Genomic DNA, 72,089 nt, shown 5'->3' on the forward strand with positions numbered 1-72,089 from the left:
TTGACTTTTTATTTTCAGGTTCTCTTTAAGGACTTCAAGAATTGCCCTGCATTTGCTCTTGTTTTGTGAAAATTGTGGCAAAATGCATACAAGTTTTGGAAAGAGTAACCATTTCTCCAAAAACAGTGCCAAAGAGGGTTGTTACAGTAGAGATATGTAAGAACATCTTGTGAAATCATTCTTTTCTGCAAAAAAAAATACAGTTTTGCAGGACAAAGTGAAGGGTAAAAAGATGTCCCTATAGGAAAGTAGAGGGTGTGCGTACATGGATTTTTGCTGCCCATCATTTTGACTCAAGGTCAGCCGAATGACGTCTCATCCTGCTGCCACACAAATTCTGGGCAGTGTTTATTATTAGTCCGAAGCAACTTGGGGGGAGAAGTAATTCAGGGGCCGGCAATCGCCAGAGCCCCAAATCACCCTTGCGCAGCCATATACATAATAATATTATGTATATGGCGGCACCCAGGTCAGGTACAGTACGGGTTATAGCACACACCAAAATAACCTGCTTCTTTGCAAATGGTCCATACTGTTCATGTCTGCGGTGAATGGGTGAATGGCGGAAGTTTGCCAGGAACTGTTCTCCTGAAGAACTGTTCTATCATCACTACTGATTTGCAGATAACCCCTATTGATATTATAGCAATCAAATTGAAAATAACTGTTTTATGTCAAAAAACGCCACACCATTACCATATGATTCTCCGGTCCACCGCCACAGCTCTGTTTCTTCACCGATGAGTTACAATTTGACAGCCACTGTGCCTGATGGGCCTGGCTGCGCACATCCTCACTACAGCTCACATCGCCAGAAGCATCCTGCACATGCGCAGTATGAGAACATCTCTATTGCACCTGTGCAGAATGCTCTCAGGGACGGGAGTGCGTACAAGGACGCATGTGGCCAAGGCCACTCAGGCACAGTGTATGGCAGCTTCAAAAGTGAAAGTGATCAGTGGATCGTATGGTAATGGTGTGTGCATAGGGAGGCTTCAGGGGGCTGGCAGAAGCCCCCAAGGTAAGGGAAACTCTTTTTTTTTACCTGTTTCAGTTTCGCTCTAACTTCTATTTCCTTATACTAATGCTGTAAAGATAATGTGCTCACTGCTCAGTACTTGTACATACGGTTAGCAATTGCTCTATACGTTCTTGAAAGTTATGAAAGTTTAAGAATGTGTTTATATATTTATTTTACATTATGATTATGAATAATCTGTTTTCCACTACTGTGACACTAATGAAATGAGCAAAGTAATAACCGTCAATGTTTCCAAAATTCCAAATTTTAGTGATTCGTGATGCCTCTTAATGAAAGTACCATCGTTTTGTTTGTTTCTTAATCCTCACATATCTCTGCATTAAGATAACTGTGGTCTTCAGATATAGGAGTGGTGCTACATTATGATATTTTTCTTGTGTGGTTTTATTGCAATTCCTTCTATTACTCCAAAATGAATCCTTAATCAATGTTTTAGAAAGACAGAAGCCCAGGAGATGAATAGATGCCAAGTCTAAAATAGTCAGTATGGATATAACATAAGTGTTGACTGACTTCTCATCATTATGACCTCAAAATCATATCACTTGCCATAATTAGTATATTTATCTTGGAATGCATAAAATAGGAGATACATACAGGTGTCCTTTGTTTCCATAAAATTGTTTTGTGCTTGCAAACTTGTCACTTCAATCTCCTCTAGCAAAAGCAAAATGAAAATCCGCGTGATGTAAATATATTTTTTCGAGAAGATATTGCCACCATCACTTAAAATGCATCAAGGCCTTAAATTACCTAGACAGCTTTTCACAGTGGGTGTTGGATTTAGCAGCGGTACTGACAGAAGTGTTAAAAAAATAAGAACAAGTAGCAATAAAGCATGTTTTCAGCAGTAACTGGATGGACACATGGCAAGTAGATTTCATTTTAAATCTTTTTACAGTAACAGAAGGTGACAACAATTGAAATGTTTATTGTTCTACAAAAAAATGAATTAGACTACCAATATTTTACTAAATGTTTAAGCAGTGCTGCTGTGTAAAACGTTTAATGTACATTGATGCACACTTTAAAAAGAAACTATTTTTCTTTATTGTTCCTAAATGTAAATATACAATTTCCTAATGCGTGTAGTAACTTATTTAGCTCCCAAAATTAGAAACTACTCAATTTTCCAACACAGAAATGAAAAGAGGTGAATATCAGAAAATTACAGATGAAAAACCAAGGTTTGCCTTTTCTGAGTTATAAGAGTTTCAAGGCTCCACTTTTTTAAATCACATTTTATTAAAGCACCAACGATCATAACATACCATCATTGCTCCAGAGGTCACTAAAGTAGTAGTCAAACAAATGTAACAGAAGAACCATTTCACATATTTAACATTGTTACAATAACATTGCCTAATATTGCATGATATGGACTAATATATCCTAATGCCAAAATCAGTGCTGTACTTATTGAGATATTTCATGAAGGCACTAAAGCCAATGAGACATGAGAAATTGTATTTTTGTAAAAATAGCCATGAGAAATTGTATCTTTGTAAAAGTACATATTAAGAAATTAACATGTTGCTAAGAGAACATTTAGAGTATTACAAAAATTCGGATGCCAACATTTTTATGATAAAAGCAATTTTTGACAACTCATTCTTAGCTATTGCCAATGTTGTGCTACTTTCCTTGTTGGCAGAATGTGAGGTGTTTCTCACTGGCTGCCAAGAACAGATACAGTCATGATGAGTATCACACATCTTCAGGAAAATGTGTGATTATCATTCATCATGTAACACAGATTTAGACTAAACATGGGGAAGCATCACTTTAAATACTTTATGTTTAAATGGAATTCCTGCTTTTTAGAACAGCACAGTGGCTAGCATTATGTCCATGCAGCACAGAGATACAGGTCTTAACCTCATCTACAGAAATTGTATATTCTTCCTGTGCTTGCCATAGTTTATTTTCCAAAACTCATTGGCCCTTGTTCAATTCACTTTTTTGCCTAAGTTTTCTCCTTAGTGATATTTTCACACACAACAGATAACAAGACAACAAGATATTTCCACACATTGTCAAAAAAATGCTTTCTATGCCACCAGAAAACAAGAAAATACCCTTTCTTTTTTGTACTCTTTCAATAGCAAAGTGCCGAAAAGTTATTTTAAACAGAAAATGAAAAATTATCTCCTAGGAGAAAACTTAGGAGAAAGGTTACATGGGATAAGGCCTATCAAATGGCGAGAGTTTAAAGAATGAAGCAAAAAATGCCCAGCTGAATTTGCCTTATTTTTCCCTTGGATTCAGTTGATCTTCAATAATAAATAAAGTCACTAATAGAACTGATTCAGTGCTAAAATACAACACTGTGGCACATATGCAATTCAATTTTTCTCCAGATTATCTCCAAGGTAAACATTTTCATCTTAAAATAACTTTTCAGCATTTTACAATTAAAAAAGTACCCAAAAGTTGGTGAAAAAGTATTATCAACATTATTTTTATTTCTTTTTTTTTGTTTTTTTTTTGTTTTGCTTACTGGTGGTTTAACTACCTGCGGACCGAGCGAGTACGAATCTATGTCGGGCAGGGGGCGCTGCGGTCCTGACCGGACGTAAACTCTATGTCCCATTGACCGCGCGCCCCAGCCCGTCCGCGTCGCTCGGTCCGCTCTGCCCCTGCCGCAATGTGATGCCCTGCCACCTCTATGACGGCAGAGCACTGTGAGCCGGGCAGGAGCCGTTTTCATTGGCTCCTGGCCCTGTCATTCATGTAAGCCGTTCCCATTGGCTTACATGGAATGACAGGGTCAGGAGCCAATGAAAGCGCTCCTGACCGGCGCACAACGCTCTGCCGTCATAGCGACGGCAGAGAGAGCAACCTGCGGCGGGGACAGAGCGGCGTGTACGGCGGAAGCGATGGTAACTTGCGGCGATTCGTCGGGAAGTGGCGGTTTGCTGGACCAGCACCCTCTGGTCCTTAAAGGGGCAGAGGGTGCTGGTCCAGAAAGGGTTAAAATGCACTTAATGACAAGGTATAAAAATATCACCTAGGAGAAAACTCCGGAGAAAAAGTGAATTACATATGGGCCTTTCTATGATCCATAAATAGTTAAAGATTTTTTATTTTTATTTTAGTAAGATATTTTAGATGGTGAATTTTAATTCAAAGAAAGATATTTTTATATTGTTGTGGCATGGTAGACATACATTTAAGTTATTTGACAAATTTTATTTTAACATGAACCTCAAAATGAATGCATGTTTTTTTCAGAAGATAAACAGAAGGAGAATCATATTCATGTATTGTATAGATGTCTACTTTGCCTGTGTCTGTTTTTATTATTAATGCAAGCACAAATGCTTTTTGTTCAGAGGAAAGCGGAAATTAGCCTCAGAGAGTAATTTACATTTTGTTGAACAAACAACTTGTAAACCTTGTCTTGCCCTGGAGCACCTATAGTGCTGTACCTTCAAATATCATCTTATCACTAAACAAATGAATTCAAACATATTGAAGCAAAAGCCTAAAGTGTGCCTTACCAACATTTACTTTGGAGGAGAACATTTTCTTTGGAGGAGAAAATGTAAAATGTATATATTTTTGTATATTTGCTTTAGGATTTTATATCGCTAAAACTACTTTCATTTTATTCAGATGCATCACTTAAAGTAGAACTCTGCAAAGCATCCCACCCCAGGGCATAATTGTTCTTTGGTCAGTTGAGATTGTGAGATGTTAGGACATTTTGCCCCTAAAACTATCTACTTGAGAGCCTCTGTACTTGGGATAATGATGATAAAAAAAATAAAACTTAAATAGGAACTTTGCTGAATATAACTTAATTCATGACTCTACAGTAATACTTAATAAATTATTTAGGAAATGTTTTGTCAGCCCATTGTAAAATGTTTTCTTGCCCTCATTTACATTCTTAAAGTGGCCTGAAAGTCAGCATTTCTACTTTGCTCTAAAAGATTCCTTACAGCTTTAAAGCTACTATCCTAGGACAATTTTTTGTAGCAACACATCTTTGAAACGGTTAAACACAGCACTTTGTCCTGCTATGGAAAGGCTATTCAGCTTCAAATCTGCATCCAGACTAGAGATAAAAGTATCTATGTTTAAATTACAATTCTGCTTGTGTGTAAACAACTGAAAACACTCTCTGAAAAGCTTTCTCTGCTTCTAGCATGCACACAGTTCAGAACAGCTCACTAGAAGATCTTAATATATCATAAAAAGCAGCTAAAATAAAATGCTAAGGCAGCTTTCAGGGCAAGATAGGCTACACTTTGGAAACTTGTAATTTGTAGACAGTATTACTTGTGCACAAAAGCTAATATGATAACTGTATTAGTTAAAAAAAAAAGTAGGAAAACACATTTTTTTTGAATGTTATGTCAGACTTTCAGACCACTTTACATTTATGACAGATGGTGGCATCTTTACTGCTGGCAAGGTGCATCACTGTGGCATCACTGAGGTGCATCACTGTGGAACCACTGGCAAATTGCAACAATCACTGAGACAGGGATTGTTGCAGCCAGCTGAGGGCCTCCTGGAGTGTTTGTGTGTGATTGATTCAGATGCCTAGTCTAGTTGCGGCCCTCAGGCTGGTCCATAAGCATGTAACAGAATTAACAATGTTCAAAGTGAACAGGAAAAACACATGGTTGCCCAGAGTGCTCTGGGGCGAACCAGCTGATTCCAGCGCAGTACTGTGATGATCGTTTCGGCACCAGTGCTGCACGGTTAATTTGGGTGCCCAGAGTTACAACCAGTCCCGCACAAATTAGGAAAAAAAAGAATAATTAGTCTGCTGGCAATAGCTGATGCCCGGATTACGTGTCCCCCCGGCCCCGAGTTGCTACAACTCGGAAAGGGAATAGTAATCAACGCGGGCCCAGAGTTTGTACAGGAGAAGGGTGAGCTGGTTTTCGGCTTCATCTTGTGCTGAGATGGCCCATGCTAAGAATTATTAGACCTCTCTGGGGCAAAGGGCTGTGTGGCATCATTGCCTAGGCTTAGCATGACTGGGAGGGCAGGGCATGCACACGTACAGCTGCTCCCATTTACACCTGAGACCTTGTAACACCAAGGTGTAACATGACCCTGGGGGAAGGAACAGGTCTAATTGGGTATATTTTTGACGGAGGTGTACTCACTTATGTTGCCAGAGGTTTGGGCATTAATGGCTGTGTTTTCAGTTATTTTGAGAAGAAAGCAAATTTACACTGTCATTGCTAAACAATGATTCCTTTACATTGTATCAGTGTCATGTTTTCAGTGTTGTCCCATGAAATAATAATATGATAATAAAATGTTTGCCAACGGCAACATGTAAGAAGTGTAGTCACTCTTGTGAGATACTCTATACTTTAAAACCTCAGCCATAAATATTAGCTAAATGTTTAGTCAAAATGCAGGAGTCATAATTGCATTGTCTCCCTAAAGAATTGTATCCTAAGTTATAAATACTTCAGTAACAAAGGTGTCCTTTGCCAGGTTAGGTACAGTATGAATAAGCTGATTTTACATTTCTCTTCTTGGGTTAAAACAACTTAAAACGAGTCCCTGACCAATAATATAATGTTCTTATTACCTATTTTTCTACATTTTCCCCGTGCAGCATGCAGAGAAAAAGCCATCTCTTGGTCAGGCCTACTCTGTAAACACGGCAGTGTACTTTAATGTTATGAAAGCCAGACTTATCCCGTCATCCAAACTATCCCTAGGGACATATAAAGGGTTTCTCTCTGTTGCTTCCCCCTGTGCAGTGTGCAGGGAGGGAGGTCAGGAGCAGCTGTAATCTCTCCCAGCTGTGAATTACTAAATTCAATTCCAGTCTGACGGAAGGGGAAAAGGTTACAGAACAATCAGGAGAGATAATGACTAAGGAGCTGCACAGGAAAAAAAGAAACAGAGCAATGTGCTTTATACTGTATTTCTCTAGAGCAGGGATGTGAAACCTGTCCTTCGAGGGCCGAGATCCTCACACATTTTTGACACAGCTCAAATTAATTTATGGGTCTGAATCAGGAAAGGTGTGGTCCATCAGGTAGAAGACATTTCTCTCTTTATCAGTCCAACATAAACACTGGCTTGGATATGGCCCTCCAGGCCTGGAGTTTGACACATGTGCTCTAGAGACAGTGCCACATGCTATAGCACCATTCACACTCAGGTGCTTTCTGGTAGTCTTTTGCACTTTGCTGTTCACAGGTGCTGTAACAAATGTAGTCCTATGTGATTCCTTACACTGCAATGATTGCTGTGCAATTGCGATTTCCACTGATTGGCATGCATTTTCCGGGCAATTGCGCAGCTATTCTCATTCACTGGAATGGAAATCGCAAAACACAATTGCGGCAAAATCATACTAGGGTGTTGTTATTGCGTTTTATGATTCCCAGTGTGAACAGAGCCGTATGGTATAGATAACTCAGAGGTAGACATACTCTGCCGTGTGTGTGGAGTAGGCCTGACCTGGAGAAACATTTTATCCTGCACATTGCAGTGCAGATTAGTGATGGTCGGAAATGTCTATTTCCGATTCTGCGGAAATTCTGATTTTCCATTTTTTTTAGATATCCCGTTTTCTATTTAACCACTTGAGGACCCACCCTTTACCCCCCCTTAAGGACCAGCATTGAAATATGTGATCTGTGCTGGGTGGGCTCTACAGCCCCCAGCACAGATCAGGGTGCAGGCAGAGAAATCAGATCACCCCCCTTTTTTCCCCACTAGGGGATGATGTGCTGGGGGGGTCCGATCTCTCCTGCCTGCGTGTGGCTGGCGGGGGGGGCACCTCAAAGCCCCCCTCCGCGGCGACATTCACCCCCCTCCCTCTCCTACCTGTCCCCCCAGTGATCGGGGCTGCACAGGACGCTATCCGTCCTGTGCAGCCTGTGACAGGACGTCCCCTGTCACATGGCGGCGATCCCCGGCCGCTGATTGGCCGGGGATCGCCGATCTGCCTTACGGCACTGCTGCGCAGCAGCGCCGTACAATTTAAACAAAGCGGATTATTTCCGCTTGTGTTTACATTTAGCCTGCGAGCCGCCATCGGCGGCCCGCAGGCTATTCACGGAGCCCCCCGCCGTGATTTGACAGGAAGCAGCCGCTCGCGCGAGCGGCTGCTTCCTGATTAATCAGCCTGCAGCTGGCGACGCAATACTGCGTCGCTGGTCCTGCAGCTGCCACTTTGCCGACGCACGGTATAAGCATGCGGTCGGCAAGTGGTTAATGGTTTCTAATTTTCCAGTTTCTGATTTTCTGTTTTTCAGATCTTTGAAGAGTATTTTATTAGTCATTTTTGCATCAGAGTAATCGGAAATTGGAAAAAACGGAAATTAGAAAAACAGAAATGGGAAAAACGGAAAGTCATGTGATTTATCTAAAATTAAAATTTTGCTGAAAAAATTCTGTATTGCTTGAATAGTCCAATACTTCTGAGTTCTGTGATTGGGCTAAAATTACCGTAAGTCAGATTTCCGTGGAATTTCGATTTTCATTTACCGATTTCTGAATTTTCCGATTGAATTTTTCCGATCTGAAGCGACACCCCCCCCCCCCCCCCCCAATTTAATGTGATTCTAGCCAAAGTTAAGTATAGCACACCATCAACACGACACCCACTTTTTTTTCAAACATAGTAGAGAGAAATGCAATATTTTGGAACTGTCATTTTACCTTTTATTGTGCTACGAAAAGAATGATCCAGATGTCAGTGTTGTATTACAGCATATGTGATGCCTGAGGAATATGCTCACATATATTAGCTAATTATCTAAATCATTCAAGAGTTGTGCATCATAAGACAGTTTCATTTATCAAAATGGCAATTATGCATTTTCATGTTTGCATTTATTTCAATGTTTTTTCATTTTAAACTTTAAAACATAAAATAAACAATCAAGCTAACACACTGCAAGCTGATAGAAACAATATTTAAATAAATAAATAAATACAAAAATCTACATTTTCTTTTTTTAATGGTAGCCTCTGGTCACTGAAATTTAGTTATAATAATATAGTCATATATGTATCTTATCGTATAGTGCATTGAATGAGAAGTAACAGATTCAAAAAACAACATTTAAAACTAACATGAAATTACAGAACAGAAAACACAATTTTGGCTAATATAGGAAACCCAAGACAACTACCAACTCTTAGGCCTGGAACCCACTAGTGGCGCTTTTCTGTGCCTTTCTTAAGCCCTGGTGATTTAACCACTTAACGACCGCCTAACGCCGATAGGCGTCGGCGGGTCGTTAGTGGTATAGCATGGAGGCCTTCCCATGCCAGTTAACGGAGGGTGTCTCCGTGAACAGCCGGAGAGCCGCCGATCGCGGCTCGCCGGCGAAATGTAAACACGCGGGGAAGAAATCCCTGCTGTTTACATCATACGGCACTGCTGCGCAGCAGCGTCGTAAGGCAGATTGGCGATCCCTGGCCTCTGATTGGCCGGGGATCGCCGGCATCTGATAGGCTAAAGCCTATCCTAGGATGCGCAGGACGGACTTCCGTCCTGCGCATTACAGATGAAGAGGGAGACTGAGGTAAAGAGAGGGAGGGCGGAAATGGCTGCGGAGGGGGGCTTTGAGGAGCCCCTCCCGCTACTCCGTAATTGCCGGGAAAAAGGGGGGAAGTCTGATCGCCAGGCCACAATCCTGATCGGTGCTGCGGGCTGTAGAGCCCACGCAGCACCGATCATTAGAAAACCCCCTGGTCCTTAAGTGGTTAAAAAAGCACTTGCTAATGTAAAAGGGTGTGAAAAAGTACAAAAAAGTAGGTGAAGAATTGCTATCAAAATTGTTTTGAGTATTTCCTTGCTTGCTGGTGGTTTAAAAGGCATTTTATTGACAATTTTGAAAATACCAGCTAGGAGAAGAAAAAAATTGCATATGGGCCTATATTGCGTATTGTAGTGACCAATTATGAGCAAACTGAACTTCTTTGTAAATAGTATGTTGTTCCTTCATTCATTTCTAATTTAACTATTTAATACTTTTGGACGTATAGTATACGTCCAAAAGACCGCATGTGTGCTCCCGCACGCTCCTGCGGCCAATTGCGCGCATGCCTGTGCACTCCAGGGCCATGGTTCGTTAGTCCGGGGATCAATTAATCGGGACATTGTGCCCAGAGCAAGGACAAGGTCCTCCAGCACCCAAGGCTGAGACACCAAAGTGTGCCCCTCCACCCCGCCCACCCCAGCTGTCACTCACTGATTGCTGTTAGACTAAGAGGGCCACAGGGCACACAACCTCCCCAACACCTTATTATCTAGTTATCTGGCTTGCAGTCATTGCTATGTATCCCCTTTTCTTATTTATTTCTGCTTCATACACAATTAGGAATGACAGCTGAATGAATTGTGCGTCCCCTCCTACACTGCGCCCTGAGGCTGGAACCTCTCCAGCCTATGCCTCGGCCTGGCCCTGATTGTGCCCAACCATTGATCCCTTTCCCTGGCAGAAAAAGCAATGGCTTCTCTCGGAAGCCTCGCTCTTTCTGCCTCTTACGTTCCCCCTACGTCCCTCTAAGCATACATGTTAGGCTTAGATTGACGTAATGTAAACAAACTCATGGCTACCATCTTGTGGCCAAATAGTAAAACTACATCTACATGTTAAAAAGAAAAATATAAACACATATTCACAGAAAAAAAATACTATTTCCATCCCACCCTCCCAAAAATACTCAAATAAAATGTTTAATAAAAATTAGAGGTGGGACGACGAATCCGGCGAATCCACGAATCCCTCGAATATTGGGAAATATTCGAGATTCGTGGATTCGAATCCCGACGCCATTTTCCACTTTACGAATCCGCCGAATCCCGACGCTGCATCGCCGCGCATCCGCCGCTCGCACTCGTCCTCCTCCGACCCGCGCCTCCTCCGACCGCCCCGCGCCTCCTCCGCCCGGCCGCCCGCATACTTTGTATCAACTCACCCGTCCAGTGGAGCGCAGACAGAGCGGCAGACCTCTCGCTGACTTCCTGGTTCCCTCTAGTGACGGCTTTTACAATGACGTCATCAGTAAAAGCCGGTCCGGCCACTAGAGGGAACCGAGAAGGAAGGAAGAGGTCTGCCGCTCTGTCTGCGCTCCACTGGACATGTAAGTTGATACTTATGCAGGGGTGAGCGAGGAGGCACAGGGGACGGAGGAGGCCATGGGGGTGAGCGACACCTACCTACCTACCTACCTACCTACCTACCACTTTACCTACCTACCTGCCACTATAACTACCTAAAGGCCCCCTATACGTACCTACCTACCTACCTACCGGGCACTATACCTACAGGCCCCTATACCTACCTAAAGGCCCCCTATACTACCTACCTACCACTATACCTACCTACCTACAGGCCCCTATACCTACCTAAAGGCCCCCTATATGTACCTACCTACCTAAAGGCCCCTATACCTACCTACCTAAAGGCCCCCTATACGTGCCTACCTACCTAAAGGCCCCTATACCTACCTACCTAAAGGCCCCTATACCTACCTACCTATTTACCTACCTATACTTAAGGCCTTATACCCTGCTACCTATACTGAAGGTCCCTTTAACTACCTACCTACCTACAGGACACTATACCTACCTACCTACCGGCCACTATACCTACCTACCTACCTACAGGCCACTATACCTACCTAAAGGCCCCCTATACGTACCTACCTACCTAAAGGCCCCTATACCTACCTTCCTACCTAAAGGCCCCTATACTTACCTACCTACCTACCTAAAGGCCCCTATACCTACCTACAGGCCTCTATACCTACCTACCTACTTAAAGGCCCCCTATACGTGCCTACCTACCTAAAGGCCCCTATACCTACCTACCTAAAGGCCCCTATACCTACCTACCTACATACCTACCTATACTTAAGGCCCTATACCCTGCTACATATACTGAAGGTCCCTTTAACTACCTACCTACCTACAGGACACTATACCTACCTACCTACCGGCCACTATACTTACCTACCTACCTACAGGCCACTATACCTACCTAAAGGCCCCCTATACGTACCTACCTACCTACCTAAAGGCCCCTATACCTACCTACCTAAAGGCCCCTATACCTACCTACCTACATACCTACCTATACTTAAGGCCCTATACCCTGCTACCTATACTGAAGGTCCCTTTACCTACCTAAAGGCCCCTATACCTACCTACATACCTACCTATACTTAAGGCCTCTATATACCCTGTTAACTATACTGAAGGCCCTATACCCTGCTACCTATACTGAAGGTCCCTTTACCTACCTAAAGGCCCCTATACCTACCTACATACCTACCTATACTTAAGGCCTCTATATACCCTGCTACCTATACTGAAGGCCCATATACCCTGCTACCTATACTGAAGGCCCCTATACCCTGCTACCTATACTGAAGGCCTATATACCCTGCTACCTATACTGAAAGCCCATATACCCTGCTACCTATACTGAAGGCCCATATACCCTGCTACCTATACTGAAGGCCCATATACCCTGCTACCTATACTGAAGGCCCATATACCCTGCTACCTATCAGAGGCGGGACAAGGTCCTCCAGCACCCAAGGCTGAGACACCAAAGTGCGCCCCTCCATCCCTCCCCCCCAGCCATCACACACTGATTGCTATTAGACTAAGAGGTGCCACAGGGCCCACAACCTCCCCAACACCTTAATATCTAGTTATCTGGCTTGCAGTCACTGCTATGTATCCCCTTGTCTTATTTCTTTCTGCTTCAAACACAATTAGGAATGACAGCTAAATGAATTGTGCGCCCCCTCCTACACTGCGCCCTGAGGCTGGAGCCTCTCCAGCCTATGCCTCGGCCCGGCCCTTCTTCCTATACTGAAGGCACATATACCTTGCTACCTATACTGAAGGCCTATATACCCTGCTACCTATACTGAAGGCACATATACCCTGCTATCTATACTGAAGGCCCCTATACCCTGCTACCTATACTGAAGACCCATATACCCTGCTACCTATACTGAAGGCCCATATACCCTGCTACCTATACTGAAGGCACATATACCCTGCTACCTATACTGAAGGCACATATACCCTGCTACCTATACTGAAGGCACATATACCCTGCTACCTATACTGAAGGCCTATATACCCTGCTACCTATACTGAAGGCCCATATACCTTGCTACCTATACTGAAAGCTACCAATATTGAAGGCACCCATACCTAGCTAGCTATACTGAAGGCACCTTTACCTCGCTACCTATACTGCGGGCAACTATACCACGGATCGCACAATTCGTATGTGCAGGATTCGTTAGATTCGGGATTCGAAAGGTTCGAGATATTCGAGAACCTTTTTAGATTCGGATCCGGATTCGGATTCGAAGAAATTGTGGATTCGTCCCATCCCTAATAAAAATGTAAAGATTAAATATTTCAATTTTTTTTATTATAAGCCTTGTAAATAGTGATGGATGCAAAACAGAAAAAAATGCACTTTTATTTCCAAATAAAATATTGTCACCATACATTGTGATAGGGACATAATTTAAATGGTGTAATACCCGGGACTATTAGGCAAATACAATAAGTATGTTTTTAATTATGGAGGACTTATTATTTTTAAATTATAATGGCCGAAACCTGAGAAATAATGAATTGTTTCTGTTTTTTTCTTATTCTTCCTGTTAAAATGCATTTACAGTAAAGTAGCTCTTAGCAAAATGTACCACCCAAAGAAAGCCTTATTGGTGGTGGTAAAAAAAAGGGATATATATCAGTTCATTGTAAGTGATAAAGTTATAGGCGAATGAATGGGAGGTGAAAATTGTTCGAATGCATAAAGTGAAACACAACTGAGGGCTGAAGTGGTTAATGTATATTTAAAATGTATGTTTTAGGACATATAGGGCCCAATTGATCACAGGATCAAATAGTGTGTTATATTCCTTAAAGTGGTATGAAACCCAGCATTTCTTCTTTGCTCTAAAAGATTATTTACAGCATATTATATTCTACCACCATTTTTTTTACCTAGAACAGCAGTCAAGGACTTACAAGCTCCCTGTAGGGAAAGCTGGATGCATCAGAACTGGAGATAACATTATCTTGTGCTTGTATCAAGTGAGGCATGTAAACATTTTCTGGAATTCAGACACTCCAGAACACAGACAGGTACTCAGAAAGCATTTCTGGACACATTACAGTATGAATACACCAGTTATGAATAAAATGCAATGTCAGCTCTCAGAGCAAAAAAATATATGCTTTGGGAACTTGTCATTTCTAAACAAGTAATAATACTTATGCACAAAAGCAAATATTTTAACTGTATGGGATATAAAAAGTAGGAAAACATGTTTTTATTGAATATTATGTCAGTTTTATACCTCTTTAAGTGATCTCAGGGGATAGTGAGCACAGACACATGCTACCGTGTGTTTCTGTACTCACTGGCAGCTACCAAATTATATTTATGGCAACAATAGAGGATAAACAGCGACAGGCACCTCGGCAGTGTGTCAATGCTGACACCAATCCCTTTGTAGGTACATCAATCCCACGGGCACTATATTGACATGGAAATCACGAGCTCAGAACCAGAGAAAACAAGCAAATGTTCATATGTCAAACAGAGATCACAAATGGTCTGGCTCTGCGACTGCGTTCACTTTCCATAAAAAGAGCTTTATTGTGCACTGCTCTCTTGAAATACAAAGTCCTTCAAATAGTCATAAAATATATCAAAAGCACTTACCCATAAGGAAATTACATTGGGCTGAGGGGCATGGTGGTGGCTACGGCCCGCCTAACGACTGTTTCACTATGGCAGCGTCTTCAGAGGCAAGTGTGGTGATCGCGGCAATCCGTTTATGGTTTTTAAAGCAGGTGACTGGACGCTTTCAACTTCCTATGCCGTTGTGTCACGTGTAGATTATTATGCATGCGCCTACTCACGTACGCGAACATCCAGCGCAATATGAATAGGCGATGCATTCCGCATGTATATGCTTCAGCACTTTTCAAATATGGCCACAAGATGGCAGTAAAAATGGGTACTTGCTAGCTCATGCTAGCTCTTTTTATGGAAAATTATATTTACATCCATCTGCAGGAATTAGTGGACAGGAGTGTATTAATATAGCAGTGCCATGCCCGTGCCAAGTGATTACAGTAACCTTGACTTAGTGCCATTATAAGAAAGGATATTCCTTCTTCCTGACTTCAATGCATTATACTTTCACCAGAAAACAGTGCTTATCTCTAGCATACACACTGCTCTTTTAATTATGTGATTGTATTCAATATTTTTATATAATATTTCTCTCTTTGATATCTGTAGTTTTTTTTAATTATTATAAACAATTTTTTTGGCTTCGTTTACCAAGCAAGATAAAAATGTATGAAAACATTTTGTTTATTCAGCCATTGCTTTTAGTGAACATCTCCCTTATATTGTATGTTAGTTTTGATATTTCTACATTTCCTTGCCATCTTTAATCACTCAAACTTTGGTCTGAAGCAACCTCTTGTCAAAAGAGGTTTTAATAATGTTTTAAATACTATGACATGTTGTTTAGTTGTGTTGCAAACTGAAATAATTAAGGTTATTAATTATGTTCTGTGTAATATACAAGAAATAAATAGATCTTTCAGATATGTGTGGTAAATTGCATATAATGCTCAGACACATTCCTGCATGTTAAATCATTATAAAAACAATTCCATCACTCTCAACTGTCCCTTTTTGGAGGGACATTCCCTATTTGGGAGTCAAATCCCTCTGTCCCTCTGTCCTCTTCATGTGTCCCTCTTTCAGGACTATTGCACACATCTGTGTAAATTTACGTATTTTTCTTCTGAAAAAAATGTGTTTAAATAACTCTAAACTTTCTTTCTTATCCTTATGTAGGTAGAATAAAAACAAAGTTTTATAAAAGTAATACCTTTTAATTGCTAATGGATTGAATTAAATTATGCAAGCTTTCTGGGATCTAGTCCCCTTCTTCAGGCATATTTCCAAATATTAGCTGAAGTAAAACACTGATGCAAGTAAAACAATTGTTTACTTCAGCTTACATCTGGAAATATGCCTGAAGAAGGGGACTAGATCCCCCACAGCTTGCATAATTAACTTTATCAGTTAGCCATTAAAAGGTTTAACTTTTACATATATTCAGCAGTGTTGCTCTGGGAGACATCTCAAGCTCACGCCAACCTGAATTATCGCAAATTCTTTCTGTTTTAGGAAAGCAAACTTTTGTTTTTCTTAACATCTTAATAAGGGGGCTTTTAGGACCATTGTAGTCCCTTACACACTCCAATGAGTTCTGGGTCTCCATGAGCTTGCTGGTTAGTCTGTAGCTCTCAGTGTTACAAGCCCTACTCCATAGAGCTAAATTAATCCATGCCATGCACTGATGAGGATCAAACAATCTGAATCAGGCTGTGCATCGCCGCTCGGCCTTTTGGCTTAGACCAAGTGTGTCTGTATTTGGTTCTGAGTCAGGAGGTTTAGTGGGGGGGTCTCCTTTTGGGGGCCCCGGGAACATCAGAGGGGCGAAGGTCGTCTAGCTGGTTGCTGCGATGACGGAGCCCAGGAGAACGCCACTGCGCAATTCTGTGCGAATTCAGGTGGATAAGGAGGCGGTGAAGGAAATCGGTCTGAAGACAGTCTGTGTCGATGTGCTGCTGGATATCCTAGACCTACAGGTAACAGAGATCTATGCCATTCAGGAGTTTGTGGAATTGGGCACTTATGATCTTTCTCTTTATACCGAGGAGAAATGTCTTGCACTGTGTGAAAATTGGAAGAAGCTGGTTCTGGAGGGGACTTATCCTGTGCTGCAGAAGATCCAGATCACTCCCATGTTTGACCCTGGGGTGAAGTATTTGACTGTCCATTGTTTGAACCCGTTTATGGAAGTGCACACAGTGAGGACCTTTTTGAAGCAATATTGTGAGGATATTGGTAATGCTGAGAAACTGTATAACCCTTATAAGATGTATCGGAGTAAGATCAAGTTTAAGGTGGTTTTGAAGAAAGACTCTGATGGGTACGGTGGCACTGTGCACCCTCCGGCTGCCTTTACCGTGGCAGGTGAGAGATGCACGGTGTACTACCAGGGGCAGCCGAAGTATTGCCGATATTGTTTCCTATATGGCCATTTCAGGGACCAGTGCCCCAATAAGGCAGCCTGCCGGATTTGTAGGCTGAAGGGACACATGGCCTCTGCGTGCCCGGCCCCCCGTGTGTGTGATCTCTGCGGGTCGGCCGAGCACATGGCACGAGACTGTAAGATGACCAGGGGGAGGAGCTTATTCTCCTACGCTGAGGTGGCTCGGGAGAGCCGTAATATGTTTGCTGGCTGGGGTGCTAATACCACCGGGCGCTCTGTGCTGGCTGCTGCTGCTGATGTGTTACGTGCTACTGATACTGTACCTGATGCTGAGGAGCGGAGGGAGGCGTCCGGGCCGGTGGCAGAGGAGGGCGGAGGTTCTGCCGGCTTGGCGTCTCACGTGACTGCTGCAGAGAGTGGTGGGCGTGGTCAGGAGAGCGGGGCTGCAGCGAATGGGGAGGTGTCTGTGGAGCGCGGGGAGGTGACTGGTGTGGGTGCTGAGAGTGGTGACGTCAGTGAGGTGGTCCCGCTCTCGGCGTCTCTGGATACTGTTGCCGATGTGATTGGGGAGTTGGAGGAGTTGCTGGATGATGCGGCTGTGATGGATGTGACGCTGGGTGGTGAGGAGGCGGATGTTGGGCTGCTGGATGTGGAGAGTGAGGAGGGTGATGAGTACAGTGAGGAGGATGGCCGCCAGGAGACTGGGGTGAGTGACGAGCGTGCGGCGGAGGTGACAGCGGCTGTGATTGCGGAGGTGACTGGTGTGGGAGTGGCTGGAGTGATTGTGGGAGTGGCTGGTGAGAGTCCGTGCAGCCAGGCAGATCTGTTTGCGGAAGATGGGAATGTGACGGCTGAGGAGTCCGTGGGTGATGATTTTTGTGTTCAGGCTGTGGAGCGAATGGAGGAGGAGACTCGTGGAGAGAGAGTGAGCGGAGCTGCACCGGCAGAAGGTGACGTGTCTGGGGAGGAGGAGCCGGTGGGTGACGCTACTTGTGTGCAAGCCGTGCTGTGGGAGGAGGAGGAGGAGGCCCTGGCATGGAAAGTGGCTGTGCAGAGTGGGTCCGGTGTTGGGAAGACTGCGGAGGTGATTGCGGGGGTGAGTGAGGGGCAGGGGGTCACCCAGGAGCGGGGGAGATGGCGGGAGGAGCTGGGTCAGCCAGAGAGGAGGGAGGAGTCAGTATGCAAAGGTAAGGTGAGCAGTGGGATGGGCAGCGGGAAGGTGCAGAGTATCCGAGCTGGGAGTAGTAGTTCCTCAGGAGTGGGGGATGTGGCCAAGGTGCAGAAGAAGCAGAGTGTGGTGTTGCTGCCGAAGGTAGTAGGTTCTGGTGAGGTAAAGGAGGCACGGGGGGGAGAGGAGCCCATAGATTGGGGTACAGAGATGGATAAAAAGGAGGAGCAGGATAAGATGGAGTGGGAGAAGCAGAAGTCAAGGATGAGGCATGGAGGGAGGGGGAGGCTGAGGAAGGAGGAGGAGGAAAGCAGAGTAGGAGGGGGTAAGAAGCTGAAGTTGGGGGTAGGGAGTGCTCCAGAGGTGCCCCTGTCACCTAATCCGTATGTTGTACTGGAAGATTCGGATGATGAGATGGAAGTTCAGGTGGAAGATGCTGGGCAGCCGGATAGCCCTGCTCCGCAGCCCAGGCGATGTGTTGCAGCGTCTGGGAGAGAAGGAGGTGATCAGACTGTGTTATTGGAACATAGTATACCGAATGTGCGGCTTGAAAGGCAGTTTTATGAGCCACTTGAGAGGGACTGTGTGATACAGACTAGAAGTTGTGCTAAAGAGATTGTGAAGGTGGTGGAAGAGACGAATAAGTTGTGGAATAGTATGTCGGATAATGTTGCTTTACGCATAATGATTGCAGTGAGAGAGATACTTGGAGAAGATACTGCTATAACAGCGAGGAGGTTCGGTTTCCCATTGTGGCTTGTAAGAAGGATGCAGGTGTATTATTATAATTTGTCAGATTATCGTCAGGATGATATGACCGTGAGGTTAATGGGTTACTATGTGTCTAAACAGTAAAGAGTGTGGGGAAGATTAATTTCTGGAGAATATTGATTTTTTACGACCCAAGAAAAAGATTATAAAAATAAATGCCATATGATGATTGGACTGATTCCTCTTTTAGGAGGCATTTATGTCTCTATGGAGAGATTAAGACTAATCTGAGGTAAAAAAAAAAAAAAAAAAAAAATCTGAAACAGTCTATATGCATGTTGGATTATTATGGCTCTGTACAAATTAACAAATTGACACATCATTGCATTCCAGCGGTTCTGGAGGTGTATTTAGCTTCCAAGGGTACAATGGTTAATTTGCATATATTCAGCAGTGGTGCCTGGGAGACATCTCAAGCTCACTCCAACCTGAATTATCGCAAATTCTTTCTGTTTTAGGAAAGCAAACTTTTGTTTTTCTTAACTTTTACAACACTTTGTTTTTTCTACCTTCATAATTTGTTTGGCTAATATGGTACATAGAGGTTTTTGCGACTATTTCTCATCCTTGAAACTGATTTATTTCTTATTTTGAAATTCTAACATGACAAAAAAAGAATGATGATAGACAGGACCAGTTTGGTTTGAATTATAAAACTACATCTTTTGCTTATGAATTCTCTGTGGTATGCATGACTAGGTGTGTGGCAGGGCATGGTTAAAGGTGTGACAGAGACATGTCTTAAAAGTGTCCCTCCTTCTTGTCTCAAAAATTGGGAGGTATGCAATACGATAACACAAAATTAAAACTGAGCTTGATGTATATGTAGTAGTAGGTTCAGATCTAGACCACATAAAGTTTGTATGATCACCCAGTGTTTTGTATTGGTATCACAACTTTCTTTGCATAATTCATAAAATGTAGGAGGTTAAATGGTTCAAAATGGTTCACAGGCCACAGACAGGTAATGTATACTTTACACTGGACACTGGGGGGGGGACAATTTACATTCGGGGACAGCGTCAGTGTCGATTCCGGATCAATTTCAGTATGAAATTGATCGGGAATTGGTCCGCGGTGTATGGGCAGCTGACAGATCACTCTCTAATCAGATTCAATTAGAGAGAGATTTGTCTCTTGGTCGAATCTGCCCATACGTCACTAGATGTATGGCTACGTTAAGACTATGACTAGATTAGGGTTTCACAGAGATTATAGATCTGAAGGATAGTTGATGAAATGCCTATGTAAAGCCTGATGAAAACATTAGTGCTATAACTTCTTTGATTCTTTTTTTTTTCCCCCAGCAATACAGCCAATATGCTGCCAATCATAGGTTAATCCTTGAGTTCCCTGGTTGTTTTGCTGTTGCTACAGCTTCAGTGCATTGCATTTCACACTTGCCAAATGCATGCAACTAGCGTACTCAGGAATTGTAAGCTCTCAAGGGCAGAGCTCTCTCACCTTTTTGAGTCTTGGAATATGTTATTCATTTCATAACTTGTACTCTATTATACATTTTATTTATCATGTTACATTTGTCGTTGTAATCACCAGTTCTGTATTTTGTACCAGTTTCCATATTTGATGTATATCATTGTCTGTATCATTATGTACTCCTTGTTGTTTTCTAATTTATTATAAATTAATAATAATATAATAACGGTCTGCATACTTGGTATAAGAAACCAATTCGGGAAGTATTAGAAGCAGAGAATCAGCAAAACAGTCCATCAACTTGGATTTCTTTTTTCCAAGGAAGCCAAAATTACATGACTTTTAAAGGACAACTGAAGTGAGAAGACTATGGGGGCTGCCATGTTTATTTCCTTTTAAACAATACCAGTTGCCTGGCAGCCCTGCTGGTCTGTTTGGCTGCAGAAGTGTCTGAATAGATTCAGAAACAAGCATGCAACTAATGTGTCAGATCTGACAATAATGTCAGAAACACCTGATCTGTTGCATGCTTGTTCAGGGGCTATGGCTGAAAGTATTAGAAGCAGAGGGTCAGCAGGGCTGCCAGGCAACTGGTATTGCAGAAAAGGAAATAAACATGTCAGCCTCCATATACCTCTTTCCTCAGTTGTCCTTTAACATGGCTTTAAACACAGTGATGGAGTCAGGCCCAGTTCACAAGGGCAAGTGGTTGGAACACCTTCTTACTCTTTTGCTTTGTATTTTCCTCTTTTTTATTTCCTGTTTTAATGCTTTATTGTAGGAATTATCACATTTCACATTCTGTTAAATAGTTGCAGAGAAATTTAAGTTTAGGTGAACATCTGCAAATTTCCAGGCCAGAGTTTTAAAAGCTGAGCTCAACCTCTGGAGCTATCTGTAAAAAGAATTGTTGAACGTCTGCTCAGCAGTTTTCTTGTTACCTCTAAAATGTAAAACGTGTCTGGATTCAGTGGTAACGCAGCATTCATTCCAAACGTTGTGGTTTCATTCCTAATTTAGAGTTTATTAATTCAAGCCAAATTCAACAATCTGCTCAACACTGTTTTTATTCCAGCACTGTGCAAAACCTTCTCAGCCAAGGCTCAGCCTATTCAGTACTGCTTCATTTCATTCACAAGCCTCTGCTCAGCAAAGTATTGTTTTAATTTAGGAATACTGATACTTCAGCAGAAATACATTTTCCGTCTCTGTTGAATTGTACATAAACTCGCAGTGCATTATTCTTTGGATACAACTTGCCAAACCATTACATTCCTGTGGTGAGTTAAAAAGGAAAAATCCTTCGACAGTCTAGCTAAAATATTGTAGCTTTTGCACATCAGACATCTGGATTGTTTTTTTAGTTTCTTAGCTATAAGTTTGTAAGTCATTTTAAAATCCCTATTACATTTAAACTTCAATGCACATTTCTTTTTTACCATGTTTTTATAAAACCAACATTTTAGGCAGCACTTCATAGACTATGTAGTACCATTCACATCCATCCGCTTTAAGAAAGGATTGTACCTCCATTGCCCCTCCCAACTTGTATTAGGTCGGCTTTCACAGTACTGTGTTGTGGTCTGTCAGACAATATAATTGCATTGCTAACATGATGCAATTATATTGTAATGGTACAGTTAAGGTGTCTGAGCATGCATCATATATGGATCACAGTCCCATTCAGAGGTTGTGTTAGGAGGATATTAGAGGTGTTGGATAGTGGTTTGGATTTTATGCTTTTGTAAAGTGCTGTGGGGGATGGGCATAAAGGAGGGTTTGTTTCTTATTGATAATACTGATTTAGCTTTCTCTGTTAAGGTGCTCACTAACAATCCAATTTTACTTTCCAATTGACCTTCTGATAGATTAGATTAAACTGCATACTGTTAATGGCACCAATCAACAACAAATAACCAGATCATTGATCCAAGTATTGATCTGGCTTTTTTTTTATATGAAATGATTGGATTGGCTATCATTTTTATTCCATTCCTTTAGATTGTAAGCCTGCTAGGCAGGGCAGGGCTTTATCACCCTTTTGTGTCTTGGAATTTGTTCTTAATTTTATAGCTTGCACTCTGTTATACATTTTAATCATCTTATTACATCTGTCATTGTAATTATCAATTACGCACTTTTGTACCAGTGTCCATATTTGATGTACAGGTAGTCCCCGGTTAACGAATGAGATAGGGACTGTAGGTTCATTCTTAACCTGAATCCATTTTTAAGTCAGAACGCTGTGCCATCTCTGTCCCCTTTGCCTCCTATAAGCCCCTCTTTGCCTCTTGTGTCCCCCTCTGTGCCTCTCTGCCTCCCTCTGTGCCTGTTTGTCTCCTTTGGTGCCTTTGTTCTCCTTCTGTGTTCATTTGTCCCTCCTCTGTGCCACTCTATGTTCTTGCCTCTGTTTGTACCACCTCTTTGCCTCAGCTTGTACCCATGTGTCTCTTTTTGTACCCCCTGTGCCTCTGTGCATTCCTCCGTGCCTCTGTTTGTACCCCCCTGTGCTGCTGTACCTCCGTTTGTACCTCTTGTGCCTCTGTACTCTCTCTCTGTGCCTTTGTTTACACCCCCTGTGTCTCCATGTGTACCTCCCTTGCCTCTTGTTATACCCCCTGTGCCTCTGTCCCCGGTCTCTGCCTTTATTAGTACCCTTGTGCCTCCGCTTTGTCCCCCTCCCCATGCCTCTGTCCTCTCTGAACTCACCTTCCAGCCTGAGTCCAACGCTGTCTGTCCTCTGCTCTCTGCCTCCTGCTCCCTCTATCTGCATACAACACCGCTAGAGGCAGCATCGCATCTCTTCCTGTATGTCATGTGACATACAGGAACCTGTATTGTGGCATGACATACAGGAAGCAAAGTGATGCATGTAGCGGTGCTGTATGTGCCTAGAGGGAGCAGGAGGTGGAGAATAGAAGACAGACATCATTCTACTTGGTTCGAGGGTGAGTCCAACACTGCTGCTGCTGCTGTGGGGACATGGGCTGGCACTTGGAGGCAAGTTTGAAACCACTTCTTCAAACTTTCCAACATAGAAATGACATCATCGTGACGGGATCGGGCCGTTCGTATCGGCGGGTTGTTCGTAAGTCGGGCGTTCAGAAACCGGGGACTATCTGTATACCATTGTCTGTATTATTATGTACCCCATGTTTGTTTTTCTTACTTTGTACAGTGCCCCAGAATATGTTGGAGCTTTATAAATCAATAATGATAATTATATTTATCAATGATTTTTTTACCACAATTATTGATCCGAATGTTGACTGGGTAATAAAAGTGGAAAGTTAGTAGACACCTTCAGATTTAAAGTACATTTTTTTTCTAATTGAGGCACTGATCCTTGCTTGACAAAGCAGCCAAACTGAAGCTGGTCAGGGAGGTGAAGTCTGAGGCACCCTGGAAAGAAAGATGCCATCATAGGCAGCAATGATAAAGGCTGTGATTAGCTGCAATAGACAGAAATTTGGAGGCCTAGAGGCACCTGATAAAATAGCCTTAAGGGTCCTTGTGGGTTGAGGTCAGGTACCATGGGAAGGGGGAGGGGGTAAGGGGTAGGCACCACCAGGAGGGGTTAAGAAGGTTAGGCTTTGGGGGGTAAGGATTTTGCACCACTGGGGGGGTTAAGGGTTAAGCATCAGTAGAGGGAGGGGTCTGTGTGAGAATAGGGTTAGGTTATAGTAAAATATCAGTAAAGAAATGTAAGTAATTTTATTGAAATTCTACTAGCGGCAATATCCGGCACTCTTTTCTCCAGGTGCCTTTTTTACATGTACACAGTGAAGACATGTCTCTTGGTACATCATGAACCCCATCATTCCATCTTGCAGATTCACAACAATGACATGATCTAAAAGATGAAGTTTGTGAAGGAGGTAATACAGGCATCACAAAAATAACTAAGTAGCAGGCAGTGGATAAAACTAAATTATTTTATTTCAGATTAGATACATAAAATTATCTACTCAAACACCCATTAATGAATGTGATCACACAGGACAATGCTATTCACAATATATACACTTACTGACCTGGTCAATCCAAAACAACCCTTCCTGTTTATTTCTTTCTCTACAGCCAGAGTGAAAGCAGGAAACAGAATGGGAAAACCCTCCCACTCTCCCATTTAAAAAGGGTTGAGGATGTCCTAACTCCTATTGGTTACTGAAGGTGGACTCTATATGGTCTGATTCCTTTGCAAGGAAAGATATCTAGGAATGCTCCATAAGCTGTAAAAAATTAGATAGTGAACTGCCCTTCATATAGATTGCTTCATGGTGATTTTAGGCCACACATTCGAAAAAAATAATAATAATTATAATTAAAAAAAAAAAAAAAAAAAATATATATATATATATATATATATATATATATCTACATAGATATATATGTATACAGGTAGTCCCCGACTTATGAATGCCCGACTTACGAACGACCCGCCAATACGAATGGCATGGATTCTGTGTTTCCATGGGAACAAGTCAATTTTTTGCAAAAATTCAAAGAAAAAATGGCTCTTAAACTTGCATATGCAGGTACAAAGTGCAGAGGTGACACAGGGGGGGGGGGGGGGGGGGGGGGCACTGGAGGCACAGAGGAGATACAGGGGACAGAGATGGCACAATGTTCTGACTTAAGAACAGACTCAGGTTAAGGACATATCTACAAGTCCCTATCTCGTTTGCTAACCGGGGACTACCTGTATATGTGTGTATATATATATATATATATATATATATATATATATATATATATATATATATATATATATATATATATATATATATATATATATATATACAGTATAATTTTTATTAATTTATTAATATTAATTGGGCTCTACCATGACACTTAGAATGCATTCAATTTACAATAGATATTTATATGGCTACTTTTTATTTGGTTATAATTTAGTCTTTGAAGGATGTTCACTTTTAGATATCTTAAAGAAAACTGCCTGTCATGATATTTTGGCTTTAGTAATGTTATAGTCACAAACCTAAAATCAGCATTCAGCTGATGGAGTCAGACTAAAGGTACATACACACGTCGGATTTTTCCAAACGACCCGTCGTTTGGACGTCAAATCGGGCATGTGTACAGTCGGTCGTTCAGCTGATAACGCTGGTTGTGGCGGATCCGTCAAAACCAGCGTTATCAGCTGAAGATCCGACTGTACACACGCCCGATTTGACATCCAAACGACTGGAAAAATCTGACGTGTGTATGCCCCTTTAAGGCTAAACAACCAATCTGTGTAGGTGTTTTGAATTAGTGACTCGGGTTATTTGAGACAGTTAAGTAGAACAATATTCTTTTGAAAAGGGAAAGAAGAAGAAGGCAGCCTCCCTCTCATTAGGTTTTCTTTACTGCCTCTTTCAGATGAATGGCAGGACTGCACACTTTTTAGGCAGTTCAGCTACCAAGTGCCTTAAGGCTGCAGCTGAATGGCAGCATTTGTAACCTCACGTGAGCCAGCATTTGCATGCAATGCGATTACTGGTTATCAAAACAACTCAACATTTTACGTTTAAGCACAGCTGTGGATTAATACGATAGCCCCCTTTCCACCTTTCAAGCAGACTACTAGCAAGTGCCAAACTGGTGAATGGGAGGAGCTGACAGGTAGTGAATTCACTACCTGCAGCCTTCCCACAATTCTGTGATGCAGACCTATAGCAAAGATTTGAGATTCGAAGATTTTAAACCTACCCTCCTTTTCTTTAACTTAAATCCTACAAATCATGTCATCCCCTTTCCTCTCGTGGTGGTGAGGAATTGGTTTGGCAGACATCCCCTTTGTGATGATATAGTGTGGGGGTGGAAGGGTTATCTTAACACTTCAGCAATTTGTCGCGCACCTGTGCTAGACTGCTGTCAGCAACAACTTCTTACCTGTGACATTGGAGTGCAGTTGTGTTCTGGCAGTCCAGTACAGAAGGTGAGAGGAGATGGATTCACTGTGTTAAAAATTGCAGATGAGAGTCCTGCCACCTGACAAGCCTTAGAGATCTGCCACATGGGAAGACAACAGAGAAGTATCGATGGGTGGACAAATTATCAAGTGGTATATAATGGAGCTATGTTGCAAGCAGTGGTGCTCAGCAGAGCTCGAATATTCGAGTAGCTCGAATATTCGAGCTCTTTCTCAGCTATTCGAGCTCGGTATTCGAGCTCCGAATAGCTAGAGCTATTCGAATGGGGTATTCGAGTACACTCGAATAGCCCATTCACTATTCGAGCTATTCGAGCAAAACGGCGCTATTCGAGCTCGGTACCGAGCTCGAATAGCGTCATAGCCCAGATTGATGTCCTTAGAGCCAATCAGAGGGCTCCCAGGCCCTCTGACGGCAGCCAATCACAGAGGGGGACCCTGGCCAGCCCCTACCCTATAAATAGCGGCCGCCATGTTAGGTTTCTCCGTGCTTGCCTGGCTGAGACTTGTACAGAGAGAGAGTTGCTCCTTTGTGCTTTGGCTTAGCAAGAGCTCTATTGTGTTCATTTACCTAGCGTTTTTGCTCACATACACCTCCTATATACACCTATATTGTTGTTAGTTAGATAGACATTGTATTTTAGTTAGTAGCTTTTGTGTTACATAGACAGAGACACAGCTGCTGCAGGCTTACACAGCTTTAGGCCTCAGGGCCTGCCTGTGTGGGCAGCTGTTCTCTCTCCTGTCCTCTGTTAGTTTATTTCTCTCATCTATACCAGTATTTCTGCTGCTGTCCTTTACTACTGATTGATTCTGTATTTAGTATTGTAGTTAGGCTAGGACACTCACTGTCACTGTTCATAGGCTAAGGCTAAGGCTACTAGCTAGCTCCTGCGTGTGTGCACTCACTGTCTGAGTACACACTACACACACTCTATTTCCTTCTGATTAGTGATTGATTATTGTAATTAGTTAGTTACTTACTGTTACTACTTGTTATACTCTTACTGTACTAGGAGTCTAGGACACTCAGTCACTGTTCATCGGCTACTACTAGCTCCTGCGTGTGTGCACTCACTGTCTGAGTACACACTACACACACTCTATTTCCTTCTGATTACTGATTGATTATTGTAATTAGTTAGTTACTTACTGTTACTACTTGTTACTCTTACTGTACTAGGAGTCTAGGACACTCAGTCACTGTTCATCGGCTACTAGCTCCTGCGTGTGTGCACTCACTGTCTGTGTACACACTACACACACTCTATTTCCTTCTGATTACTGATTGATTATTGTAATTAGTTAGTTACTTACTGTTACTACTTGTTACTCTTACTGTACTAGGAGTCTAGGACACTCAGTCACTGTTCATCGGCTACTAGCTCCTGCGTGTGTGCACTCACTGTCTGAGTACACACTACACACACTCTATTTCCTTCTGATTACTGATTGATTATTGTAATTAGTTAGTTACTTACTGTTACTACTTGTTACTCTTACTGGACTAGGAGTCTAGGACACTCAGTCACTGTTCATAGGCTACTAGCTCCTGCGTGTGTGCACTCACTGTCTGAGTACACACTACACACACTCTATTTCCTTCTGATTACTGATTGATTATTGTAATTAGTTAGTTACTTACTGTTACTACTTGTTACTCTTACTGTACTAGGAGTCTAGGACACTCAGTCACTGTTCATCGGCTACTAGCTCCTGCGTGTGTGCACTCACTGTCTGAGTACACACTACACACACTCTATTTCCTTCTGATTACTGATTGATTATTGTAATTAGTTAGTTACTTACTGTTACTACTTGTTACTCTTACTGTACTAGGAGTCTAGGACACTCAGTCACTGTTCATCGGCTACTAGCTCCTGCGTGTGTGCACTCACTGTCTGAGTACACACTACACACACTCTATTTCCTTCTGATTAGTGATTGATTATTGTAATTAGTTAGTTACTTACTGTTACTACTTGTTACTCTTACTGTACTAGGAGTCTAGGACACTCAGTCACTGTTCATAGGCTACTAGCTCCTGCGTGTGTGCACTCACTGTCTGAGTACACACTACACACACTCTATTTCCTTCTGATTACTGATTGATTATTGTAATTAGTTAGTTACTTACTGTTACTACTTGTTACTCTTACTGTACTAGGAGTCTAGGACACTCAGTCACTGTTCATAGGCTACTAGCTCCTGCGTGTGTGCACTCACTGTCTGAGTACACACTACACACACTCTATTTCCTTCTGATTACTGATTGATTATTGTAATTAGTTAGTTACTTACTGTTACTACTTGTTACTCTTACTGTACTAGGAGTCTAGGACACTCAGTCACTGTTCATCGGCTACTAGCTCCTGCGTGTGTGCACTCACTGTCTGAGTACACACTACACACACTCTATTTCCTTCTGATTACTGATTGATTATTGTAATTAGTTAGTTACTTACTGTTACTACTTGTTACTCTTACTGTACTAGGGGTCTAGGACACTCAGTCACTGTTCATCGGCTACTAGCTCCTGCGTGTGTGCACTCACTGTCTGTGTACACACAACACACACTCTATTTCCTTCTGATTACTGATTGATTATTGTAACTGCTAGTTGTACTTCCTGACTGTTACTACTTACTTACTGTACTAGGGACACTCACTCAGTCACCTCACCCACCAACCCACTCCATTAAAGTACCCCACTTTTCACCCGCCCTTTTAAAAAACTTTTGTCTATACGCCCAAAACATCGAAGATGTCTGGAAGTGGCAGCCAGCGCGGTTTGGGCAAGGGGAAGGGCAGCAAGGGAATCAGGAGGAGAGGGAGCAGCATTGTGGCAGGCCGCGGCCGCGCCACCATGCACAGTTCCGCAGCAGCAGCAGCAGCGTCAGTGGCTAACATTCCTCCCATAGCCACTGGCCGTGGACGCCTTGGGCGCCGCCCAGCAGGAGCATCTGCAACTCACGCTGCAGAGACACAGCAGCAGCAGCAGCGTGTAGCACCTGCTCCGATTTTCCTCCAGCCGGGTCGGAAACGTCCCATTGAGGAAAAGGATGCAGACACTGTGGTGCAACTCATGACGGAGGATGAGCAGCCCGCCATCAGCTCTGCATCCGAGGCCTCCACCCTCACCACCACCACCACCACCCCTGTTCGCAGCTGCCGCCCAGCAGGGCCTGGAGAGGAGGCCAGTTCACCGTCAGTCGCCGACCTGTCATTCAGCACTCTTTTGACCCCAGGCATGATGAGTCAATTGTCTGCTGTTGTTGGCGATTTGGAGGAGGAGATGCTGATGGGCACTTTGGGGGATGAGGGATTGGACAGCAAGACTGTGGCGACAGTCAAGCAGCCCATCCATGCATCAGGAGAGGAGTTTGGGGGGTCATCATCCCAGCAGGACATGTTTCAGGAGGGGGAGGATGATGGTGATGACCCGGTGACAGACAGAGACTGGGTGCCACCACCTCCAGGGGATGTCGTCCTCAGCAGCTCGGAGGAGGAGGAGGATGCGCTTGTGGGCCTTGCAAGGAGGCGCATCATTGCAAGCATTGGCAGCAGTAGGCAGGTCCCACAGCCTGCTGGTGTCTCAGGCTCAGCAGCAGCAGCAGCAGCATCTGCCAGTACCACCACCAGCCGCACCCAAGCCCCCCCCCCCCAACCACCACAGGGAGACAGGCAGCAGCGCTTCCATGCCGTAGGGGGATGTTTTTGTCACCAATCTGGCGATTTTTCACGATGCCCACTGTGTACAGCAAGTACGCCACTTGCAACCACTGCCAGCGGAAGTTGAGCAGAGGTGCAGACCCCTTAAAGTTCAGCACCAGCTCGCTCATAAACCACCTTGCTGCGAAACATTTCCACCAGCATGAGGAGTTCCAGAGGCTGAAGGCATCTGGTGCTGGCAGTGGCACCACACCCATCACTGCACAGCCTTCAGCAGCAGCAGCAGCAGCAACAGCAGCCACCCGCCCTCCTGCTCCTCCAGCAGCACCAGCAGGAGTGCGGAAACGCACTGCTCCTCCCCCCTCTGCAACTCCAGCCGCCGACACTGAGGCCTGTTCTGGCAGCCAGTCCTCAGTGGCCTCCTCCGCTGTGTCTGCTGATTCCCGTGCCAGCAAAAGGCCACGCCAGAGCCTTTTGAGTGAGTCCTTCCAGGGGGTGGTTAGGGCTCTGCCTCCCAGCAGCCGTCGCGTGCGGCAGCTGAACGGCTTGCTGGCACGGGCCATGTGCTCCCAACTCCTGCCGTACACGCTCGTGCAGGAGGGGAGCGACATTCGTGCGCTGCTTGCTTGCGCAGCCCCAGACTGGCAGCTCCCCAGCAGACACTTCTTTGCCCGCAAGGCCATTCCTGCACTGCACCGCTTTGTGATGGCCAATGTGGAGCGAGGGCTGGAGCACGCGGTTGGTGAAAGGGTCCACGTCACCATGGACTCCTGGAGCAGCCGCTTCGGGACAGGCCGCTACCTGTCCTTCACTGTCCACTGGGTCAGCTTGGTGGAAGGGGGTGAGGATGGGAGAGCAGCAGCAGGCACAGCAGCAGCAGCAACACAGTGGGTGGTGTCACCCCGCAGGGTCAGGGGAACTGCAGCAGGTTCCTCCGATCCTCTGCCATCCTCCGGCACACCTGGCCAAACCCCCCGCCTCAGCAGCAGCGTGAAGGCCCGCCACTGCCAAGCGCTGCTGCACTTGGTCAGCCTTGGGAAGACCAAGCTGACGGCAACCCATGTGTTGGCCAAACTCCAGGAGCAGGAGAGGATTTGGCTGACCCCCAGAGGCCTCAGAGTCGGAGAGGTGGTGGCCGACAATGGGGCCAATCTGGTTGCCGCAATAGACAGGGGAAGCCTGACCCACATCCCCTGTCTTGCCCACGTGCTGAACCTGGTGGTGCAGAAGTTCCTGCGCACCTACCAGGGGATGGGCGAACTGCTGGAAACGGCAAGGAACGTTGTGCGTCACTTCCGGCGCTCGGCTGCAGCCTGTGCGAGCCTGGAAGACGTGCAAAAGGAGCTGGATCTGCCACGCCATCGGCTGATCATTGACGTTCCGACTCGCTGGAACTCCACCCTGGCGATGTTGGAGCGTCTGGTTGAACAGAAGCACGCTGTCAACCAGTACCTTGCCCTGGCCACTGTTTCCGCCGCTCAGAGAAGGGACAAGACCAGCAACATCCCGTCCATCGTCCCCGATGATGACTGGAGGCACATGCAGCAGGTGTGCTTAGTGCTGGCTCCCTTTCTGCAGGCCACCAACATGGTGAGCAGGGACCATGCTATGGTCTGCGAGTGGGTGCCCCTGGTTTGTCTGCTGAACAGGGCCCTCGATGCTTTGCTGGAACAGGGAGCGGCAGCCTTGGACCAGTAGGAGCGGCAAGCAGCTGCACAGTCCACCTCTGAGGGGGAGGAGGAGGAGGACTTGGTGGAGGTCCCTGACCTTGCTGCTGATGAGGGGGAGCAGCACAGTGCAGCTGAGTTGGTGCGGGGGTGGAGAGAGGATGAGGCTGACGAGGCAGAGGAGGAGGATGAGGACAGCAGCACTGCCGTCGATGTGCCAGCAGACGTGGCCCGCCTCTTACCAATGGCAGCGCACATGGTGACGTGCCTGCGCAGGGACCCCAGGGTGATCCAGATGAAGCAGAGGGAGGACATCTGGATCAGCATGATGTTGGACCCACGCCTCAAGGGGAAGTTGAGCCAGTTCCTGCCGCCTGCAGGAGGAGACCCAGCGCAACAAATAAGGAGCTTGCAGCAGGCCCTTGTTGAGCGCTTGGAGGAAGCCTTCCCCCAGCCTTCCACCCCCACTGTCCAGCAGCCAGCACAGAGGCAGCAGCAGGTGCCTGCATCCAGCAGCAGCAAGCGCCCCACAGACCTGCTGTCTCTCAGCCACGAGCTCTACAGGACTGTAGAGGCTCCGGCAGCAGTGACTAGAGAGGAGGTGCATGCAGCAGCATCCTCCTCCGGTCACAGCCAGCGCCTGACCCGCATGGTGGCTGACTACATGGGGTCCTACAGCGGGCTTGACAGCGATGCCCCTGTTGATCCCATGGAGTATTGGGTCAAGCGCATGGAGATCTGGAGCGAGCTGGCGCAGTACGCCCTGGAAGTGCTGTCCTGCCCCCCTTCCAGCGTGCTGTCCGAGCGCTGCTTCAGTGCAGCTGGTGGCGTGGTCACCGAGAAACGCTCACGTCTGTCTCACAAGTCTGTGGACAGACTGACGTTTCTCAAGATGAACCAGGCGTGGGTGGAAGGCGAGTTCCTGGCCCCTGTTGTCGGCGAGAGGGGGACATGAACTGGCTAAGAACCATCGTTAATGTGCCTTACCACCCTTTACCACCTCCTGGCTCCTGCTCACTAAGCCAGCCTGGTTCACTCTTTGACTATTACGTCGCCTGCAGCCACACATTTTACACCTACAGTGGGCTGCTGTGTGCTGCTGCTGCTGTCTGTCTGTGTTTCCCACTGCCAGGGTACACAGAATTACCTTCTGCTGCCACACTGCCACCAGCTATTACGTCAAACAATAGCTGCTCACATAATTACTCCTCCATTCCTCCTCCTGCTGCTGCTGCTGTCTGTCTGTGTTTCCCACCGCCAGGGTACACAGATTTACCTTCTGCTGCCACTCTGCCACCAGCTATTACGTCAAACAATAGCTATATATCTGTGTAATTGGTTGTTAAACCAAAACCAAAAAACCATTAAAAAAAAAAAGGTTTAATTTTTCTGAGGTGCCCGGGTTGAAAACTGTGTTGTCCCAGTTGTGTATTGGACACAATGTGGGCTGCACGACCGCTGTCTGGGACCTCCGGTTGTGTTTATTTACAGCCCTGGTATCACCGCTAGGTACCAGGGCTATTATGTCACGCTGCCTACCTGCTGCCACACTCACACTACTCCTCCATTCCTCCTGCTGCTGCTGTCTGTCTGTGTTTCCCACCGCCAGGGTACACAGAATTTCCTTCTGCTGCCACACTGCCACCAGCTATTACGTCAAACAATAGCTGCTCACATAATTACTCCTCCATTCCTCCTCCTGCTGCTGCTGCTGTCTGTCTGTGTTTCCCACCGCCAGGGTACACAGATTTACCTTCTGCTGCCACTCTGCCACCAGCTATTACGTCAAACAATAGCTATATATCTGTGTAATTGGTTGTTAAACCAAAACCAAAAAACCATTAAAAAAAAAAAAGGTTTAATTTTTCTGAGGTGCCCGGGTTGAAAACTGTGTTGTCCCAGTTGTGTATTGGACACAATGTGGGCTGCACGACCGCTGTCTGGGACCTCCTGTTGTGTTTATTTACGGCCTGGTATCACCGCTAGGTACCAGGGCTATTATGTCACGCTGCCTACCTGCTGCCACACTCACACTACTCCTCCATTCCTCCTGCTGCTGCTTTCTGTCTGTGTTTCCCACTGCTAGGGTACACAGAATTACCTTCTGCTGCCACACTGCCACCAGCTATTACGTCAAACAATAGCTGCTCACAACAATACTCCTCCATTCCTCCTGCTGCTGCTGCTGTCTGTCTGTGTTTCCCACCGCCAGGGTACACAGATTTACCTTCTGCTGCCACTCTGCCACCAGCTATTATTACGTCAAACAATAGCTATATATCTGTGTAATTGGTTGTAAAACCAAAACTACAAAACCATTACAAAAAAAAGTTTAATTTTTCTGAGGTGCCCGGGTTGAAAACTGTGTTGTCCCAGTTGTGTATTGGACACAATGTGGGCTGCACGACCGCTGTCTGGGACCTCCTGTTGTGTTTATTTACGGCCTGGTATCACCGCTAGGTACCAGGGCTATTATGTCACGCTGCCTACCTGCTGCCACACTCACACTACTCCTCCATTCCTCCTGCTGCTGCTGTCTGTCTGTGTTTCCCACTGCCAGGGTACACAGAATTACCTTCTGCTGCCACACTGCCACCAGCTATTACGTCAAACAATAGCTGCTCACATAATTACTCCTCCATTCCTCCTCCTGCTGCTGCTGCTGTCTGTCTGTGTTTCCCACCGCCAGGGTACACAGATTTACCTTCTGCTGCCACTCTGCCACCAGCTATTACGTCAAACAATAGCTATATATCTGTGTAATTGGTTGTTAAACCAAAACCAAAAAACCATTAAAAAAAAAAAGGTTTAATTTTTCTGAGGTGCCCGGGTTGAAAACTGTGTTGTCCCAGTTGTGTATTGGACACAATGTGGGCTGCACGACCGCTGTCTGGGACCTCCTGTTGTGTTTATTTACAGCCCTGGTATCACCGCTAGGTACCAGGGCTATTATGTCACGCTGCCTGCCTCATTGACTGCATGCTGCCACACACTCATCCTCCTCCTCCTGCTGCTGAATTTACCTCCTGCTGTCTGTGTGTTTCCACTGCCAGGGAGCACATACAATGGCGCTTCCAACATGCGTGCGCCACCAGCTATTTGTTGTTACGCTCAAAAATAGCTGCATTTCTTTAAAAAAAAAAAAATGAAAAGAGAGATAAGTGAAGAAGAAGACGATATAGAAGAAGATGAAGAAGATGAAGAAGATGAAGAAGAAGAAGAAGAAGAAGAAGAAGAAGATGAAGAAGAAGAAGAAGATGAAGAAGATGAAGAAGATGAAGATGAAGAAGAAGATGAAGAAGATGATGAAGAAGAAGAAGATGAAGAAGATGAAGAAGATGAAGATGAAGAAGAAGATGAAGAAGATGATGAAGAAGAAGAAGATGAAGAAGATGAAGATGAAGAAGATGAAGAAGAAGAAGATGAAGAAGATGAAGAAGAAGAAGATGAAGAAGATGAAGATGAAGAAGATGAAGAAGATGAAGAAGAAGATGAAGAAGATGAAGATGAAGAAGAAGATGAAGAAGATGAAGAAGATGAAGATGAAGAAGATGAAGAAGATGAAGAAGAAGATGAAGAAGATGAAGATGAAGAAGAAGAAGAAGAAGAAGATGAAGAAGAAGAAGAAGAAGAAGAAGAAGATATAGAAGAAGATATAGAAGAAGAAGAAGAAGATATAGAAGATATAGAAGAAGAAGAAGAAGAAGTATATACAGTACTGAACAAAATTCTGGACACAACTTCTCTTTTCACCTTTTTTTTTTTAAAGGAACATCCCCACATAATCACTTGCTGTTGTTACTTGGAAAAAAAGATGTTTCTTGCATCATTCACCCTCAAAACAAGTGTTGGGAAGCTATTTAAGGCCTATTTGAATAGTCAGCTCGAATAATGAGCTCGAATCCCGACTCGAATAGTGAGCTCGAAGTCCGAGGTCGAATCGAATAGTAAAATTTATTCGACTCGAATATTCGACTGACCTCGAATAATTTACTATTCGAATTCGACCAAACTCGAATTTTAAAAAGGGGTATTTGAGCACCACTAGTTGCAAGGACAATGTGAATCTAACAGGGATATATTGGATATCTTCTCACAATATGAACCTAACATGAATGTGCAACATGGTGGCAAATGGTGGGGTGTGTAAAAGGAGGATTTAAGAAATGTTCACCCTGATTCACCAAACAGCGGTAAAAATGCTGAGCGCAGGTGGTGCACAGAAATTCTTTGAGGGACAGCATCGGCAGGCAGACAGTTCTGTGTAATACAATGGTGTGTAGCTGTCTGCTAACATAGGAGTTCTGCTCCAGCTTAGGACGCCAATAGTCATTTTGAGGACTGATCCTGCTGTTATTTTTTTTTTTTTTTGTACTGCTGTTTGTGTGGTGTTGTGTGTAGCTAGCTTATAGTACACCAGCCTGTCACTGTGCTAAAATAAAGTGATTGAGTGACCACACTGCATTTTAAAACATTTGTGTCATCTGACATGGTCACACTAAGTGTTAACATCACTGTCTTTGTAGTGCAATGTTAGACTCACCCACTACGCAAACAGCAGATTAACCACTTGCCGACTGCGCACTCATACCGCGCGTCGGCAAAGTGGCAGCTGCAGGACCAGCGATGCACTTCTGCGTCGCCGGTTGCAGGCTAATTAATCAGGAAGCAGCCGCTCGCGCGAGCGGCTGCTTCCTGTCAATTCATGGCGGGGGGCTCCGTGAATAGCCTGCGGGCCGCCGATCGTGGCTCGCAGGCTAAATGTAAACACAAGCGGAAATAATCCGCTTTGTTTACATTGTACGGCGCTGCTGCACAGCAGCGCCGTAAGGCAGATCGGCGATCCCCGGCCAATCAGCGGCCGGGGATCGCCGCCATGTGACAGGGGACAGCCTGTCACTGGCTGCACAGGACGGATAGCGTCCTGTGCAGCCCAGATCACCAGGGGGGACAGGGAGGAGAGGGAGGGGGGGAATCTCGCCGCGGAGGGGGGCTTTGAGGACCCCCCCATGTAACACCCATCAGGCAGGAGCGATCAGACCCCTCCAGCAAATCATCCCCCTAGTGGGGAAAAAAGGGGGGCAATCTGGTCGCTCTGCCTGCACCCTGATCTGTGCTGGGGGCTGCACAGCCCACCCAGCACAGATCAGGTAAAACAGCGCTGGTCCTTAAGGGGGGGTAAAGGGTGGGTCCTCAAGAGGTTAAATGACTGCAGTGTACTTCAAAAATTGTGTGCCACCTAACCAGACATTGACACACATATTGGTATCAGTATAGTATAGAATTTCACATCATTATTAAGTTTGTAGCATAGGGATATAGTGGAATAAGAGATAAGTTAGGAGGAGGTGGTGTTAGCTATGTTAAAGGCTATGAAGGTGGGTAAGTCACCAGGTCCCGATGGTTTTCCAAAGCAATATTTTACCAATTTCAGTGATGTGTTAGTACCGCCTATGTGTAGATTTTTTAATTCCCTTAGGCCTAGTGCACACCAGAGCAGTTCGGATGCATTTTTAGGAACGCTTGCGGCTGAGGAGACGCTTGGGTAATGTATTTCAATGGGCTGGTGCACACCAGAGCGGGTCGGTTTTAGCTGAAATGCAAACTCCTGGGCTGCAACATTTTTTGGATTTCGAAGGCGTTTCTGCCTCCAATGTTAAGTATAGGAAAAATGCAAAACGCTTGATAAAACGCCATATCAGAGCAGTTTTCCAGGTGTTTTTGTTACAGTAGCTGTTCAGTAACAGCTTTACTGTAACAATATCTGTAATCTGCTACACAAAAACGCTACCAAAAACGCTTCACTTTAAGTAAAAACCGCTACACAAAACCGCAAAACGCTAGCAAAACGCTTCATAATAAGAAAAAAAACGCTTCAAAAACCGCTAGCTATAAGAGGGTAAAGTAGTGCCCAGGGATGTGTTAGAAGCCCATATAACAGTCATACATAAGAGTGGAAAAGATCCGGCTTTATGTCAAAGTTATAGGCCTATATCATTATTGAACTTAGATATAAAAATGTTTGCAAAAATTTTAGTTGAGAGAATTAAGCCATGGCTGGGATTAGTAGTTAAAGAACAAGCGACACCCATGCTAACCTATAAATAAAAAACACATATATAAGTAGATAAATACTACTTCTACTTACATAACAGATGTATTGTGCTATCCACGTAATGAATCCTGTGAATTTTACAAAGGAAAAGCAGAAAATCCTATTCTAGGCAGTGGCCATTTTGCCAAGCTAATACTGACATCATATCCCCCCTGACTCTTGTTTCCCCCCCTCCTTTCTCTTGCTCATTGTGTATTCATTAGTCGCCCTCCTTCCGGAGTCTTCAGACAATCCCACTGAGGTGTATACTAGGAACTACACTGTCTTTTTTTGTTTACACATCCAATCACTGAGTCACCTCAGTCTTGCTTGTAAACACAAGTAATCAGAGGGAGTTTCTGATAAGCAGCAAGGCCGTGAAATAAATGGAAGAGGAAGAATATATTATAGATATAATATATTCAACTCTTTGGCACTGTTTGGCACTAGGGCCAGTGCTCCTAAAGTATGTTATAACTCCAAACCATAACAGCAGAAAAAGTTTTGCAAGTTTTGAATGCAGGATTAGCATCTTTATCACTTAATACACTCAGACCAGTTGCTGTTGAAATTTGATTTTTATGGTGACAATGCCGCTTTAAGGGAGATCGGGTAGGTTTTGTGCCAGGGAGGGAAGGGAGGGATAATGTAGCAAAGGCGATGGCATTATTTAAGTGGTCTTTGAGGAAGGAGGTTCCTATGATGGAATTATCAACTGATGCGGAGAAGGCATTTGACAGGGTGAATTGGGATTTTATTATGCCTGTTTTAAGATATGTGGGATTAGGAGAGAACATGTTGAAATGGGTGGGTGAACTTTATTCGGGCCCAAATGCAAGGGTTAGAGCGAATGGAGCCCTGTCAGATCAGATGCCTTCTCCTTGTTGAATGGAATGAGACAGGGTTGCCCCTTGTCACCGGTTATTTTATTTTGACCTTGGCCTTTTTTTGGGCACAGTTAGGAGGTCTGGGAATATACATGGGTTAGAGTTGGAGGAGTGGAGCATAAGATATCGGCATTTGCAGATGATATTTTGTTTTATATTTCGGAGCCTCTGGTGTCTCTGCCAAATTTGGTTAAGGAAATTGAGAGATATGGTATTTTATCAAATTTCAAGATTAATATGAAAAAATCTGAAGCACTGAATGCGTCATTGGCACCAGAAGTTTTGAATTTGGTAGAAAGTAATTTTTCATTTCCTTTTAGTAAAGAGGCAATTAAATATTTTGGAATAATGTTACCTAGTGATTTGTCGAAGTTATACTCTTTGAATTATCTTCCATTATTAGGTTCAATTAAAGAAGATTTGGAGGGGTGGAGTGGAAAAGGTTTTTTATGGCTTGGGTGTATAGATATTGTTAAAATTAATATTTTGCCTAGGCTGGCGTTTTGCATGTCCATGATTCCCATTTATATGCCTGCAGCTTTTTTCAGGTCTCTTAAACCAATCCTTATTAGGTTTGTTTGGCAGAACAAGACCTTAAGATTAGCATATAAGATTTTTGTACGTCCTAAAGAAAAGGAGGGGTTAGGGCTTCCCAGCTCCTCTGGGCTGTGTGTGCGCTCCACTACACCAAGCGTCACATGATTAGCACGTGACGCTTGGTGTAGTGGAGCGCACATGCAGCCCAGTGGAGACAGAGGGATCAGCGTGCTTCTGAGCCGCTCGCTATGCGCCGGTCAGAAGTGAAGAGGGGTGGACATACTGCGCACACAGGGCGCATTATGTCCGTGTGAAAGGTCAAGCAAGTAGCCGGGACACCGGCATGTATATTAACCACTTGAGGACCTAGGACTTTCTACCCCTTAAGGACCGGCCACTTTTTTTCCATTCAGACCACTGCAGCTTTCACGGTTTATTGCTCGCTCATACAACCTACCACCTAAATGAATTTTGGCTCCTTTTCTTGTCACTAATAAAGCTTTCTTTTGGTGCTATTTGATTGCTCCTGCGATTTTTACTTTTTATTATATTCATCAAAAAAGACATGAATTTTGGCAAAAAAATGATTTTTTTAACTTTCTGTGCTGACATTTTTCAAATAAAGTAAAATTTCTGTATACATGCAGCGCGAAAAATGTGGACAAACATGTTTTTGATTAAAAAAAAACCCATTCAGTGTATATTTATTGGTTTGGGTAAAAGTTACAAACTATGGTGCAAAAAGTGAATTTTCCCATTTTCAAGCATCTCTGACTTTTCTGACCCCCTGTCATGTTTCATGAGGGGCTAGAATTCCAGGATAGTATAAATACCCCCCAAATGACCCCATTTTGGAAAGAAGACATCCCAAAGTATTCACTGAGAGGCATAGTGAGTTCATAGAAGATATTATTTTTTGTCACAAGTAAGCGGAAAATGACACTTTGTGAGAAAAAAAAAAAAGTTTCCATTTCTTCTAACTTGCGACAAAAAAAAATTAAATCTGCCACGGACTCACCATGCCCCTCTCTGAATACCTTGAAGGGTCTACTTTCCAAAATGGGATCATTTGTGGGGTGTGTTTACTGTCCTGACATTTTGGGGGGTGCTAAATTGTAAGCACCCCTGTAAAGCCTAAAGGTGCTCATTGGACTTTGGACCCCTTAGCGCAGTTAGGCTGCAAAAAAGTGCCACACATGTGGTATTGCCGTACTCAGGAGAAGTAGTATAATGTGTTTTGGGGTGTATTTTTACACATACCCATGCTGGGTGGGAGAAATATCTCTGTAAATGACAATTTGTTAATTTTTTTTACACACAATTGTCCATTTACAGAGATATTTCTCCCACTCAGCATGGGTATGTGTAAAAATACACCACAAAACACATTATACTACTTCTCTTGAGTACGGCGATAGCACATGTGTGGCACTTTTTTGCACCCTAACTGCGCTAAAGGGCCCAAAGTCCAATGAGTACCTTTAGGATTTCACAGGTCATTTTGAGAAATTTCGTTTCAAGACTACTCCTCACGGTTTAGGGCCCCTAAAATGCCAGGGCAGTATAGGAACCCCACAAATGACCCCATTTTAGAAAGAAGACACCCCAAGGTATTCCGTTAGGAGTATGGTGAGTTCATAGAAGATTTTATTTTTTGTCAAAAGTTAGCGGAAAATGACACTTTGTGAAAAAACACAATTAAAATCAATTTCCGCTAACCTTTGACAAAAAATAAAATCTTCTATGAACTCACCATACTCCTAACGGAATACCTTGGGGTGTCTTCTTTCTAAAATGGGGTCATTTGTGGGGTTCCTATACTGCCCTGGCATTTTAGGGGCCCTAAACCGTGAGGAGAAGTCTTGAAACGAAATTTCTCAAAATGACCTGTGAAATCCTAAAGGTACTCATTGGACTTTGGGCCCTTTAGCGCAGTTAGGGTGCAAAAAAGTGCCACACATGTGGTATCGCCATACTCGGGAGAAGTAGTACAAAGTGTTTTGGGGTGTATTTTTACACATACCCATGCTGGGTGGGAGAAATACCTCTGTAAATGGACAATTGTGTGTAAAAAAATCAAAAGATTGTCATTTACAGAGGTATTTCTCCCACCCAGCATGGGTATGTGTAAAAATACACCCCAAAACACATTGTACTACTTCTCCCGAGTACGGCGATACCACATGCGTGGCACTTTTTTGCACCCTAACTGCACTAAGGGGCCCAAAGTCCAATGAGTACCTTTAGGATTTCACAGGTCATTTTTGTTTCAAGACTACTCCTCACGGTTTAGGGCCCCTAAAATGCCAGGGCAGTATAGGAACCCCACAAATGACCCCATTTTAGAAAGAAGACACCCCAAGGTATTCCGTTAGGAGTATGGTGAGTTCATAGAAGATTTTATTTTTTGTCAAAAGTTAGCGGAAAATGACACTTTGTGAAAAAACACAATTAAAATCAATTTCCGCTAACCTTTGACAAAAAATAAAATCTTCTATGAACTCACCATACTCCTAACGGAATACCTTGGGGTGTCTTCTTTCTAAAATGGGGTCATTTGTGGGGTTCCTATACTGCCCTGGCATTTTAGGGGCCCTAAACCGTGAGGAGAAGTCTTGAAACGAAATTTCTCAAAATGACCTGTGAAATCCTAAAGGTACTCATTGGACTTTGGGCCCTTTAGCGCAGTTAGGGTGCAAAAAAGTGCCACACATGTGGTATCGCCATACTCGGGAGAAGTAGTACAAAGTGTTTTGGGGTGTATTTTTACACATACCCATGCTGGGTGGGAGAAATACCTCTGTAAATGGACAATTGTGTGTAAAAAAATCAAAAGATTGTCATTTACAGAGGTATTTCTCCCACCCAGCATGGGTATGTGTAAAAATACACCCCAAAACACATTGTACTACTTCTCCCGAGTACGGCGATACCACATGCGTGGCACTTTTTTGCACCCTAACTGCACTAAGGGGCCCAAAGTCCAATGAGTACCTTTAGGATTTCACAGGTCATTTTTGTTTCAAGACTACTCCTCACGGTTTAGGGCCCCTAAAATGCCAGGGCAGTATAGGAACCCCACAAATGACCCCATTTTAGAAAGAAGACACCCCAAGGTATTCCGTTAGGAGTATGGTGAGTTCATAGAAGTTTTTATTTTTTTGTCACAAGTTAGCGGAAATTGATTTTAATAGTTTTTTTTCACAAAGTGTCATTTTCCGCTAACTTGTGACAAAAAATAAAATCTTCTATGAACTCACCATACGGAATACGGAATACCTTTGGGTGTCTTCTTTCTAGAATGGGGTCATTTGTGGGGTTCCTATACTGCCCTGGCATTTTAGGGGCCCTAAACCGTGAGGAGTAGTCTTGAAACCAAATGTCGCAAAATGACCTGTGAAATCCTAAAGGTACTCATTGGACTTTGGGCCCCTTAGCGTACTTAGGGTGTAAAAAAGTGCCACACATGTGGTACCGCTGTACTCAGGAGAAGTAGTATAATGCGTTTTGGGGTGTATTTTTACACATACCCATGCTAAGTGGGAGAAATATCTCTGTAAATGACAATTGTTTGATTTTTTTACACACAATTGTCCATTTACATAGAAATTTCTCCCACCCAGCATGGGTATGTGTAAAAATACACCCCAAAACACATTATACTACTTTTCCTGAGTACGGCGGTACCACATGTGTGACACTTTTTTGCAGCCTAGGTGCGCTAAGGGGCCCAACGTCCTATTCACAGGTCATTTTGAAGCATTTGTTTTCTAGACTACTCCTCGCGGTTTAGGGCCCCTAAAATGCCAGGGCAGTATAGGAACCCCACAAGTGACCCCATTTTAGAAAGAAGACACCCCAAGGTATTCTGTTAGGTGTATGGCAAGTTCATAGAAGATTTTATTTTTTGTCACAAGTTAGTGAAAAATGACACTTTGTGAAAAAAAAACAATAAAAATTAATTTCCGCTAACTTTTGACAAAAAATAAAATCTTCTATGAACTCGTCATAAACCTAACAGAATACCTTGGGGTGTCTTTTTTTCTAAAATGGGGTCACTTGTGGGGTTCCTATACCGCCCTGGCATTTTACAGGCCCAAAACCGTGAGTAGTCTGGAAACCAAATGTCTCAAAATGACTGTTCAGGGGTATAAGCATCTGCAAATTTTGATGACAGGTGGTCTATGAGGGGGCGAATTTTGTGGAACCGGTCATAAGCAGGGTGGCCTTTTAGATGACAGGTTGTATTGGGCCTGATCTGATGGATAGGAGTGCTAGGGGGGTGACAGGAGGTGATTGATGGGTGTCTCAGGGGGTGGTTAGAGGGGAAAATAGATGCAATCAATGCACTGGGGAGGTGATCGGAAGGGGGTCTGAGGGTTTGGCCGAGTGATCAGGAGCCCACACGGGGCAAATTGGGGCCTGATCTGATGGGTAGGTGTGCTAGGGGGTGACAGGAGGTGATTGATGGGTGTCTCAAGGTGTGATTAGAGGGGGGAATAGATGCAAGCAATGCACTGGCGAGGTGATCAGGGCTGGGGTCTGAGGGCATTCTGAGGGTGTGGGCGGGTGATTGAGTGCCCTAGGGGCAGATAGGGGTCTAATCTGATAGGTAGCAGTGACAGGGGGTGATTGATGGGTAATTAGTGGGTGTTTAGGGTAGAGAATAGATGGAAACACTGCGCTTGGGTGGTGATCTGATGTCGGATCTGCGGGCGATCTATTGGTGTGGGTGGGTGATCAGTTTGCCCGCAAGGGGCAGGTTAGGGGCTGATTGATGGGTGGCAGTGACAGCGGGTGATTGATGGGTGGCAGTGACAGGGGGTGATTGATGGGTGGCAGTGACAGAGGGTGATTGATGGGTGATTGATAGGTGATTGACAGGTAATCAGTGGGTTATTACAGGGGAGAACAGATGTAAATATTGCACTGGCGAATTGATAAGGGGGGGTCTGAGGGCAATCTGAGCGTGTAGGCGGGCGATTGGGTGCCCGCAAGGGGCAGATTAGGGTCTGATCTGATGGGTAACAGTGACAGGTGGTGATAGGGGGTGATTGATGGGTGATTGATGGGTAATTAGTGGGTGTTTAGAGGAGAGAATAGATGGAAACACTGCGCTTGGGTGGTGATCTGATGTCGGATCTGCGGGCGATCTATTGGTGTGGGTGGGTGATCAGTTTGCCCGCAAGGGGCAGGTTAGGGGCTGATTGTTGGGTGGCAGTGACAGGGGGTGATTGATGGGTGATAGGTGATTGGCAGGTGATTGACAGGTGATCAGTGGGTTATTACAGGGAAGGACAGATGTAAATATTGCACTGGCGAATTGATAAAGGGGGGTCTGAGGGCAATCTGAGCGTGTAGGCGGGTGATTGGGTGCCCGCAAGGGGCAGATTAGGGTCTGATCTGATAGGTAACAGTGACAGGTGGTGATAGGGAGTGATTGATGGGTGATTGATGGGTAATTAGTGGGTGTTTAGAGGAGAGAATAGATGTAAACGCTGTGCTTGGGTGGTGATCTGATGTCGGATCTGCGGGCGATCTATTGGTGTGGGTGGGTGATCAGATTGCCCGCAAGGGGCAGGTTAGGGGCTGATTGTTGGGTGGCAGTGACAGGGGGTGATTGATGGGTGATAGGTGATTGGCAGGTGATTGACAGGTGATCAGTGGGTTATTACAGGGAAGGACAGATGTAATTAATGCACTAGCGAATTGATAAGGGGGGGGGGGGTCTGAGGGCAATCTGAGCGTGTGGGCGGGTGATTGGGTGCCCGCAAGGGGCAGATTAGGGTCTGATCTGATAGGTAACAGTGACAGGTGGTGATAGGGGGTGATTGATGGGTGATTGATGGGTAATTAGTGGGTGTTTAGAGAAGATAACAGATGTAAACGATACATTTGGGAGGTAATCTGACGGCGGGTTTGCGGGCGATCTAATGGTGTGGGTGGCTGATCAGATTGCCCGCAAGGGGCAGGTTAGGGGCTGATTGATGGGTGGCAGTGACAGGGGGTGACAGGGGGTGATTGATGGGTGATAGGTGATTGGCAGGTGATTGACAGGTGATCAGTGGGTTATTACAGGGAAGAACAGATGTAATTAATGCACTGGTGAATTGATAAGGGGGGGTCAGAGGGCAATCTGAGCGTGTGGGCGGGTGATTGGGTGCCCGCAAGGGGCAGATTAGGGTCTGATCTGATAGGTAAAAGTGACAGGTGGTGATAGGGGGTGATTGATGGGTGATTGATGGGTAATTAGTGGGTGTTTAGAGGAGAGAATAGATGTAAACAATGGATTTGGGAGGTGATCTGATGTCGGATCTGTGGGCGATCTATTGGTGTGGGGGGGTGATCAGATTGCCCGCAAGGGGCAGGTTAGGGGCTGATTGATGGGTGGCAGTGACAGGGGGTGATTGACGGGTGATTGACGGGTGATTGACAGGTGATTGACAGGTGATCAGGGGGATAGATGCATACAGTAAACAGGGGGGGTGGTGGTCTGGGGGGGGTCTGGGGAGAATCTGAGGGGTGGGGGGTGATCAGGAGGGGGCAGGGAGCAGGGGGGGGATAAAAAAAAAATAGCGTTGACAGATAGTGACAGGGAGTGATTGATGGGTGATTAGGGGGGTGATTGGGTGCAAACAGGGGTCTGGGGGGTGGGCAGGGGGGGGTCTGATGAGTGCTGTGGGCGATCTGGGGCAGGGGGGGGGAGAAATCAGTGTGCTTGGGTGCAGACTAGGGTGGCTGCAGCCTGCCCTGGTGGTCCCTCGGACACTGGGACCACCAGGGCAGGAGGCAGCCTGTATAATACACTTTGTAAACATTACAAAGTGTATTATACACTTTGTATGTGGCGATCGCGGGGTTAACATCCCGCCGGCGCTTCCGTATAGCCGGCGGGATGTTGCGGCGAGCGAGCGGGGACAGGCGCCGGCGGAGGATCGCGTCACGGATGACGCGATCGCTCCGCCCATGCCCTTAGAAGGACTGCCGCCTCTGTGGGTGAGCCGGTCCTTCAGGGCTCCACTTCCCGGCCGCCTCTGTGCGTTAGGCGGTCGGGAAGTGGTTAAACTAACGGCGGCAGACGGAGGGGGCAGGAGGAGCGGATGGTATGTACTTTTACCCTCCGACAAACTGCAGCTATCATTTTTTTTGTTCTGGTATCCTTTAATGTTAAATGGGGAAAATGGAGTGAATTTCAAGATACTAAGGAGTATGGAGCTATGGTGGAGAGGTAGGGGAGGGTTTTTTTTTGGGGGGGGGGGGGGGGGGTAGGGGTTTTGCTTATTTTGTATTTTGTAATTTTGAAAATTGAAGAAGAGAATATGATGATATGTTGTATTGGAATTTATGAGAGCTGGACAAATTGTTACTTATTCAATAAATTATATATATATATAAAATGTTTGTAGCACAGTTTTTGGCCCACTCTCTGCAAGAAGGCATTTTTTGCATTTACTTATTAAAAAATACTCTGTGTAAAATATGTATGGGGGTCACACCCCCCCATACACATCTCCCTTTGCCATGCTACTGTCCAGGTTTTTGATTAGTTTTGACAATTTTCTAATAGAAATTGTGGCTGCAAATACTGTATGTTTTTGAAGTTTGCCTGCCATAAAAGTCAAGGGGGTTCACTACAAATGTTCAGTTCACAAACTTTCGTGGAGAAGTTTGCGAACGTTCATCCATCACTAGGCACACATTGCTAAGGTAACACACAGCTTGTGTCAGTCAATATATGTTCTTATTAAGAGCACTCTATTCTTTGGTTGGGTTGTTTTAAATGCTGCTGTGAAATTCATTTTTTGCTTAATTATGGATCATCACATTTTTCAAGTGTTCTAATATAACTTATTCTACAAGATACAGTATTTTTTAACTACATTTATTACTGGGGACAAAAAAAACACACATGAATTTTTAAATAAAATATTCAAACTGAAGATTTAAATGAAGAGAGACAAATGAAAGTAGACTGTTCAAACTGACACGCTATAAGTGCTTTTCATAGAAACTGTTCCAGAAGGCTTGCCTTGAACAATGTTATTTTTATATCAAGCCAAGTACTTACGACAAATTTACCAACAGTTCTTCTGCATAATGTTTGCTTAAATTTCCATACTGTCATTTGTGATTTTTCCCCCCTTTATTTCATACTGTAGTTCAACATACAGATAATCTCATTACAGAACATCACAACATCCAAGGTCTGTGAATAAATTTGTCAGTATGAATCACTTAAATATAACAGTTAGAGTAAATAGATATATTCTACTGCTTTATTTAAGTGATTTATGCTGACAATTTATTTGCAGACCTTGGATTTTCTGTATATACAGTATATACTGTATACAGTGGTTTGCAAAAGTATTCGGCCTCTTGAAGTTTTCCACATTTTGTCATATTACTGCTACAAACATGCATCAATATTATTGGAATTGCATGTGAAAGACCAATACAAAGTGGTGTATACGTGAGAAGTGGAACAAAAATCATACATTATTCCAAACATTTTTTACAAAAAAATAACTGCAAAGTGGGGTGTGCGTAATTATTCAGCTCCCTTTGATCTGAGTGCAGTCACTTGCCCATAGACATTGCCTGATGAGTGCTAATCACTAAATAGAGTGCACCTGTATGTAATCTAATGTCAGTACAAATACAGCTGCTCTGTGATGGCCTCAGAGGTAGTCTAAGAGAATATTGGGAGCAACAACACCATGAAGTCCAAAGAACACACCAGACAGGTCAGGGATAAAGTTATTGAGAAATTTAAAGCAGGCTTAGGCTACAAAAAGTTTTCCAAAGCCTTGAACATCCCACGGAGCACTGTTCAACCAATTATTCAGAAATGGAAGGAGTATGGCACAGCTGTAAACCTACCAAGACAAGGCCGTCCAACTAAACTCACAGGCCGAACAAGGAGAGCACTGATCAGAAATGCAGTCAAGAGGCCCATGGTGACTCTGGACGAGCTGCAGAGATCTACAGCTCAGGTGGAGGAATCTGTCCATAGGACAACTATTAGTCATGCACTGCACAAAGTTGGCCTTTATGGAAGAGTGGCAAGAAGAAATCCATTGTTAACAGAAAAGCATAAGAAGTACTGTTTGCAGTTTGCCACAAGCCATGTGGGGGACACAGCAAACATGTGGAAGAAGGTGCTCTGGTCAGATGAAACCAAAATGCAAAACGCTATGTGTGGCGGAAAACTAACACTGCACATCACTCTGAACACACCATCCCTACTGTCAAATATGGTGGTGGCAGCATCATGCTCTGGGGGTGTTTCTCTTCAGCAGGGACAGGGAAGCTGGTCAGAGTTGATGGGAAGATGGATGGAGCCAAATACAGGGCAATCTTGGAAGAAAACCTCTTGGAGTCTGCAAAAGACTTGAGACTGGGGCGGAGGTTCACCTTCCAGAAGGACAATGACCCTAAACATAAAGCCAGGGCAACAATGGAATGGTTTAAAACAAAACATATCCATGTGTTACAATGGGCCACTTAAAAGTCCAGATCTAAATCCAATCGAGAATCTGTTGCAAGATCTGAAAACTGCTGTTCACAAACGCTGTCTTTCTAATCTGACTGAGCTGGAGCTGTTTTGCAAAGAAGAATGGGCAAGGATTTCAGTCTCTAGATGTGCAAAGCTGGTAGAGATATACCCTAAAAGACTGGCAGCTGTAATTGCAGCAAAAGCTGGTTCTACAAAGTATTGACTGAATAATTACGCACACCCCACTTTGCAGTTATTTTTTTTTTAAATGTTTGGAATCATGTATGATTTTCGTTCCACTTCTCAATTGTGAAACAGCCATATCAGTCCGCCGACAGCACATACACACGCACTACTGTCGGCTGAACGTCCGCCCAGCGGGAGGGTCTGTCGGACCCATTGTTGCTGAATCTAGTGCGTGTGTACGCACCTTTAAGCTTTGGTAACCAGCACAGCCAAACCCAGTGGGAGATCTGCACAACTGGCAACAAAAGGACCAATAATGCATAGCAGTAGCTCAGAATCCACCTCACCTTTAATTATAAATGCAAACAAATCTGAGCCCAGGAAAAATCAGGCCATGATAATAGCAGTATAGAAATGTTGTAAGCAGTACAATAATTGATAAGAAAAAATAACACTTATATTGTGCTTTTCTCCTGGCAGACTCAAAGCTCTTAAGCTGCAGCCACTAGGGCGTGCTCACTGCTTAGTAGGCCTTAGCAGTGTTGCTACTGGATCCCAGGACTCCTTACTGAATAAGTTCTGGCTTACTGAACAGGAAGAGTTGAGGTCATCTGTGTCAGGGCCCTTAACCAGTACACTATCTAGCCACTAATTAACTGGCTTTACTAATTTTAACCAGTTGCACAACCTATTTAAAAATGTAGTTAAATCATTGCAGAATTTCATATCTGTTAAGCTCTGTGGATAGTGTGGGGGACAGAATGTCACGCATTGGAAATAAAATGGAGGAAATCACACAATGACCTAATTGATGCTTCTACAGATTTAGCAAATGAAGTAAGTTGGGTAAAAGCCAAAATAGCAGATATGGAAGACAGATCATGCAGAAATAATGCTTAACAGTGAAATATACCAGAATGAATTCAGCCCGAAGATTTAAAGTCATACATACAAACATTTTTCAAATAAATCCTGCCACATGTACCAGAAATGAAATTACTGATGGACCCTGCAAACAGGCTACCTAAACCAAAGCATATACCAGAAAAAGTTCCATGGGATGTCACTATAAGGAATATTTTTCTTCACGTAAAAGAAACTTTAATGTACACAATCAAAAAGATCATCACATAGCCAGAAGCCAGGCCCTTACAGGAATATTCAAATCTACTCTAACCTTTCTAAAGTTTCTATTCAGGCACATTGAAATTTCATTTCTATAACCACATATCTCAGGAATCATTAAATAGCCTCCAGTTGGGGTGTCCCAACAGAGCTCTTCATATGCACAAATAATTCTTCATCTTGTTCTCTCCTTCCCAGCATTGCAATGTTACCCTTTAAAAACAATGGAAACTTTTTGCACCCAAACTTTTGAATATAACTTGTGTAATGGTCTCTCAGCTGGTGTCCAATGGTTGGGTGACATTCCTTTCAAAATGCCCACCCCACAATTACCGTAACTGAGAGCCCTCATGGTGAAAAGGTCTTTTACAACATATTAATGCCAAGGATGAATGAAACTGAGTTGGCAGCCATGGGCCGTGGCAGAGAGGGTTAACGCACCTATGTTGTCTCATATTGCTGCTGCGCTGCACGCTGCTCTCCATCTTCCAGACACTTACGCCTTCAAAGTTGGAAGTCTAGAGGATGGAGAGCAGAGCAGAGTGCAGTGCAACTGGGATAGGCAAGGACAAAAGTTAGTTAATCTCTCTGCTAGGGCCGCCATCAAGGCAGTACAAACAGCACTGCAGACTAAGGCCCGTAGACAGTCTGGTGCTCAAACAATTACAGTGCCTCATGGACCCCAGCTGGCAAGCATTGTGATCCAGGTTAGGTGGCCTTGACTGCTTTGGGGTCAGCGCATTCCCCCATCCACACTCCACCTTTTGGAAATGTTCAAATAATAAACGTTTTGGGGATATGGATAATGTATTTAAAGGGAACCTAAACTGAGAAGGATATGGATTTTTCCTTGTAAAAAGATACCAGTTGCCTGACTCTCCTGCTGATCCTGTGTCTGTAATAATTTTAGCCACAGCCCCTCAAGGAGCATGCAGATCAGGTGCTCTGACTAAAGTCAGACTGGATTAGCTGCTGCTTGTTTCAGGTGTGTTATTTAGCCACTACTGCAGCTACAGACATCAGCAGGAGAGTCGGGCAACTGGTATTGTTTAAAAGGAAATGGCCATATCCCTCTCAGTTTAGGTTCCCTTTAATACATTCTCAATGATCAAAAACAACCATACACTCAGTATTTCTGTTTAGCCCTATTTAACACTGGAATAAAAAAAATCCACCAACAACAAGGAAATACAATACATGATACAATGGCCCATAGGCAGTTAATGTTTCCTCCTGAGTTTTTTCCTAGGTGATATTTTCACACCTTGGCCCATATGCAATTCACTTTTCCTTTTATGTTTTCTCCTAGGTGATCATTTCTCATTTTCTCTTCAAAATAACTTTTCAGCATTCAATAATTGGGAAAGTACGAAAAGTAGCAGAAAAGTACTATGAAAATTATTTTGTGCATCTTCTTGCTTACTGTGGGTTTAATGGCATTTTATTAACAAATGTGAAAATATAAACTTGCAGAAAATTAAGGAGAAAAAGTGAATTGCATATGGGCCCTTGCCAATAAAATTAGTTTTTAACCACCAGCAAGCAAGAAAATACTAATAAATAATTTTACAGTACTTTTTCACCTACTGTTTAGTACTCTTTTTCAAATGTAAAGTTTTGAAAAGTTTTCTTTACAGAGAACATGAAAAATGATCTCCTAGGAGAAATGTTAGAAGAAAAGTGAATTGGATATGTGCCAATGTATCCTATTTGCTGCCATGTCATGAAATTCTATTGCAGTCTTATAGATCTCTTGTTTACTTATTCCTATATTACTTATTCCTATACTTCAATTTCCATCACAGTCTTCTCCCTATGTGGAGGGTGTTACTGCTCAGCTGAGGAAGTCTTTGGTCTTGCACTTGGTTAAAAGTGGATTAAGTGTGCTGGGTATAGAGAATGAAGACATGAAGGCAGAGGTACCACCATAACCCCAGAAGTCTAAACACAGGTAAGAGAGATAGTCATTCAATAATCGGGAATCTTGAAAGAATAATGCAAACAGGTCAGGGTCATACACAGATGATTAGATGTTTTTGGTATCTAAAGGGCTAGGTAAGAGTAGGTCCACAAACACAGTTCTGTCCAGTCAGCAATCAAATGCAAGATCAAAGTTCAGTCAAAGTAATAACACAAAGCAATCTGATAATTACACCCTCAGTAGAAAGCACATCAAATGCTATCACAGGCAAAAGAGCATTGACCAGGCAAAATAATTTTATTCCAATTCAAAAATTCCAGCAGCGCTCTCCCAAAACACTGATAGTATAAAATCACACAAGTGATTATCAACATTAGATATACAGCAGTCCAAAAAGTCCTCCACTCCTATATATTTCTGCCACAAATGGATCAAAATCACGTATAGGTGGTCAAATTCTCACTCACCAGATTCACTGACTCTTGCTACAGGAGTCACATGGGCGTTGCAATAGGGGTTGCACAGGTAGCCACCGCATCGGGGCCCTTGGGCCAAAGGGGCCCCAAAGTTCCCTCCCTCAACTGCAGTATTATCTCTCTATTGGTCCTGTGCTCATAATAATCACTTCTATAGATACGTTGAATAGTGATAATCATTAACAAACTGTTCCCCATTCCCTTTCTGCACCTCTGACAATGTAGTTGCCATTGGCAGGTTTTGGTGCACGTATCAATTGCTATGTATAGAGTGGTTGGGGGGCCCCATTGTTAAACTTACATCCTTTATGTCCTTTATATAACATTTTATTGTGGCAAGGACAAAACTGATAGGACCCCCATTCCCACTTCCATCAACTTATTGGCTGCCAATATAACAGAGTTGGCAAATGGCCACCATCAGATTACTGTTATGCAGAACTACTGTGCAGGCCCTGAATGCTCCCACGTACAAGAGCAGGACGGGGGAGCGCGCACGGGTGTCCCTGAATAAAACAGAGTTACTTGATATTGTTAGCTGCACAAGCTGATGTGAAAAAAACTAAACAGTTTGCCAGTTTTTGAATTTCACTTGTCCACATCAGTCATGTTCCTCTAGTCCGGGGGTAGGGAACCTTGGCTCTCCTTCGCTGTGAAGGAACTACAATCCCACAATGCATTGCAGGAGTCTTACTGCCACAGTCATGATTAATAAAGGCAAATGCATGCTGGGATTTGTAGTTTTATCACAGCTGGAAAGTCAAGGTTCCCTACCGCTGCTCTAGTCTAAATAATTGTCTCAAAAGACTCAGATATGTATAAAACTTGTATGTCCTGTTGTCTGGTACATTTTAAGTTTTTTTTTCCTATGAGATAATCTGAATCTTCTGTTTAAGATAACTTTTCAACACTCAATTGAAAAAGTACCAAAAAGTAGGTGAAAAAAATACGGTCAAAACTATTCTATTTTCTTTCCTGCTGGTGGCTTTTATTGATAAGATCTACACATATCACCTAGGAGAAAACATGAAGGGAAAGTGAATTGAGTCGGGCCCTTTTTGTCTTGGTCTAAAGGGACGGACATTCCAGCAATATTAGAGCGTGTGTACAGTCTGTCTGCAGACTGATGAGGCTGTTTCTGAGCGATCCGCTGAGTGGATCATTCAGAAACAGTGTTATCAGTCTGCAGACAGACTGTGCACACGCTCTACTATCGCTGGAACGCCCACCCAGCGGGAGAGTCTGACGGACCCGTCTTTCCTTATAGTAGTGCGTGTGTACGCACCTTATGACTAATGCTAAGCGCTCTGCTTCCCTCCTGTAGACATTTTCATGCATACTTATTATATGTATGTTGTGCATGCTAATCTTACTTTTTTTGGCTTGTCAGAAATCAGACAGAAAAGGAAGCAGCCAAAATGTAAGCAATGATGCAACTTTACAATTTCATCTTGAATATTTGATATATTCGCCCTAGAACTGCATACATACAGAATGAATAAGAAATCATGTGGACTCAGTTGTAATGAGAAACTAATTCGCCTAGATTTATCCACACTTGCAAAGAAATGCTTAAATACTTAAATCACAGTGTCTCTGATTTTCAGCATTCACCATGTGAAAAACACATTATAAACATTGTGGCTTCTTCACTCTTGTGTGTCACACTGGCAAGAGATAGAGATAAATACCCGCTGCAGGCATTTTGGTAATTATTCTCAACCCACTTTTAACAATGTTGAAATATTGCTTTAATGCATGATACTGTTTGCTGTAAATAAGTAGGCAGCACTGGATACCAATGTTATTAGAAACATGTTTGCCATAGGGATGCTCATTGCTTGCTGTTCACTTGTTTATTATTAAGCAGTTAGGATTGTGGTTTGCTGCTGTTTTGGTGTGGGCCTTGCTGTTCATGCTTGTTGAATGCTCACATGTAAATATTGCCCTTACCTTAAATAAAAAAACAAAACAAAAAAAAAAATATTTCAACTTACTCGGTATCTGCTCTTCAGTAGTTGTCTGTGCAGACTTGCAGCAATCTGTCTGCACAATCGGTGACACTAGACCTTGCAGGAACTTGATTATCTCCCTCTGACACTGATTTATTTGTTGCATGATGCATCATATGGAGGCTCACAGTGTGTGTGAGGAAGAGTGTGGAGATAAAGCAAGCAGCAGACACCGACAGGTAAAGTATTCATGCACGGGGCCCGGGCCGTGCCGACACAGAGGCCCAAGAGGCTTCCGCCTCTGAGCGCAGGTCTGCAGGTCAGGATGGGGCGCTTTCAAAGGCATTTCAATCCACAGGCAGTCCAGGAAAAAAAAGTGTTTTTTTCCCCTGTCCTGAGAGATGGACAACTAAGGGTGCAAAAAGAAAAAGCTCTCTGCATAGTTCTAAATACTGAATCTGCATCTGATAAGGAGTGTAGACTTGAAAAGACTAGAATTGCAATTCAGCACACACCAGTAAGGGTGCTCAGCTGGTCTGCAAGTTGTTTTTTTTTTTTAACTCTTGTTCACTGACTTCTGTCAGTGATTTCATCCAGCTGCTCTGAGGAGCCAGCCCAATCAGGCACGGCTGGCCAGCGGGGGAAGGGGAGAGGTATGTGTGGTGTGTGTGTGTGTGAGAGAGAGCATCCCTGCACCCCTTCCTCCATCCTGAACTTGTGCTCTGGAAGTGAGGGAGACAGGGTGTAAAGCCATTCAGCCTTCTGTAATTCTCCCCACACCCCCCTCCCCCCCTTTCACTCCCAGTACTGATAAGGACCTGGACTTACAGGAATTACACAGCACTGGGTCCTAATGCTGCCTTGCTTGAGGAAAGGATAGCCACACATCTAGCAATGATGGGCAGATTCAACCAAGAGACAAATCTCTCTCTCATTGAATTAGAAAGAGAGGCTGCCCATACACCGCAGGCCGATTCCTAATCAATTTCATGCTGAAATATATCCAGACTCGACCGAGTCCCCTGCGTCTGCTGCATCCACCGCAACCCCCTAGTGGATAAATGTGCCCCCTGTGTGTGTATTTATACATAAGCTGTCCTGTGTTGCCCACCGTGTGGTGCCCATCCGTCTTCCACTCATCCATTTGTGCTTCACACGCAACTGGCACTTAGCGCACGTGACGTCACACACTATATGCTGGTGACATGTGAGCCACAAATGGAAGAGGAAGAAGCTGAAGACGTATGGGCACCGCGCAGTGAATGACACAGGACATGTAATGTATAAATGCACACATGCATTTATACACTTGGGGGAACAGTGCCAGGGTTTTGTCACGTTCACCACGAGCAACACTTTACACAGTACATAGCCATGTCACTGACTGTCCTCTGATGAGCTCACAATCTAATCCTACCATAGTCATAGTCTAATGTCCTACCATATTATTATGTATTTATATAGCACTGACATCTTCTGCAGCACTTTACGAAGTACATAGTCATGTCTCTGACTGTCCTCTGATGAGCTCACTGTATAATCTCTATCATAATCATAATCTAATGTCCTACCATATTATTATTATTATGTATTTATATAGCACTGACATCTTCTGCAGCACTTTATAGAGTACATAGTCATGTCACTGACTGTCCCCACTTGGGCAGCTCAGCCTCTGTTGGTGGTGGACCTTGTCCCATCCCTGCATGGAGAACTGGAGGGAATATTTTAGACTGGGGGGGACAGCGCCAGGGGTTCTGTCGTGTTTATTGCTTGTCCTCATATCACACGGCGGTACCGCCACACACCTGATCTAGCACGTCAGCCCAACATCCTGCAGCATGTCTGATTTATGAATTGCAACCAATTTTGATCCAAAATTGGTCGCATAGTTCATTGGGTATGCTCTTGGTGGCACCAATTTTCATCCGATCATAATAATCAAATCTGATGGTCACCGCCGAGTCACCTAAAGCATGCCCACTTCTACTGTAATAGCTGCACAAGAGAAACAGAGGTGTGTGCTCAAACCATGCAGCACCTGTCTTATAATGGCTGCAGAAATGTCTATTGACAAATTAAAAAGAAACCAGAGATTAATATAAAAAAAATCATCATACATACCTGGGGTTTCCTCCAGCCCCCTCTGGCCTGATCACTCCCTCATCACCGTTCTCCACCTCCTCGATCTTCTGTAAGGTGTTCCAGTATCTTGGCCAGTGGGGGCCTATTGGGCATGAGCGGCCCGACCACGCGCACTCACCGCGCTCCCAACGCCGCCAGCTTTCTGCGCCTGCGCAGTACTACTGCACAGACACGAAACTCTCCTGACCACGAGAGCGAGATGGGGGAGTGCACGCAGACGAGTGACAATTATTAGATAAACTTTGCTTATCTCTCTACCTTTAAATTTAGCTTCACTAACTTTTCTTTCCCACTGTCTGACCTTAACTTTGAAATTTCCTAGTTTTCATCACAAATACACAGACACACAGACACACACACTCGGACAGACACACACACACACACACACACACACACACACACACACACACACAAACACACACACACACAAACACACACACACACACACACACACACACACACACACACACACACACCTATATACTGTATATGTACACACACACACTATCTCTCTCTCTCTCTCTCTCTCTCTCTCTCTCTCTCTCTCTCTCTCTCTCTCTCTGCAGATCTGTAGTCACACTCTCTAAATTCCTTACTAACACAGTTAATGCATATGATTTGATTGTCCCTTGTATAATCTACTGGCCTCCATGTGCTTACAACCAGTAGTGGAATGTCAGACATAATAAATAGCTGAACATGGCGTTCCTGCTAATATGTGTTGCAATAAATGGAACTGATGTGTTTTGCATTCAGTTTTCAGGCCGTGTATTTGTGCTGGAGAAGTAATTAGCACAGCATGAACCTTTAATTTGCTGAAAAGCCTTTCCTGCAGCCATATACAAGTCAGGTCAGGTGCTGCTTGGTCTGATCACTTGCTCTTTCTCTTCTAATGTACTGCACAGCTTTCTTTTTTTCCCTTGTAAGTACAGTGCTGCCCATAATTATTCATACCCCAGGCAAATTTTGACTTAAAATTACTTTTCTTCAACCAGCAAGTAATTTCTTTGACCGGAAATGACAAAGGTATCTCCCAGAAGATAATAAGATGATGTACAAGAGGCATTATTGTGCGGGTAAAAAAAATATATAAGCTTTTATTTACATTTAAGCAAAACGTGTTGAGTCAAAACATATTCATACCCGTCTCAATAATCAATAGACAAGCCTTTATTGGCCATTACAGCTATCAACCACTTTCTATATTTGCAGACCAGCTTTTTGCATGTCCCCCCAGGTGTTTTTGCCAATTCATTTTTAGCAATGAGCTCCAAATCTTTCAGGTTGGAGGGTCTTCTTGCCATCACCCTGATCTTTAGCTCCCTCTACAAATTCTCAATAGAATTCAAGTCAGGACTCTGGCTTGGCCACTCCAAAACGTTAATGTTGTTTGCTAACCATTTTGTCACCACTTTTGCTGTGTGTTTTTTGGGTTATTGTCCTGCTGAAATGTCCACTAATGCCCAAGGCCAAGTTTCTCTGCAGACTGCCTGATGTTGTTGTTGAGAATCCTCGTGTATTGCTCTTTTTTCATGGTGTCATTTACTGTGATTAGGTTCCCTGGTCCATTGGCTGAAAAACACGCCCAAAGCATTAGGTTCCCACCACCATGTTTGACAGTAGGGATGATGTTCTTTGTGTTGAAGGCTTCTCCTTTTTTACGCCAAATTAAGGAAAAATCATTGTGACCAAACAATTCCATTTTTGTTTCATCTGACCATAACACAGAAGACCAGAAGTCGTCTTCTTTGTCCAGATGTGCATTTGAAAAGGCCAAGTGAGGTTTTGCGTGCCTTATTTGCAGAAGTGGCATCCTCCTTAGTCTGCATCCCTGGAACCCAGCAGTGTCTGCCTTGAGACATTGCCACCAGGACTTGGTGGTGATTCTTGGACCTTCAAAAGAGGTTAGGAGGGAATATGAGAAAGCCTGCATATGGCGTACCTGTTAACATGTATTGCAATATGTGGAGCTTATATCTATTTTGCATTCACTTTTTAGCTCCTGTTGTATTTGTGCTGGAGAAGTAATAGCACAGCATGTTCCTTTAAAGGAAACCAGAGATCTCAAAAAAAAGTTTTATGCATACTTGGGGTTTCCTCCATCCCCATCCGCACGGATCGTTCCCACGCCCCCATCCTCCACTGCCTGCATCTCCATTTTTTGGGTCCCGTTAGCTCTGTCAGTTGTGGCCAGTCTGTGCAAGAGAAGTACACCTTCTACGTATATCTCTGAGATTTACATAGAGAGCGCACTTCCTTTTGCGTGGAAGCGATCCATGCACATGGGACTGGAGGAAGTCTAGGTATGTATAAAACTTTTATGGGGGGGTCTCTGGTACACTTTAAATTTGATGAGAAGCCTTTCTGCAATCATATACAAATCATGTGCTTATCTGAGCACTTGCTCTTTTACTACTCATGCAGGACAGTACAGAACATTCTAATACCATTTGGTTGGATGGCAATAGTTAAAAGGGTTAAATAGAAAATGCAAAAAAAAAAAATGTTCTACAACTTTTTCACTTTCTAGGTTCTGAAAAGGTATCATAGATATAAAGTGAAATACCGGTCCCTGTGATTGGGCTAAAATACTGATTTCCGAGGCTGATTTCCGAATTTCACTACAATAAGCCAATTACCTATTTGAAACTCGCAGATTGGTATCCACATAAATGTTCCGCCCATCCTTTTCCAACTGCAGAAAAATCTCAGTTGACATTGACCGCTAACCTGTAATTGCCATTTTGGCAACAGTGGTCTGAATGCAATGCTAGCACTAATGATAGTACACTACTATGCTCTAAAATATATCATCTTTCAAGCTTAAGTCACCTCACCAAAAATGTTTCTCACATGAGTATGTAGATATCAGTGCCCTGTTGATCTGATGGAACCGATGGACAATGTAGGGCTGAAATCTAAGCGACCACTGGATTTCACCAGAGCATCTTCAAGAGGTAAGTGGCCACTACCTTTATAGCTAACTGCTGTCACGAGGTGCATCTGCTGGCAATTTCCTGAACTTTGTTGATGAACTTCCTCTATTTCACCAGCAGATGTCCTCAGTGTCCTCATGCATTATGCGGCATCTTGTGTTACTCTCTGCCACCAGCAGGGGAACTGTCCATACAGACTACAATGAGGGCAGGTCTGGGATCGCCTGGACTTGGTCATCTGACCTCCCAGCACAGAATATAAGCTGCTGTAGCAAGTCAGTCCAGTGCTAGATCATCATTGTCAGTTCCTAGTCCTGATCAGCGAGTTCTAGCCTTTCCTGCCTTACATCTGTGCCTAGTATCTTGCCTTGCAGTGTATTACCTTTTTGCTGTTGACTAATCTTTTGCCTAAGCGATTATATCTTGTATGATTCTCTGGTTTGACCTTGCATGTTTGACTTCCCATTGCCTGCCGATTCTGATTCAGTTGCTCTGTTCACGTATATATTGTATATAGTTCATATATGTATATATTAGCCAGGTTCAGGGTTCAGTGTGCACACTTAATTATATGCTTTGGATTATCCTGCATATTCCTCTATATGCAAGGGGTTCTTAGCATATGCAAATCCCTGATAGTATTCCTGCTACGGTGTTTAGCTTTATTTTCAGTTGCATTTTTATTTATAACCGATTGCCTGATATTGCATTACTACTGTGCATGAATTTAATGCCGTTTGTTTATGCATGCTGATTGCCTGGTTATTTGCATTTATTTCTGCATGAGCTTCATGTACATCATTGATGCTGTTTATTCCATTCATGTCAACGTTTGCAATAAATCTCCATATTAATTCCTTTAATTCTGGTCTGAGTCTCAGTGTTTCTTGCATAGTGACAAAACCATTTTCTTTGTGATTCCTTTGCATTGCAAGTCCTTGCATAGGAATCCTGACAGCTGCTTTGCTGCAAATGCCCAACTTGCAACTGCAACTCCTGTCCTGTTGTTACTTCCCCCAGTGATGAGAGAGGAAGGGGATGAGCCCTGCAGTATGGAGAGGGAGAGACTGGGATCTGCACCAGAAAAAGGTCAGGGCTAGGTCACAGTGTAGGCTGCATTAGGCCTGACAAAGAGCAGGACAAAAGCAAAATAAATTGCCAGGAGTGATACTGAATTGACAGGCTGGCAGGACAGTATTCATGATGACAGACTGCATTTTGAACTGACAGGCTAGCAGGACATGGACTTTCCTGCAGTAAAACCTTACCTGAAGCTTTCTGTTGGAAGGTATGGACTAGACTGACAGGACCAGATGACTGAAGCAAGTAGGACAGGAAAACTAGACTGAATGGCAGGATAGAATAATTGGATTTACAAGCAGGGTAGGATAACATAACTTATATAAAAAAAACACATCACTCAGAGATCAGACAGGTTATAAATGCTATGTTATTGTACAAAACAATTTACCACATACAGACAACCCGATCCCTAAGTATTGCACAACCCTTACAAACACCCGGTGCGGTGGCCACCTATCTAGCAATTGCACAATTCCCCCATCAGGACCTGAACCAACCCCTCCATGCACTTTCCAACTGTTCCAGCAAGGAAAAAGACTTTATGTCACAAAAGACACTGATAGAAGTCCACTTCATTTCTTCCCCAGAAACACTGATACTTGCATGGGGCTAGATGTAAACCAGTTCAACATGCAAAGCCCTAGTATATGCATGCGCTATGGGGGAGACAATACAAACTGACGGCAGCTCACTCAGTCCTCCGGAATAGCAATATAGATAAAACCTCTGGCACTGCCAGGCTCACCCAACTTCAGACCTCACCCCAGTGCACTTGGGGGGTCCCTTGTACCGGCCACTCCAGTCCGCTTAGGGCAATCACCACTTCATTACTTCCACTGCGCATATGTGACTCAGTGCGGGCGTCCCCGCAATTGAAGATGTTTTCCGTACAGCATATGCGGATGCTTGCCGCTTGGTTGCCCAAACTCCCGTCCGCGTCCTTCACTGGATGCGCGGTTAAACTTGCGGCCAGAGGGCAGGACTGCTTCCGCGGTCTGTGGGTTTATGGTGGCCTGGAGCGTACACAAACAGCCGACGCGTTTCATCAGATAGCTCTGATTTTTTCAAGGCAATGGCACAAACAAAGCTCAATACTCCCTCTTGTGGGTGATTTTTATAGCAGCTCACAAACCTGGAACATAATGTTCATAATGAATTTCAAGGGGAGTGCTCCATGTCTCCATCTTGTGGGCATTTTGATTATTGTCTCCATTATGGCGATTTGAGACAGAACCTTTTACCCTTCAACAATAGAGCAATTCACTATAACATAATGAGCAACATAACCCCAATATTTCTACTATTCTTTTAACCATGGTCCTTAATAACCTGCTTTACTTTCACCAAAGGGATATTTTAACAAGCTCTGCTGTGCTTCCTATATGTTGTACATTTGGTTTCATCACCGGTGGGGGAAGAGGACCCAGGGGACTAAATAAAAGACATCCGCCATGAACCCCCCTCTCTTTTTCCTTTTTCCTACAAGGGGAGCCATTCAGGGAAAAGAAGGGACACGCCTCTTTAAAGAAAGACTCCCAAATTGAAGTCCACATTCAGGCCCCATGGAACCCGTGAATTGCATTTGTATATCCACATACATTCCTTTTGTAATAAGATTCTATCAAAATCTCCCCTTCTAGGGCTGATATTTAACTTATAAATTCCTCTAAATTTTAGACCCTTTGGGTCACTCCCATGGCATTCCAAAAAATGTTGGGCCACAGCACTATCAGTGTTTTTAGCCTTAATGTTTTTTATGTGTTCACCAATGCGTGTCCCCACATCCCTTCCTGTCTTCCCTATATAGATCTTATTGCACGGGCATATCAGTTGATAAATCACCCTTGTGGTAGCGCATGATATATAATCTCTAATCTTGAACTCAACCGTGCTTTCACTGTCATGGAAGGTGTCCCCCTCCAAGGCATATTTACAATGTCTGCAGTTCTGGCATTTGAACATCCCCTTTCTCTTTCTTAGGGGTTCTTTTTTTTCTTTGGAATTCACTTCTAGTGACCAAATCACCAATGTTACTGCTGCGTCTTGCCGTCACATGGGGCGCCATCCCCACTAACTGGGCTATGTCCTGATCCAAAGTAAGGATTCCCCAATTTTTCTTCAGTACATTTAGCAATTGTTCCCAGTGGCTCCCATATCTGGTGACGATTCTAACCAAATCCTCTTCATCCTGTTTTTGCTTCCTTTGTTGTTTTTTTACCAGTAGATCCTGTCTATCTGTCTTCACAGCTCTAATATAAGCACGTTTAATCAACCTATTCGGGTAGCCCCTCTCTTTTAGCCGTTTTCTCAAAAGGACAGCCTCCTGTTTGAATAGATCAACTGTGGCGCAATTTCGCCTAATCCTCAAAAATTCCCCTATCGGTACTGAACTAATCTGGCACCCCAGGTGGTGGCTCGACGCATGCAATAAAGTATTGCCTGCACATATATCTATCAGTGTTTCTGGGGAAGAAATGAAGTGGACTTCTATCAGTGTCTTTTGTGACATAAAGTCTTTTTCCTTGCTGGAACAGTTGGAAAGTGCATGGAGGTGTTGGTTCAGGTCCTGATGGGGGAATTGTGCAATTGCTAGATAGGTGGCCACCGCACCGGGTGTTTGTAAGGGTTGTGCAATACTTAGGGATCGGGTTGTCTGTATGTGGTAAATTGTTTTGTACAATAACATAGCATTTATAACCTGTCTGATCTCTGAGTGATGTGTTTTTTTATATAAGTCAATGGTTGTGTCATGCACAAAAACAATAGGTTATTATTCTAGTTGATTATAGTACTAGGTACTACGCACATTTGCCCAGGTTGTTGCAATTTGGTGGGGGGAGGGGACCCAGGGGGATTGGACGTCCGCCATTGACACCGCCAGGAGTCATAGTAGGCAGGATTTCTAACGAGCCCTTGAAAACGTGGCGTTTTCTTGCAGAGGCACCGCAGTTGGTTTGATCTTTCAGAGAGGGATTTATGATGGCTTATGTACCAGTGATCAATGTAGAGGAGGAGAAAAAAGAACCCCTAAGAAAGAGAAAGGGGATGTTCAAATGCCAGAACTGCAGACATTGTAAATATGCCTTGGAGGGGGACACCTTCCATGACAGTGAAAGCACGGTTGAGTTCAAGATTAGAGATTATATATCATGCGCTACCACAAGGGTGATTTATCAACTGATATGCCCGTGCAATAAGATCTATATAGGGAAGACAGGAAGGGATGTGGGGACACGCATTGGTGAACACATAAAAAACATTAAGGCTAAAAACACTGATAGTGCTGTGGCCCAACATTTTTTGGAATGCCATGGGAGTGACCCAAAGGGTCTAAAATTTAGAGGAATTTATAAGTTAAATATCAGCCCTAGAAGGGGAGATTTTGATAGAATCTTATTACAAAAGGAATGTATGTGGATATACAAATGCAATTCACGGGTTCCATGGGGCCTGAATGTGGACTTCAATTTGGGAGTCTTTCTTTAAAGAGGCGTGTCCCTTCTTTTCCCTGAATGGCTCCCCTTGTAGGAAAAAGGAAAAAGAGAGGGGGGTTCATGGCGGATGTCTTTTATTTAGTCCCCTGGGTCCTCTTCCCCCACCGGTGATGAAACCAAATGTACAACATATAGGAAGCACAGCAGAGCTTGTTAAAATATCCCTTTGGTGAAAGTAAAGCAGGTTATTAAGGACCATGGTTAAAAGAATAGTAGAAATATTGGGGTTATGTTGCTCATTATGTTATAGTGAATTGCTCTATTGTTGAAGGGTAAAAGGTTCTGTCTCAAATCGCCATAATGGAGACAATAATCAAAATGCCCACAAGATGGAGACATGGAGCACTCCCCTTGAAATTCATTATGAACATTATGTTCCAGGTTTGTGAGCTGCTATAAAAATCACCCACAAGAGGGAGTATTGAGCTTTGTTTGTGCCATTGCCTTGAAAAAATCAGAGCTATCTGATGAAACGCGTCGGCTGTTTGTGTACGCTCCAGGCCACCATAAACCCACAGACCGCGGAAGCAGTCCTGCCCTCTGGCCGCAAGTTTAACCGCGCATCCAGTGAAGGACGCGGACGGGAGTTTGGGCAACCAAGCGGCAAGCATCCGCATATGCTGTACGGAAAACATCTTCAATTGCGGGGACGCCCGCACTGAGTCACATATGCGCAGTGGAAGTAATGAAGTGGTGATTGCCCTAAGCGGACTGGAGTGGCCGGTACAAGGGACCCCCCAAGTGCACTGGGGTGAGGTCTGAAGTTGGGTGAGCCTGGCAGTGCCAGAGGTTTTATCTATATTGCTATTCCGGAGGACTGAGTGAGCTGCCGTCAGTTTGTATTGTCTCCCCCATAGCGCATGCATATACTAGGGCTTTGCATGTTGAACTGGTTTACATCTAGCCCCATGCAAGTATCAGTGTTTCTGGGGAAGAAATGAAGTGGACTTCTATCAGTGTCTTTTGTGACATAAAGTCTTTTTCCTTGCTGGAACAGTTGGAAAGTGCATGGAGGGGTTGGTTCAGGTCCTGATGGGGGAATTGTGCAATTGCTAGATAGGTGGCCACCGCACCGGGTGTTTGTAAGGGTTGTGCAATACTTAGGGATCGGGTTGTCTGTATGTGGTAAATTGTTTTGTACAATAACATAGCATTTATAACCTGTCTGATCTCTGAGTGATGTGTTTTTTTTTATATAAGTCAATGGTTGTGTCATGCACAAAAACAATAGGTTATTATTCTAGGATAACATAACTGACTGGCAGGACAGGGTTACTGAAATGACTGGACAGGACAGGGTAATTGCAGCAAGGCTGGGGTCCAGGACTGACAGAGTTAACTAGACTGACTGACAGAGTAACTGGTTCAATGGTGAGGTGTGGACTGACTAGCAGGGCATGGTAACAGGACTGATTTGCAGCACTGAGTACTGCTTAGTCAGGATTTAACCACAGGACCATAGGCTTACACCCCCCACCCCCCCTAGTGACCAGGCTATTTTTTACAATGATGTGCTGTGCAGCTTTAATGGCTCAATGCAGAGCCATACCACGCAGCACACAAACGAATCCCCCCTTTTCTGCCCACCAACAGAGATTTCTGTTGGTGGGCTCTGATCCCTTGTGCCCTATTTTTGTATTTATTTATTTCTTCCCCCCTCCCTACCCCCACCAGCCAATGACAGCAATTGGCTGTCATAGGCATCAGGATGCCAGCAGTGCCGAGCAAGAGACCAGTGTGATGATGTCCTGTAGAACAGAAGTATTACAGTTACAGTGGGTTGCAAAAGTATTCGGCCCCCTTGAAGTTTTCCACATTTTGTCATATTACTGCCACAAACATGAATCAATTTTATTGGAATTCCACATGAAAGACCAATACAAAGTGGTGTAAACGTGAGAAGTGGAACGAAAATCATACATGATTCCAAACATTTTTTACAAATAAATAACTGCAAAGTGGTGTGTGCATAATTAGTCGGCCCCCTTTGATCTGAGTGCAGTCAGTTGCCTATAGTTACATAGTTACATAGTTATTTTGGTTGAAAAAAGACATACGTCCATCGAGTTCAACCAGTATAAAGTACAACACCAGCCTGCTCCCTCACATATTCCTGTTGATCCAGAGGAAGGCGAAAAAACCCTTACAAGGCATGGTCCAATTAGCCCCTAAAGGGAAAAATTCCTTCCCGACTCCAGATGGCAATCAGATAAAATCCCTGGATCAACATCATTAGGCATTACCTAGTAATTGTAGCCATGGATGTCTTTCAACGCAAGGAAAGCATCTAAGCCCCCTTTAAATGCAGGTATAGAGTTTGCCATAACGACTTCCTGTGGCAATGCATTCCACATCTTAATCACTCTAACTGTAAAGAACCCTTTCCTAAATAAATGGCTAAAACGTTTTTCCTCCATGCGCAGATCATGTCCTCTAGTCCTTTGAGAAGGCCTAGGGACAAAAAGCTCATCCGCCAAGGTATTATATTGCCCTCTGATGTATTTATACATGTTAATTAGATCCCCTCTAAGGCGTCTTTTCTCTAGACTAAATAAACCCAGTTTATCTAACCTTTCTCGATAAGTGAGACCTTCCATCCCACGCATCAATTTTGTTGCTCGTCTCTGCACCTGCTCTAAAACTGCAATATCTTTTTTGTAATGTGGTGCCCAGAACTGAATTCCATATTCCAGATGTGGCCTTACTAGAGAGTTAAACAGGGGCAATATTATGCTAGCATCTCAAGTTTTTATTTCCCTTTTAATGCATCCCAAAATTTTGTTAGCTTTAGCTGCAGCTGCTTGGCATTGAGTACAATTATTTAACTTGTTGTCAATGAGTACTCCTAAGTCCTTCTCTAAGTTTGATGTCCCCAACTGTATCCCATTTATTTTGTATGGTGCTAGACCATTAGTACGTCCAAAATGCATGACCTTACATTTGTCAACATTGAATTTCATCTGCCATGTATGTGCCCATATAGCCATCCTATCCAGATCCTGTTGCAATATGACACTATCTTCCTGAGAGTTGATGATTCTGCACAATTTTGTATTGTCGAGATTTCCATATGGCGGAATATCGTTTTTCCGATAAACTGAATTGTGTATGATCAAATAGGAATAAAACCTAATAATTTCCTTCCCTTAGGTTATAGGAGACAAAGACTTTCTGATGATCAGGGTTATTATAGATTAATATAGGTGCATTGATTATTTAGAAATGTATAGATTATTTTAACATGGCGATGTAATATTGCCCTACAAAGCTGACTTGTATGTGTCTCTAAAGGAAGGTCAGATGTTGAACAACAGGCAGTCAGCTGAGGTGCTATTTGCAATAGGTAACACAGTTATCTTGCATGGCCAAAACACTTGACAAGACAGCAAACAAGAGGAGTCTTAGAACAATGAAAGAGACAGACCAGGCCTTAACTAGCTTTTGTCGGTAAATGAACCAGTTTCTGTATACAATGGCTCAGACCTGGCTGTATTTAATGCATAGAAGCCTTGGATGGAGGTTGTTTTCCTTGCACAATGTATGTGTTTCCAAGGTTCAGACACAAAAACAAAGCTGGGAAATATATTGACTGTGCTGTCAGCAATAGTTCATATTAAAAAGCATAAAGTTATATTACAATTCCCCATCTAGGTTAAGAAAATAGACAGCACATGTATGCATCAGTGCATAACAATTAAGAATGAATATAAAAAAAGGTTATGGCATTGTATATGTATTAATATAAAGATTCCCTGAATGAATATATCCAGAATGGTATAGAAATGTTATATGGTTACCAGTGTTGTATATTAAACAATAATGTTAGAGATATAAAACCATGCTAACAAAAACAATGTTTTATATAAGGAGGTCCATGGTGGTTTTCAATATGCCACTATGATTTTGGATAAAATCAAATCTATCTTGGATATGATAGAAAAGGTCACTGTATACTAAATAATAACCAATGATCCCATCCAGATCAGCTATCCATAAGATATGAATTTTTATAACATTGATTTATTCACTGTTGGGGTATAATAAAACATGATTTTTGTCTTTAGTTTGCCAAATATCCCAGTAAGTCTGTGATTAGTTAGCCAACAGCACCTACAAAGGGTGAAAGCCAGTATTACACTTGGGTTAAAGATTAGTCACAGAAAGCTCCCATTGATCAATCCCACTGCCCAGTGATAGGCTAGAAGATTTAATCTCCTGGGCAGGACCATAGGTAGTGAGGGGAATAAGATGAGAGGGGTCATTCAATGAGGGAGGATCAGACCATCAAGAGATCTGAGCAGACCAGGACATAGAGGATTCATGCCATCTGAACACAGCCACGCCTAAGAGGAACACGCCCAGAGGCCATCTTGGTGACTATATTTGAAACCAGTTCTGATTTTTCTTTTTAAGCATATGGCTTATCACAGCACAAATATCTGAACGTTTGATTTATTGACCATTGTCTTTCTTAAGTTTATAGTCATTTATAGCCAAAGGGAGTGCGTTCTTCCAGTGCACAGGAATTACTCATTCCGCATATTTGATAAAACCCATTCAGTGGGTATATTTTTCTTTAGATTGACACAATCAATCGTTCAAGAATCGCTGACTGTGAAATCCATAACTTATTTTTCTTTTTGGATAAAAGCTAGACCTTTCAAGCTACCTCCTCTAGATATTTTGATACTTTGCCGCAGCATGTGCAAGCCACACCTAACCAAGTTTAGGACGACTCAATAGATATCTTATTCCAAAATTATATGTATTTTACCCGCCTGCTCTGTGTAGTAACACAGGCCAGCGGAGGTTAAAGTGTAGACAGAGGGAAAATTCCTGTCATTTATAGTTGATTGCATAGCGATTGTGGGGCAACGCCCAGTCGTCAGATCCACTGAGTCATCCTAAATTTGTTATATTGAATGGTATAGCTGACATCAGCCAGTTTATTTTGGATAGCGCATTTTTGATTTTGGACTGCGCAATTTTGATTTTTGATAGCCACCATTTTGTTTTTGATAGCCACCATTTTGTTTTTGATAGCCACCATTTTGTTTTTGATAGCAGCCATTTTGATTTTGATAACAGCCATTTTGTTGTCGTTCAATTCATCCATTTTGTCTCCAGAGACCCTGTGGCAAATTGAGTAACAGGGCCGACGGCCATATTTGATGAGTCATAACTCTGCACTGTATTTGAGTTGACTGCTAATTGGTTTAAGCCTTTTGTATTGGTGAATAAGTATAATAACATTTTGATGTTTTACTGAAATTATTATCCAGCTCATTGCTTATTATAAGAATGACCTTATGAGTTTTGTTTTATATCAAAAGTGCAATATTATATTGTTTTGATATTGTAATATTTATTCGATATTAAATTGATATTTTTATAAATTGGTCCACATTTATTTGCATGTTTAAACCAGTACTGTAAAACCTCGGAAAACAAGCTCACACAGTTAGGCGTATGTTTGTATCTTAAGCTCCTCCTATTTTTTTCCCAGGAGCATTACATTTACATTTTTGATTTTATAATTATTTTTAACAATTTATACAAACATTGACAAAACGCCCGACATAAGATTGGAGGCCCCAGCGAGATCCGTTTACTTTCCATTACTGGTTTAAACAGTGTAAAAACGTTTTATTGAGCTGGTTTTATTGCATTGGCTATTGAATCATGAGTGCTACAGGTAGTGATTCAGAACTGCATTTGGAACAGACGTTCCGAAAAATTGTGGAATTTATATTTATACAACTGAAACATAATGAGGAAGTAGATGAATGGATAAGCAGAATGAGGAAAAGTATGAAACAGGAAGCTGATCATATATTTCAATCTAAGGGTCTGGTGGATCATTATCTTTCATGTATGACCACAATAACCTCGGATTCCGAACTGAAGAAGAGGTTGTTAGGCGCCCTACCCTCTGTTCTATATGGGTTATTAGAGGTAGATATCCTTGCACAGTCTAGAAAAAAAGAGATTGTACAATTGAGATCCCAATTGCAAGGAACAGAGGGAGACGTCCAATCATTGAACTCCCAGTTACGGGATGTGGAATCAGATCTTCAAATTATAAGGGCTGATAGAGACCAATTAATGATTAATATTTCAGACAGGGAGGTAGCGATCAAAAGTCTGGAAAGAGACGCCGAACGGAATCGTGAAGCGCATCGCAGACTTAAACAGGATTTTGAAGAACTACAACAGCAGTACTTCAAAATCCAACAGGCAGGTAGACTCGATAGATCATCCAGCCCTTGCCCGCCAATACTCACTCCATATGACCTAAAATGGCAAGGCATGTTGGATCGTATGGAGACGGTATGTAAGACTATGAATACCATAATCGATGACAGTACAAGGGTCCCTAAAGATCAACATTTGGATTCCTCTCCAGAGAGAGATATGCAAATGAGGGCCCCTAGGCATGATGATTCCCATAAAGGTCACGACTCCCTTGCTGATATTGATTCAGATGAATTGGAGGCTGATGAGAGAAAGCGAGAATCCAGCCCTATCCCAAGAAGGGGGAAAGGTACGTATAGGGGGGAGTCAAATAGGGGAAATAATCAGTACCCCCAAGAAAAACAGAGCTCGGCCAGCATCATAAAATTCTTAAACACCGCTGTGCCAAAGTTCACTAAAAAGGGTTCAGCGCAAATAGCATCCCACATGGAGTTGTATGAATCCACTATGGACTCTTTAAATCTGTCTGAAGCAGACAAAATCAGATTTCTCCCATGGGTTTTTGATGACAGATACCGCCACCATTTCACCTCATTTAAGGAGCGAGGTATCATTAGATGGCAAGCAGTTTCACACGAAGTGAAGCTGGAGTTTGGGCCGTATCGCACTATCTCAGAAGCAAAACGAGATGTGTATCGACTTACTTGTCGACCCGATCAGAGCCCCCGAGAATTCCTTTCTGTGCTAAAAAACTCTTACAGTTTGGCATATCGGAATCCTAACTGGGAGTCTCTTGATTTTAAACAGGCATATTATGATGCATTGCCTACCCAAATAAAGTTAAGCATGGCCAATGAGTTAGACTTCGGAAACTCCCTAGAGAAAATGGTTACCTCAGCGACACTGCTGTTCAATATCAGTGGGAGTTCCAACGTAAGTGGGAGGAACACCAGAAAGTACCCAGAGCACAGAGTAGAAGAAACCAAAGTGAAAGCGGACCTAAACCTTGAATCCCAACAGAAGAAAATACCTCCTGCAAAAGTACCTATCCAGCAGGGCCAAAGACAGCAACAAAACCCTAATCAAAACAGACCACAAAATCCTAAAGGGTCAGATAGGGATAGCTCAGGTTCTGAGAACCAGGTCTACCGTCCTCGGTTCAATCGCAGGTATCAAGGATACCAGGGTTACCAAGGAAACCAGGGTAGTCAAAGGTATAGAGGTTACCAGGGATATAGAGAACCCCAGGGGTACAGACGTCCCCAAAGATATAGACAATGGGATAACCGACCCAGGCAGCAGTGGGAAAGGAGACAGCACCCACCTAATTCACCTAGGGGTAGATCACCACCTAACTCACCTAGGAGTGGATCACCCGCAGGGAACAGATATGATCCCAGGAACCAGAACCCTCGCCGACCTAATAGGTTTGATCAGCTTGTTGATCAAGTGAACAAATTGAGTGACATGATGGGTAAGTTGGCTCAGGGATCTGCAGGAAGACAGCATGAGGATTTTTTAGCTGGGGAGGCAGGGCCCAGCTCTGCCAATTAAAGGAAACCGAGACAAATCACTATACGGAAATGGATATGGCAATACTAAATACGAGTAATGAACATGATGTGCAATGTACCGACCTACCCCAGGTCGAGAAAGGGAAGTCTAATGTTCTTGATATTTCACCACAAATGGGTGATATTATGTCATTTGAGCCAGAGCGTGAAGTACCCTCTGTTCAGATTGTCCCATTGGTAGAATCCATGGGAACCCAAATGCCTTGCAGGCAG

The sequence above is a fragment of the Hyperolius riggenbachi genome, chromosome 2 (genome assembly GCF_040937935.1).
Source record: "Hyperolius riggenbachi isolate aHypRig1 chromosome 2, aHypRig1.pri, whole genome shotgun sequence".
Classification (NCBI taxonomy): domain Eukaryota; kingdom Metazoa; phylum Chordata; class Amphibia; order Anura; family Hyperoliidae; genus Hyperolius; species Hyperolius riggenbachi.